General features: G+C 39.0%; 8 protein-coding genes and 1 non-coding gene across 22 annotated transcripts; 4 read left to right on the top strand and 5 right to left on the bottom strand.

The window, feature by feature from the left end:
- The first annotated feature begins 2,450 nt into the window (after positions 1-2,450).
- LOC135629735 (protein OXIDATIVE STRESS 3-like) lies at positions 2,451-3,409 on the top strand. Its single transcript, XM_065137612.1, has 2 exons — positions 2,451-2,817; positions 2,917-3,409. Exons 1-2 carry the CDS (start codon positions 2,606-2,608, stop codon positions 3,233-3,235), a joined length of 531 nt encoding a protein of 176 aa, XP_064993684.1. The 5' UTR covers positions 2,451-2,605; the 3' UTR covers positions 3,236-3,409.
- A 191-nt stretch (positions 3,410-3,600) lies between these two features.
- LOC135629734 (uncharacterized) lies at positions 3,601-34,316 on the bottom strand. Of its 3 annotated transcripts, none has more exons than XM_065137608.1 (17): positions 34,058-34,294; positions 33,022-33,140; positions 31,913-31,958; positions 31,761-31,833; positions 31,617-31,674; positions 29,961-30,056; positions 26,800-26,917; positions 23,637-23,903; positions 20,897-20,998; positions 20,373-20,730; positions 20,142-20,255; positions 17,688-18,316; positions 17,153-17,346; positions 12,267-12,489; positions 10,568-10,687; positions 8,740-9,513; positions 3,601-7,203 (listed from the first exon to the last, which is right to left on the bottom strand). In XM_065137608.1, the coding sequence occupies exons 1-17, from the start codon at positions 34,151-34,153 to the stop codon at positions 4,105-4,107; spliced, it is 6,486 nt and encodes a 2,161-aa protein (XP_064993680.1). In that variant the 5' UTR covers positions 34,154-34,294; the 3' UTR covers positions 3,601-4,104. The 3 variants fall into 3 exon arrangements, with proteins under 3 accessions (XP_064993680.1, XP_064993681.1, XP_064993682.1); XM_065137609.1 differs by having other exon boundaries at positions 3,945-7,203; positions 33,022-33,143; positions 34,058-34,316; XM_065137610.1 differs by lacking the exons at positions 23,637-23,903; positions 26,800-26,917; positions 29,961-30,056; ... (3 more) ...; positions 33,022-33,140; positions 34,058-34,294 and adding an exon at positions 21,541-21,678 and having other exon boundaries at positions 3,945-7,203.
- Positions 34,317-37,729: 3,413 nt separating this feature from the next.
- LOC103979794 (two-component response regulator ORR6-like) lies at positions 37,730-45,355 on the top strand. Of its 8 annotated transcripts, none has more exons than XM_065137599.1 (9): positions 37,730-39,619; positions 39,695-39,776; positions 41,719-41,826; positions 41,907-42,026; positions 42,252-44,497; positions 44,589-44,635; positions 44,713-44,790; positions 44,859-44,929; positions 45,013-45,355. In XM_065137599.1, the coding sequence occupies exons 5-9, from the start codon at positions 44,368-44,370 to the stop codon at positions 45,092-45,094; spliced, it is 408 nt and encodes a 135-aa protein (XP_064993671.1). In that variant the 5' UTR covers positions 37,730-39,619; positions 39,695-39,776; positions 41,719-41,826; positions 41,907-42,026; positions 42,252-44,367; the 3' UTR covers positions 45,095-45,355. The 8 variants fall into 8 exon arrangements, with proteins under 8 accessions (XP_064993671.1, XP_064993669.1, XP_064993672.1 ...); XM_065137597.1 differs by having other exon boundaries at positions 41,467-41,826; XM_065137600.1 differs by lacking the exon at positions 39,695-39,776 and having other exon boundaries at positions 37,730-38,085.
- On the top strand, positions 37,808-42,089 carry LOC135628282 (uncharacterized). The gene is made up of 4 exons (XM_065134888.1): positions 37,808-38,053; positions 41,719-41,826; positions 41,907-41,959; positions 42,080-42,089. The coding sequence occupies exons 1-4, from the start codon at positions 37,808-37,810 to the stop codon at positions 42,087-42,089; spliced, it is 417 nt and encodes a 138-aa protein (XP_064990960.1).
- A 1,528-nt stretch (positions 45,356-46,883) lies between the features above and the next one.
- Positions 46,884-49,536, top strand: LOC135585769 (pentatricopeptide repeat-containing protein At5g66520-like). The gene is made up of 2 exons (XM_065137590.1): positions 46,884-48,666; positions 49,234-49,536. Exon 1 carries the CDS (start codon positions 46,893-46,895, stop codon positions 48,504-48,506), a length of 1,614 nt encoding a protein of 537 aa, XP_064993662.1. The 5' UTR covers positions 46,884-46,892; the 3' UTR covers positions 48,507-48,666; positions 49,234-49,536.
- Positions 49,515-53,916, bottom strand: LOC135585609 (uracil-DNA glycosylase, mitochondrial-like). 5 transcript variants are annotated; one of them, XR_010493326.1, is made up of 9 exons: positions 53,450-53,916; positions 53,035-53,370; positions 52,743-52,969; positions 52,356-52,514; positions 51,819-51,849; positions 51,468-51,603; positions 51,090-51,173; positions 50,150-50,315; positions 49,515-49,834 (listed from the first exon to the last, which is right to left on the bottom strand). XR_010493326.1 is itself a non-coding variant. In XM_065137592.1 (7 exons), exons 1-7 carry the CDS (start codon positions 53,366-53,368, stop codon positions 50,249-50,251), a joined length of 1,038 nt encoding a protein of 345 aa, XP_064993664.1. In that variant the 5' UTR covers positions 53,369-53,916; the 3' UTR covers positions 50,061-50,248. The 5 variants fall into 5 exon arrangements, 1 of the variants encoding a protein (XP_064993664.1); XR_010493325.1 differs by having other exon boundaries at positions 53,035-53,916; XR_010493327.1 differs by having other exon boundaries at positions 52,743-52,963; positions 53,035-53,916.
- A 143-nt stretch (positions 53,917-54,059) lies between these two features.
- LOC135629729 (protein BPS1, chloroplastic-like) lies at positions 54,060-55,247 on the bottom strand. The gene has a single exon (XM_065137591.1). It carries the CDS (start codon positions 55,175-55,177, stop codon positions 54,227-54,229), a length of 951 nt encoding a protein of 316 aa, XP_064993663.1. The 5' UTR covers positions 55,178-55,247; the 3' UTR covers positions 54,060-54,226.
- Positions 55,248-57,690: 2,443 nt separating this feature from the next.
- On the bottom strand, positions 57,691-59,293 carry LOC135629761 (small ribosomal subunit protein mS78 (rPPR3a)-like). The gene has a single exon (XM_065137646.1). It carries the CDS (start codon positions 59,204-59,206, stop codon positions 57,965-57,967), a length of 1,242 nt encoding a protein of 413 aa, XP_064993718.1. The 5' UTR covers positions 59,207-59,293; the 3' UTR covers positions 57,691-57,964.
- A 46-nt stretch (positions 59,294-59,339) lies between these two features.
- Positions 59,340-59,413, bottom strand: TRNAV-AAC (transfer RNA valine (anticodon AAC)). The gene has a single exon. It is a non-coding gene; the product is annotated as a tRNA-Val (tRNA).
- Positions 59,414-60,948: the final 1,535 nt, after the last annotated feature.

The following is a 60,948-nucleotide window of genomic DNA, read 5'->3' as shown; positions in this document are numbered from 1 at the left end:
GAGCAATGGGCGATAGGGTCAATAGGGGCAAAAGGCAAGAGATGTGGTTGTTAATGTCCAACAAGGGTAAGGCCTCTATCACTAATTACCTTTGCGCATAGTTGTGCCTATGCTATAGGCGATGAGCGATTATTCAAGATGAGGGGATATGAGCAATATGCGTAAAATGATCATTTAAGAAAAAAAAGAACACGGTGAGAATTTCTCAAAGGTAGGACAATCGTTTGCTAGCAAGAAAATATACGGAGACAAAAACGACCAAGGGCAAAGGTGTAAGCGACACTATGGACGAAGATAGAAACGAGTCTAATAAAGACAAGAGAAATTAGTTTTCTTTTTTGTAAGATGGGGCCTTTTGTAAAAAAAATTTAAAACTAGGAGCTATATATATATATATATATATATATATATATATATATATATATATATATATATATATATATATATATAAGGATGAATAGTGGTAATTATTTAATGACGTGGCTTGATTGACCTTTTGAGCATCAACATCAAATGTAAAGGAGCAAATGACTCATTTGGACTGCTATAATTGCAATGCAACATCTTTGTCCAGCCAGCTCAGGTTTTCGTGGCATTCATGAGATTTTTGTAAGTGATGTGATAGGAATAATTGAGGAAGGCTTTAAAAATAAAATTGAAATTGTATTTGGAGATTCTCACAAATGTACAAATTGATTTTTTATTATTTAAGAATGGAAAAGGATAGACTATTACTGTATGTGTAATAGAGAGGTATTTGTTTTATTTATAAAAGAAATTTGACTAAATATCATATTGTTATTTACTGATATAAAGAATATATATCTTCTATTCATATTCTATTATTTACATGCCAGAGGAAGTATTGAAAAAAAAAATGATTGTATCTTATATTATGTTATTAAAATATAAAAAGAGAAACTCAATTTATTAATTTAAAAAATAAAAAAATATTTGAAATGATGCAGAGAGAGAGAGAGAGAGAGAGAGAGAGAGAGAGAGAGAGAGAGTGTGTGTGTGTGTGTGTGTGTAGAAACTCAAATGAATGGTGATCCAAGCTCAATGAGTTAATAGGTCATGGATGTGATTTGTTGTGAGATTTCTCCTCACCATGGCAAGTATACTATGATTTGTCCTTGGTCAGTGTCAACGTGATCAGGTTAGATCTTCAAAGGACAGAAAACAACTACAAAATCTAAGATTGATTCTGGTGAGATTTTAGTTAGGATCTCACATCATCTAAAGCTCTTGGTTTCAGAGCTCGTTTCTCTGTAGCTTAAACCATGCATGCAGAGATGAATGGGTCCATCATCAAAGGTAGTAGTAGTTGTTGTTGTTGTTGTTGTGGTGGTCCTTCCAAGGAATCTAATCCTTTTTGCTGTTTGTCACCATCCATATGGAGTCTGTCACTCAAAACTTAGCTGGTCTTCTTGTGGCAAGTTTTGCATGCAAAGATAGAAACAAAAACATGATTTGGATGGCATTAAAGAAACTATATTGGGTGTGATTTTATGAGGTCCAGAACAAATGTGAGAAAGGCAAAGCAAAGCTGCATCTGCTGCTGACAGATCCTCTGAACACAGTTGAAGGAGACATGAAACAGTTCATTCAGGCTTTAGTGAGTATTTATTTTCTTTCTCTTTGTCAAAGATGGAAAGCAGTAGTTAGGTAAAGGCTTCAAGATAGGTTTCATTATGCCACAGTATGTTTCTGCTTTTGGTGGCATCAGTGCCTTGTGGGACTCCTCAAAAGCAGCATCTGCAGATCATTATCTGACTATAAAATGATGGTCCTGCTGAGGAAATTTCCATGTCAGTATGAGATGAGACTAAAGATGAATACAGCAGAAGATAACTGTGTTCACATCCTATATTGAGTTCCAATATATCTTCATCAATCCACAGGCTTAATCAGCAACCATTTCATCTGTACATGTGCTGCTCAAGTACTTCATACAATGTTAGTATGAGATGAAACTGAAATGGATACAACTGCATGAGAAGAAGAAGAAGAAGAAGATATCCACATGAACACAGAAGCTTAATCGAGGACCATTTCACCAAGCTCAGTGATGAGCTACTTGGGAGTGGCAAGATTTATTTGCAGTTACTTATAAGTAAACATAGAGAGAGAGCGATAGAGAGAGAGAGAGAGAGAGAGAGAGAGGTGGAGGTCTTATCCATAGTCTCTACATGCCATGGGGCAAAAGAAGAGACGGGAAAGCAAGATTGTGGATAACGCCGAATCTGAGAGTCCAAAAAGAAGTTTCAGGCAAACCCACCAATGCTTATCCTCACTGTCGACTCGACTCTCCATCCTCTTTTTATAGCCGCCTGCTGTCCCACCCACCCAATCAAGCCATTTGCTTTCCGTGTCTCCAGAAACGTCTCTCTTGCCGCTGCACGCGACTCGTCTTCCTATGATAGCATCGGCTGCAGATTGTAGCATGAAGCAGTAGTAGAAGAAGAAGGTCTTTGGATCAGAAGGGCTCAGAGCGAGGAGAAGAGGTAAGGGGGTGACAGGTCTCGGCGGCTTAAGCGTATGGTAGGGTGGGGGGAAGGGCTGAGGCGTAGAGTAAGAGAGTCGGGTAGCAGTGTAGCTGGTCATGGATGCTTCTTTCATCCCACAAAGCAGCCATGGGACCATGGATGAGGACGACGGGGAGAGCTTCTCGAGCGTTCCCGGTGCTTCGACGTCCTCCTCGTCGGACGACATGGACGACACCGCCTCTTCTGCGTCGCCGACGACGGAGGAGGAGCCGCATGGTGACGGGCCTCTCTACGAGATGGCTTCCCTCGTCGCACAGCTTCCGTTCAAGTAAGTCTAATGGATCATCCCTCGCCATTAAGCAAGCTACACCGAGGGCTGGACATCATCGTCGATGCTTACGATCGTTGCATGTGTTTGTGGCAATAGGAGAGGGCTGTCGAAGTATTACCAGGGGAAGTCGCAGAGCTTCACGTCTTTGTCCAGTGTGAGGTGCCTGGAGGATCTTGCCAAGCCGGAGAGGCCACAAAGGAAGAAGATGAAGCCGTGCAAGAGTTATGGGTGGGGATTGGACAGCCAGAGATCACTGTCTCCAAAGGAGTCCTCCAGAACCATCACCAAGAAGGCTTCCAGGGGCCCGTTGTCTTCTCTCGGTGGAAGGAAGCACAGCTTTGTTAGTGGCGGCAGGCCTCCTGTGGCTCCTCAGAGATCAAACAACTTCTCAAGCCAAACCCTTTTGTTTGCCTGATGACTGTTCAAGCAAGTATTAGATGCCAATGCAATGCAATCTTCCGTGTCTCCTAAACAAAGAGACATGATATCTGATCATGATCTGAGGGAGAGCCAAATCTAGGTTCAGTAGACTGTCAAAGCTTCCTACAAAGTATGTGTGATATCAAATGAAAAAGGAAGTTTAATTCTACATGGCCCTTCCAACTTATAATTCATATGTCAGATGAGATTTCGAATCCAAAATCATAATACAACACCTTATGAATCAAAAGTTGCTGGTGAAAATACCAGCCTAGAAAAATAGAAACACTCGTAATTTAATTTCAAGAGAATATGCAATGCATTTAATTTGGGGTACTCAGAGAAGACGATCTTTGGACATGAACATTACAATTGGATGATAATATCTTTAATGGGGAAACATTTCTACAAAAGGTTTTCACTTGGGTTCTTTGCTTAACCATGCTGAGGTACTAACACAACTATAGCTTATAAGAACAGCAACCTTTACATACCCAATTAACTTGACGATGGCATGGATTCAACAACCTACAAAAGGAAACGCCATAAAGACATCTGGGTCAAGATAACATCCCTGATACATTCAAGATTGCCAGACTTACAACTAATTTGGATCTAACACCACAATAGCGCACCGAGAGAAAGTGGCTAATTTAGGATCTTGAGCCATGAATTGTGCGGAGAACTTCCATCGGTTCAGGAGATTTTTGCTCCTAATCCCATTCCACGGGTAGTCACTACAACGACAATAAGAACATACCATGAAACGATCATTCAGCATCAGCATCATCCCTCGTCGGTGAAGTATATCCGGTATACCAGCATATGCAATTGTTGCACAAGACTTCCCACATCACATGTGCTTCATGCACCGAAGCTGGCAACAAAGGGCACAAGTCGCTTGAAGTCCCTCTTCTTTCCGAGAGCGCAAGTATCGAGTACACGACCAAGAAGCAGACGGGTATTCTGACGTGCCACTTCTCTTGCTGACAAACCACCATCTGTTGTGCTCCCAGCACCCTGAGCTGCGAGTCCAGCTCCAAATGCAGATCCAGCTAAATATTGCAGAGGTCCGCTTCGGGCCTTGAATGAGCTCTGAGGTGCCAACATACCTTGCAAAAACCTCTCACCTGCACCATGCCCATTTTCATTTGACAACAGATCGTCCATGTGTCCACCAGCGACAGTGCTGCAACTCTGCAACAGTGCTTCCAGAACACCAAGGGCCTCCCAACATAATGTGCTCTCCACAAGTTGTGAGACAACTGCATAAACATGGGGACTCTGGGCGGCATCCATGGGAGCTTGCTGCAATAATGCTTTAAGCATTAGCAATACCACCCGCTGATAAGCCACCGGACCCTTCTCGAGCAACCTCAGCAAATGACCAAATGCTAAAGATGAGTATTTAGGGAACCACGCAGAGCAAATTGGTGGAGACACACGAGTAAAGAGGTCATCACCGGATGTTATCTCACCTCGCGAATATGCTACAAACACTTCTGCTAGATCATCTAAAGCTTTCGCACGGCACCAGAGGCAAATGTTGGTAGCAACAGAGCAAGCCTTCTGGTACTGATGTTCGAGAGGTGATACCGAGTCTGTGGAAACTGAATCCTTCATTAGCTGCAAGGCAAGCCAGGGCAGTAGACCGGTGATATGCATCAGAAGTCGTGTATCCGGGTTCCCAAATATAGAGTCACAGTAAGGAACTGTCATTCGAGATAACACCTCGATCGCAGAACCATGACTAACAGTGGACATTAGTCCCTTCAGAACAAGAGGCTGCACACCTTCAAATGCCGGCACCTTTTGACTCTCTGGGGGCAATGGTTCCATGCCAGACCGTGATTCTTCTCTACGAAGCTCTGCTGCATCACAGCTGTATGTGTCAAACTCATCACGTGGCATGCTGGATAATAACACATTTTCGGTTGTTCGGTCGTGGAAGGACAGCCGATCAATCACTCGGGAAAAGAGCTCAAGCACCTGGCCGTAGATGTACACAAAGTCTGTGTGCATCATCGCAACAGAACCCCAGAAAAGCTGCGGGTAAAGAATTACCTTCTCAGGCTCCATGTTCTCTACCATCACTTGCAATGTCAGGAGAATCTCCATCGCAAAGCCAAGAACTGCTGGCACAGGATTTCCCAAGCACCTGTAAAGGCAACGGAGGAGTAACATACAGTTCTCGCTTTTTACACTAGGGTGCAGTGCCCTGTATATCTGATGCGAGCGGCATGCAAGGTGTCTGGATGTGCATTCTGTTGCCCACTTGAGAGCTTCTGCACCCCATGTTTCCCGTAGATCCCCTTGAAAAAAGATGGCATCCACCATGCTCAGTACAAGTGCTGAAAGTAGCGCAGTACTAGGGAGTTCAGTTCTCACAAGAGTTGGGTCCTCATTATCCCACATTAAACTGCCACGCTTTGACTGAATGTACTTTATTAAGCTAAACACCTTCTGCTTATTCTCCCCATCACTACTCTCAACCTCATACAACTCCAGATGCCGACCAGCAAGTGAATAAAGTAAATTAACAAGCAGATGCTGTGAATGCAGGAGCACAATGTCTTCTGAGCTATCCATGGAAACACAAGTAACATGAAAGAGCAAGGGCAAGTGTTCACGAAAATCCTCATCATTTTCATAAGCAATTTCTGCAAGTAGAATCAGTGCTATATCTGCACGGGAAAGTAAATGTTGTTGATGTCCTTGCAAAGCAGATTGGAGCTCACTGGCACTGATCCCTTGAATCACACTGCTTGCAGGATGCAAAATATCCTCAGTTGAATTAGGCGTATCAATTGGGCAATCTCCACTGTCACGAGACACATGGCGGCTTCTTAAGTTGCCAGTTGAACTTCGAATATTCATCAACGGTCCCGACATGCTCATCCCTGGTATGTTCATAAGTGATGGAAGGAGTTGCCCAGACCGGCCAGTGGTAGGAGCAACCATGTTACCATCAGGGTGCATTGGGCTCAGAGGGCCTGAGATACTGTGGCCTGTAATTCCTGAAGTCCGCCAGCTCAGGTTCCCACTAGCATTTCTAAGTGGGCCATCAAGGGAGCCACGAACAAGCAAAGGAGACATGTGAGGTTGGCTGTCGGCAACAGTTGCGACTTGAGCAGTTGTGGGCCCTTGAGAAAACTCTAAGATAAAATTTGCCAAAGGATCAACCTTGCTTGGCCTAACAGGTTCCTCAATCTCCTCCAGCATTCTCTGTGATAACTCACAGACCAAGTGATCAATTGTCTGTTGTGGGCAAATGCGTGCAAGATATAAACTCACACGTTTCGCTACAGAAAAGTATGTAGCAAATGCTCCGGTTATCTCTATTGATGTATTAGAATCACAGTCTTCAATCCCTTTGGTGATCAAAAAATCAAGAACTGGAATAATATTTCGGTTATTGCTAGCAACAGTACTCCAGAGCTTCTCTATCTCATCAGGAAATTGATCTCCATGTTTCCATGTCACATAGTAAAGGCTTTTCAGCAATCTTTCACTCCAGCCAGAATTCCAAAGCTTCAAAAAGTTAAGATTTTCAATCCAAGGGGCCATGCATGTTAGAACCTGATGCTGTGCAATTATGTCCACTGCATCAAGCTGCCGCTGCATGATTTCCTCACAAAGGAGCTCACTCAGTTCAGGATGGTCTTTAGCAAGTTTTGAGGAGAGCTTGTATTGGAATTGCTGATAAGAGTCTGGAAGGTTACCAACCACAGATGCCTGGTAATGCCCTGTACCCTCAGTATCATCCTCGGCCCACTCACGGGCAGAGAGGGTCTCCAACATTTGGAGGGCATTGTCCCGAATTTGTCTGGATTGATCAACTACCTTATAGAGGATTAAACTTAGTAGTCTCTGGATCTCACACTTTGGAATTTCTTCACGCATGTAGACTTCAGCTAGTACACTGAAGTAACCATCTGCTATTGAAGAATCTGGAGAGTAGCACTGTACATAGTAAAAGGGTTCTTAGGATCATGAACAAACATATCTGTCAAACGAAGATAATATCATAATAGTATCCTACTACTCATTATACAGGTTTCAAACTTCAGCAGCAGTAATCAGTTATCTTGATTTTCTAAATAAACATATGAACTCCTTTAAACTCTTTCTAGGAAGCATTAATCAATAAAGAATGCTATGGCACATGAAAATGGACAGGATGTATAATGTTTACAGATAATAATGACTTAAGAGCTTACTCTTGGTTTAAAATTAAAGCAGAATGAGGATCTACCAAAACATTTAGAGACGGGCTGGTGTAGTACAACCCAATTAGCTCAATCTATCCGAGAAATCTGGAAAACACATGTGGGAATGGAACACACACGCAACAGGGCTAAGAAAGGTAGTTAGCCAGATTGCTTGGACTGATGATCAGGTAACGCCAGATTGCTCAGACTCATGATAAGGTAACTTTGACTAGGTTACAAGAACTTTGACAAGGTAATTTTGACCCTGGATCAATAACAGGTTACCACCAAATTTTGTGACTTGGATCCACGATGTTAAAGACTGTTAAGGAAAACAAATGGAGAACTCAGATGACACTAATTTCCTCTTTACTAAAATGTCATCATATGTGAAGTAATTCAGACATAAAATCATGAAAATGATTTACTTTAAAATAGCATGCAGCTATATGCAAAATTACTATACACTAGAAGTACACATGTAATCAGTGAACAAAAGATTCCTTCTACCATTCTGACCTAATGCACATTGTCAACCATAACTACATATCTCATGTTGCAAACCAGGTGAGACAGCATACAACTGTTAAGAAATCAACCGACCAAAAGAAATAATTTATATGAAGGTTATCACTGTTGTGTGTTATTACAATGGATGTGTCATCCAAGACTGACTTAAATACTAAAACTAGCTGATCTGATCAATAGATTTGTATTACAAAACTGAAAAAAATCTACAACATGATGCACCTCTGAGAAGCCATATAGCAGATGTAAGTTATTCGATGATCGATGCATAATCACCTCCTTATCAGCCATTTAAGGCTCAAATAAAAACACAACACTTCTATTCCAGTTATTTTCATTGTTTTTGGAGGGGTTCTTTCAATCTCAACATTCAACTTGATAATGAGTTGCTAGTATTCAGTTTAATAGCTGTAAATGGTTAATGATTGTCATTTTTGAAAATTTGCAACCTCGGTACCAAACAAAATTACAAACTTACACATTATCATGAATTTCTTAATTTAATAGAAGAAAATATGTAATTGGGACCATTGTTGGAAAAACCAGCAGGAACCGGTATGCACCGGCTTGTATTTACCAGTTTGACTTGGTTATGTAATTGAGCCTATTGTCTAGCAAAGACAAGGATACATAAGTCTCATGTCCATTATTTTCATGACAGCATTGATAAAACTCCACAGGAGTTACTTGTGTAATGCCGTTCAACTGGACACAAATGAATATGCTAAGGCTGGTATGAAGATGTTGAGATGAAACTGACCTGGTCAATGCAAGCAGGAAAGAGTTCCAGATTTGTCTGCAAAAGATTTTTCAAGGCAGTTTTCGCTAGAAGAACCCGAAAATGTCCACCTTTATGTTTATCCCGTCCTGCATTTGAACGTCCTCCATCTCCTATATATTTTGAATACGATGGAGTTCGTGGATCCACAGGAGAATACCCAAATGGTGCCCTATGAGCTGGTTCCACAAACAAGTTGTTAATCCAAGATATGACCCGACCAGTCATCTTTCTGGCATTATCATCAAAAGAAGGTCCATATAAAAGAGAGGAAATGGCATTCATGGAGGCCCACTGTACTGCCTCCACTTGTTCAACAACATCCTTATCAAAGGTAATTTTGTCTATAGATTCCCTTGATCGGTTATGCTGTCCTACCTTGTAACGCTCAACTTCTCTACGATAATCACTACTGCTTTCCTGTGGCCATGTGCTGCCTGTATCATCACACCAAGAAATAAGGAGATCAAAAAGTTTCTTTCGAGTTCTGATATCAAACTTCTCAGACTTTGACTCCACAAACTCTGGAGCTAAATATCTTAAAACAGAAGCTAATGCATAACGAAGAGGCTGCAATTCGTGGAAGCTATCAGAGGATGATGTGCTAGTATGGCGGTATGTTTCCTCAATGAATCTCAGAAAATGAAGTCTCAGAACAGGTTTTCGGCTAAGCATCCCTGGCCAAACTTTCTCAGCAATTGTACGATAAATATTTGCAATGTGTATGCGAAAATCTTCACGGCGAGACTTCTGATTCTGCATGCACAGACTCAATATAAATAGTCAATACATAACTTTTATATATATATATATATATATATATATATACACACACACACACACACACACATATATATATACATGCAAGAGCTATAATTTTTCAGAGAGTTTAATGGCTGCAAAAGATCAATGCCGCTGAACCCAAATAGTTGGGACATTATGACTTTATACAAGATGGGATAGGATACAAAAGAAAACCTAAACAAGGCATGTCATTTTAACACCCAAATGGAATGCTAAGAGCATTTATCATATCTTACTACATTATGATTGTCATTTCATTTTATTTCTGCAGACACATAACGGTGTATTAGGGGACACCAGATGATATAGAGAGATGGATCAACAAACACAGCAAGACTTCCTCAGGTATTTAGAATAGGCCAGGCAGAACAACAAGAAGATTTTCAGTCAAATGAGTTCTTCAGTATGATCCCAAATGGTAGTAGGTTTAATCCATTAAGCATTATTGGTGAAAAGAATCATCAAAATGAAGCCTGATTCAGATAAAACTAAGCATGACTTAGTGAATTTGCAAATGGATTTTCCATCTTGCTACTTCTAAACAAGACCAAAGTCATGCCTATATCCAGAATGCAAATTACACTAGGTAGCTGGTGTAAGTTGAACTGACCATATCATAGATCCACCAAACAGATTTTTCCAAGTTCCAACCTTCCTATTCCAAAATAAAACTACATTAAGCTATAATATGGAAGCTAGCTCTTGAGTTTGTTTGATGAAAAAGGGATATCATATTTACCATGTCAATATTGTATTCAGACAAGTAAAATATGAAAAGCATGCGAAGTTATGGAAAGATTAAGTTAGCACAAAATCTAACATATCTACATGAAAAACCTGAAATAGCCAGTACAAAAGAAACAGCTCAACTTATCAAGAACAATCCACTTGTCTAAGCAAGCATATATGAATGGAAGACTTCCCACAAGAAATCTACCGAGATGCTTAGCAACTAAGAGGCTCGTATACCAATTAAAATAATTCTTTCAGTCAAGTAATGCTACACCTTCCATTTTGGCTTCCCTTCTGCTTCTGATGAAACTTCTTCAACAAAAGTTGCAAGCTTGCCAAACATAGTTTCACATACTTCCAAGTTTGAGTGACCAAGAGCAGCTACAGCTCCATGCTAAACCAAGAAAACAGCAAATGCACTATTACTGATGATCCCAACATTAAGAGTAAAATTAGAAAATGCAAGAAGAGAGAGCATTTATGCCTCTTTATATTAAAGTGCTACATTTTTTTTCCACTTAAAGATACCAAACATTAAAAAGGTTATCAGATGCTTAAAGAGAACACAACATAGTTCTTTACTGGCCTATTTCTTAAAAGATTAAAAAATATCTATATAACAATTTAAAGAAAAGAGACCTTTCCCAGGTATTTTCACAAATTTAATCAAATTCACTAAGAATAGGTCTTTGTTTCTCAAAAATTTTCTCAAAAAAGGAAGATACAAGTCAACCTATAGATTTTCTCGATAGCAAAACACATAATATGCAGTTCACAAATTATATATTTGCAAACATTTCTGGGACATGATTTTCTCATAAAAAAGTGATTACTTGAATTTTTGCCACACAGCATCTTCAACAAGTTCCTATACTAATTCAGTAATTTGTACAATTTACACACTATATTGCTTTGACTTAGGTAAGAAACATTAAAGCAGCATGGATCCCAGTGTCAAGGGTCTAATTTAGGATATGGATGTATGGCTCATAAGGGTCCAAATCTGAAGTATGGGTGCCGAAACATGGGTAAATTTAAATATTTTAAGATATATAACTTAATATATAAAAAGAATATGATAAAAATCATAAAATATTTATTTCTTTTAATTAAAAAAATACATATTTTACATAAATTATACTAATTTAAAAAACACTGCAAATTTACAAATAAGTTTTGACTGTTCTCTAAGTAGTGATCACATTCTTTCTTCTTCCATAAATCTGTGCTAGTTAATGCTTGTATAGTTTATTGGATGAAAGTAGAAACTCAAGACTTCCATGTTAATGATACAGCACACGTTTCGTATGTACAGTGTGGACCTTGCTTTGCGCTATCTGATATTACTTCTCATGCCAAGACCATTATGAGAAATATCATTGAAAGCCACCTTTTAATGAGAATTATCTTTCAAATTTGATGTTAGATCATAGCTTTACTATATCAAAGTATTAGCCATTATAATCTTCTTTATCTCACAACCAACCAGCCTAACAAATCATCCAACTTAATTCTGATCATCAAAATGACTACAATCACATCCTCTCAGAATTCTTCTATAAGGTTGTTCCAAGGAAACCTCACATACTGATCTTGAGGCCTCACACAAAGTGCTTGGCCATGTTCCAGGGGCCCACTCAGCCAAATGAGTCTGCAAGAGCATGGGCAAGGCTAGTGAAACTCTCACATGCAAGGTTCTCCTCTTCTTAGATGCATAAATCTTTGTTATATTATACATGTAAAAGAAATTACGGGACGTAATAGTTTATAACATCTTATAATCAAATGTCCTAATCCCCTTTTAATCAGTTGCAAAGTAGAACTTTTGTAACACTACAAATTAAGCATCATAAATACTGATGATACAGCATGAATTTCATAAAATTAGTCTCAACCATAAGCGCACCGCTGCCTATCCTTGGACAAGGTTGTCAAAAAGTCATCAAAAGGTAATATCTGAAAGAGGAACTCACAGCATGTGTTTCAGATCCATGTCTAAGTGATGGTAATATCAAATGAAAAAGTTCCTTAGCTGCTGTGAAGCCACCATCTTCTCTGTTATCAGGTGGACAAGAGCATGCAAATATCGCATACATTAGCCACTGGTCTAATTTGTTTTCTGCATCTTGGGACTGAGAAGCCTTCCCGCCTAATTCAACAGGTGTAATAAGTGCAAGTCTACGCATAACCTCCAGCCTGCAAATAGAAGCCAAAAGTAAATTTTAATTACCCAGGGGATAAATAATTAACACATCATAATTAGTAAAAACAGTTATTGATTAATCATCCACTGTATGATGCAAAAACAGGGCCTTGCAATGACAAGCATTCCCTAATTGTTGATTGAGTGATGCTAATGAAGGAAGCTCATGTAAGTCTAACAATCTAGAATACAGTGAAAGTAGAGATCTGTTTTTCTCTCATATCCACCCATCAAACTCTTCAACTATAAGTTTTAAATTTAAATAATATGAAAAAATAAATACTATAAATTTAAGTTTTTGAGGTTATTTAAGATGTTAGACCATAAGTGTTAAATACAATTGAGTAAAATCATGTTTTGCAAGGAAAAAAAAAATCAAAATCAAGAATGACGAAGGGAAACAAAGTAGGCATCAATGTGACTGGACAGATATGATCAACAGAGTCAAAGACCCAAAATTAAATTTAGAATGAATGGAAATGACAGAATCATAAGAAATTAAAAAAATATTAAATTTAAGGGGGAAAAAGGTATACATGATTAAAATATTCTTTTAAAGAGTTTCATATTCTACAAATTACCTAACTTTTCCAAAAAAAATAAAACTAGAAGAAAATTTATGTAAAAGTAACAATGAAAAATAAAAGAAAAAATTAATTTAAAGTATTTATTCTGAATATGAATATCAATCATATCATATCATACAAACATATTATAGCAGTAAAAATATTATATATACACACATGACACAACACACAAAAATGATTCAGAACTGATCAATCTGCAGCTCAAAAGAGAGCAATGGCCCCACTAGACCCTAGCATCTCTTCAATCACCCTTAAAATTTACGTTCATCCTGAATCTCATGATATCCTTTTCTGACATAGAATTGCTTTTCCCTTAAGAACCTAAATGCTACTGTCTTCTTCCTTTTATCTAGCTTTCCCTCTATCTCAAACAGCAGCAGACAACAAACAAATCAATAGCAGTGACGAATGATAAGGGCAAGGGTCATGACATGCATGATGCGATAGCATGTCCTCCATTTCACAGTTACAAACTTACAATAACAAAAAATTTCACTTTTACCCTACTTTGTCCCCTTCCATCTTATCCTATAGTTAACACTTTATGATAGCCATTGGTCCCATTCTACTACTATTCCTTCTTGTGAGGCTGACAAATCTGCTAGAAATTGTCGAAATCAATCTACTCCAACCAACTCCAATTGAATTTCACTTGTTCCAACTGATTTTTTTCCCTGCTGTGACCAAGAAATTGTATGGAACTGAATCTGCCTTCGCAGTACAAATTAATCACATCAACGAGGGACTTTCAAACATGTATGCTGAAATATGTAAAAGTGATGAAGCTGAAACTTCTAATAGTGTTTCCTAAATGCTGTAATTTTTGTGACAGCAATATGAAAGGAATTATGCAAATGAATGCATAATTACCTGCCAAAATTTCAAGGATAGCAGACACTATATTGGATGAACAAATCTCCTGCAAATGCACTTTCATATATCAGAAAGGAGGACAATTTGTGCTGTTTCAAGCAAGGAATGCAATTTCGCCCGATATGGTATGGTACAGGTGGTACGAACTGGTCCACCCAACGACCATACGCGAACCGCCCCGTATTGGGCGGAAGATATCATGCAGAGGTGTACCACCCAGTACACCCCAAATATCAGAAGATATGATCGAAACATAACCATTATCAACATATTTCAATCCGTGGTGGTCGGATCTCAATTGTACCGCATCAAGGGTTGGGATTTAATTTGGTCCAACAGTCAAATGGGTGATACGATCGAAACATGACCGTTACCAACATGTTTCGATTGGTAACGATCAGGATCTCAACCATACCGTATCAAGGGTTGGGATTTAATTTGGTCCAATGGTCAATTTGATCATTGGAATTGACCATTGGACCCCATTTTGGGCCTGGTTCAACCCTTTAAATCCTTCCTCACTCCCCTCTTTTTAACACCCCCTCTTTCTCATTCTGTCATCTCTTTCTTAATTAAACATCCTAATCAGTGATTAGAGCTTCAATTGGCGGGAATAAAGTGGTCAAACGTGTCATATGATTGAAGGTGTCTTCAATTAGAGTTTCAATATGTAATCTAACATTGCTCGTATCTTTGTAAATGATTCAACATTAACAGTAGAAACGGAGAACATGCGGCAAAGATGCTACTCAACGTCAAAACAAGATAAATTTGCTATCTAATCCTTATTGAAATTTAATTAAAATTATATTAAATTATAATTAAAAGATTTAAAATAGGATTATTTTCTTTTCCAAGTATTTTTGTGGCCCTTTTTGGGCTTTTTTCTGGGTTTGTCGATACATACTGGTGTCCCAACAGATAGTATGCCAGCACCGGCCGATCTGGGCCAGGACTAGAACCACTGGTCGACACGAGATGGCAAACCTTGGTTTTAAGTCCAACGTCCCATATCCTTGATTATTTTGCAGTTACCTATAATATGGACGTTGAGATCACTAAACTTCAACAATGACTAGACTGATGCTACTTCCAAGTTCCATCCCTCACTACATTAGCAGGCCACCTATGCTTTACTGCAAAAATCAAAATGTGCCTGGGAAGATTTCTCTTCGTTGTGACCAGATCTTGTCCACCTTCTTACTACTACTTAGCTGGACATGGTGGTAAATTTAAGGCATGTCACTTTGATTTTTCTTGGCCAAGCATATGGAAGGATGCATGTAACCACATAATCAACTGTAACATGTCAAAGAATCAACTACAAAACCATGAAACTGTCTGGTGGGCTTCAGTCCCTGCTTATACGTAATTGGGGAAAATATTAAGATGGATTTCATTGAGAGGTTAACCAAAGTTGAAGAAAAGACAGTTATCTTAGTAGTCATTGACCGATTAAGCATGCCTCCCTGTTGCACCCCTACATACAAGTCAAGCAGCCAAACTCTTTGTGAACCACGTAACAAATCTCCAAAGCATACAATAATCAATTGTATTTGACCAAGACAATTATACTTTTCTTTGTTGCCTCCCTTTGCAGGGTATCCAACTATGCATGAGCATAGTGAACCACCAACAGACTGATGTCCTATCAATAGCTTAACAAAAGAGCAGAAATCTGCTTGAGGCATCGTGTGAAACAGGCTTTACATAGCGGACACCTCATTTAGCCACTGACATTTTGGGGTTCAATAATAGCTAATCACATTCAAGTATTCCTAATCTTGATCCAAATAAAACATGTTCTCATGATGCATACCCAAAAGTAGGTTAAATATGGACATATCATTGCAAGAACTAAGAAGTCTAAAAACCATAAGTTATAACCATAAGTAGGTTAAATATTATTTGACAGCCTACAAATGTCATAATGACACTCAAAACGGAAACAGACCCCAACCAAACCCTAGATAGGGTGGTCCACGTCCTTGGCAGTTGGCCCATCTACACAAGGCAGCAGATGGTCCACCTATTGACTTCATTAATTACAACCAGCAGTCCTACAACAAAATGGAGAGGAGGCTTGGTCAAGTTGCAAAATCCAAAGAGTCCTTAACGGATATATCTTTTCCCAACCAAACTAAGGATATACAGCCTCAAATCGGCTAAAAAAGAGGAAGTAAGCAACTTCACTCTGTTGCCAAACTCTCCAAATAGCATGGATGACTGTGTAGCCTCGTCCACAATCAATGCAGAAATAAATAAATACAGCTACAGTGGCATAAAATGGATGAGATGATGGGAATATTTAGCTATTTTCAGAACATTTCTTATGCAACTATAGAGAATTTCTAGGATAATTTAGCATTAGACTTTATAAATGTTTCCTAATGGTATCTGTAGCCCTATAAAGATGTGCTCTCAAGCCTTAGACATATGGGTTTTGTTCTCTTTTATCAAGTCTTTGTTACAATAAACTTAGCACATTAATCTTAGTGCTAGATTTTCTCAGGTCTTTGTCTTTCTCAAAATAGAGATCTCTGGTAAGAGGGGCCATATCCTATCAAAACAGAAGAGGAGAAGAATAAGACAGACTTCAATAAAAAAGAGGGACAAAATCAATCATAGTGCTAGTTTTTTGCAGGCCTTTGTCTTCTTCCTCAAGATAGAGATCTCTGATAGGGGGTTACAAGTTCTATCAAAAAGGAGAAGGAAAAAATAAGACAGACATTAATAAAACAGAGGACAATAATGTGTATTCTTTAAGAAGTCCAAATAGAAAGCAAAAGAACAAGAACAGAAGCAACAAGCACTAACAATCCACACTTCCATGGAACATGCCATCTTAATATACAATCTCAGGCAAAACCTAGATTAAAGCTTCACAAGTTGCTGAAAATCAATTTTATAATTTGACAAACTTCACAATGGAGCACTCAGCGTGCTACCAGTATGACCCGACAAGAAGTCTGAACTTTTATGTAGGAATGAAGGTGATGCCTTGTCTTAGCATGGCATTGAAATCAAAGCAACTCAATATGTAACACTAGTTCGATCAAGCAATAAGTCCAACTATGTAAAACACTATTTCTAAATCAAAGACCACTCTAAGGCAAAACAAGACAGCAATAGTTAAATCTTGAAGACTGAAAATTAGTAAATAGTAATCCACCTAACCAAAGTAAAATAGCATTACCTTGCTTCCTGAACAGAAGCTGGGCAAAGTTCAGCAGCAAATTTAACAAGCTCATTAAGACAGTGGGTCCATCTGTTTTTGTCAGAGTTTTCAAGAATTGATTGAAGTGTTATGTCAGGAGGAACCGGATCAAATTCCCTCCTCAAATCAAAAGGACGACCAGAATCCCAATAGCAACTCTGAACGATATCATCCTGCGAAACACATAAAAAACTATCAGGACACCACCAAGCAATTGGAAGCCAACATACTTAATGATCTATCATTTTGTTCCTGTTAAGAAATCCTACTCCTCAATGACTTAAGTGAACATGACACCAGTTCCAATATAATTAATAAATTTGAGCCTATATGATAATACATTTCTTTGCCAAATATAACTCATCTAGCATTAAGATTCATTACTTTCTTGTACATCTTTAAAATATATAATGCATGAGCTTTTCATGTCAGAAAGAGGATATTTATATCAAATAATAAACAGCAACCACATAGAAAAGATGAAAAAAAAACAAGCAGTTACAGAAAACATCACCCCATTTTCTTCCAATACGTCAATGACAAAAATTGGTTCTGCCTCATGTAACCTATGATCAGCCCGTTCGTTTGCTGAGAAGTCTCTGATGTCATTTCTTAAAGCACGAACAGACCGAAGTAATTCTAGTGCAGTATGTCTTATCTGAACATCCACTGAACTGAGAAAAATAAGACCAAGCGCATCCACTTCTGTTGTTTGGAACTCAGACAAATCTGCTGACTGAAGAAACGGAGAACTGTTCACTTTATCACCTCCAAGACTTGATCTCTTGATGGTTTGAGCATCATTCATTGACAATTCATCAGACAAGCAAGCCCTCCACAAGCGCATAAGTTCCACTAGGCGGCCCAGTGAAGTTTGGATTATAAGAGGGAACTCATCAGGAAGTTTCAGTATAAAGTTAGCCATCCCTCTCACCACAGCATAACGACGATGAGGAAGATGCCGCACGATGCGGTTCATTACTTGCACGGCTTCTTCACGGACACCAGGATCAAAACTTATGCCATGCTGTGGAATGATTTCAGTTATTTTATCACTGCGGCCAACTTCTTCGATCAAATATGGTATGCACTTCAGCACTGACCTGAAGAGAGATGCTTGAGATTTTTCCTTCATTACAGCATCTGAAAAGCTTATTGAAGTTGATGTCAAAGACATTTCACAATTAACCCACAAATAATATGGAGAACAGAAGAATATAGGATTAGTAGTCAAGCATTCTAACAACAGGAAATAAAACACAATTTAAAGGAACACAGGTTCAAAAGATTCCAGTCAACTTTAAAAAAGCTCAAAAATTGGAATTTTCCCGAGGTCTTGATTTGATCTTGGTTTCCAGCTTTAAATGATAAAGCAAACAAATACATTTAAATTTTAAACTACAAATATAATTATAATTTAGCATCCCCCCACTGATATGATAAAGTTACTGCTGGTTAACAACCACGCAGAAGACAATCAGATGTAAGCACGCATTCTATCTTTGAATAAGCCATAAATCATTTTCTTCATTCAAAATATTAAAAGATTGTTTTACATGAATTCTATCATGTTTCTATGTTTGGGCATTCATTTTGGATAGAATAGAATCGCTGCCATGTGTTAAATGACTATTAATCATGGAATCACCTCTTTGTGTCAACAAGAATATTTGTATTAGTCAAAGTTGGACACCTTAAACACAAAAATGTGCCTGCATTATCCGATATCAGTGATCCGGTGTATTCATCATACATTAGCGCATCTATCGGAATGGTAATGTAACATTCAAGAAGGTCCTACTGTTTCAGATGTCCGAGAGCTAAACTTTGACAACAATATTAATCATGAAAGCAAAAGAAATGATACAACTTTCCAGAATTTCATGATCGGCAAAACCACTCTAGTCGTCTAATTTGTTAATTACAACAAAATTTAAGCACAATTGCCAAACAAATATCTTGAATTCAGATGGAATAGTGAATATTTTTTCAACAAGCATAGCAGAATCCACTAATCAAAATACATTTTCCATATGTTGATATTTCCTCTCACATTATTTTTATAAATTTCCCTCCTTATTTGAACATAATATCTCAATTTTCTTTCTCAAGTTTGTTAAAAATAATTTTACTCACAAGTTAAAACTGAAAATAATTTTCATGACAGGTAATCACTGGAATACAATACAAAAGGACTGCATACACTTCAAACTTGACCATATCTTCAGATTTTAAGTGCAAACTTGACCTTTCAAATATGGTCAAGTTCCAAGCTATCATAAACAAACTTCAAGCTTAATTATATCTTTCTCAGTTACTGTGGTACTTGATATATGATTGCCATATTAGAAAGAGGAAAGTGGTACCATAAGATGAAATTTTAAAGCATTTTCCACATATCATAGTCATCACAAACAAATCTTATCTCATTAACAATTTCAATGTCCTGATACTCCATTCATTCATGGGGTTGAAACTCGACTGTCCAATAATGTTAAGTTTCCTTTAACATGGTATGAGATGCCCACCCAAACTAATCTATGGGTTCACTCTACTTTCTTAATAAATCAAGAATTGTACCCACATCTCTAAAATCTGGTACATAAAATATTATGTAATATGCGACTATGCATAATCTTGACTGATTGTTGTTAAGGGCCTAATCCACAAGGGAGACGAATGAAACAAAAGATGCTATGTACTTCCAAGTTCCATGTGTTCTTCTCAAAGGGATAAAAATCATTCACGATATGTATAACAGTGGAAATATGCTCCAGGAGGAAGCACTGATTATAATAAGATATATAGCAAGCTACATCAGATCTTCTTTTGCACCATACTAGCCATGCTCTAAACAAACTCTCTCATGCTGATGACTTAAATCACTTTAAATTTGCACCACTAGGACAATTTGATCACATAGATACATTTACAGAAAGTAACCTTGAATTAAGAAAAGAAAACATACCTATGGACGACTTTGGTGAAGTAAGAAGAGCTTGGCTATAGGCTTTATTACATAACCTTAGGATAGACTCAATTGCAGATTTCACTTTCGGAACATAATGGCCAACTCCATGGACTGAAATAATAACGAACAAGTTAAAAATAAGGTAATAGCAACATACAAAATTGCACAGAATCAAAATATAAAGGAAACAGTATTGAAGAAAGACAATCTGGGTATCAGAAGTATCACCATGAAAAACTTCCAAGCCAAACCGTTGATTTGAAGGAGACATGACAATGGCAAGCAAAGCCCTAAGACCAATAACCTTTGCTTCACTCGAACTATCAGGTTTCAACAGTTCCAAAATCATATGATTCATGGTGAAATCTAAGTTGCTCTCAGCCAAAGTCACACAGAACTCGACAAGCTTATCATGCTGAACATCTTGAGTTAGCAGACCTTTCTTTAGGACAGTCAACAACTGTGACGTTACACTGTACAAATAATCCCATACATGATTTTTAGGTTGGTAATCTGCATAAACATTTAAATAAAATTTCACAACTCGGTGCAGGCAATCTAGAGCCATGGAACGATGGTTCTTGTCCTGAATTAATATGGAAACAAATTAGTTCTTGACAGGAATGGGACATCAAAAGGCGAATAACTGCCTTCAAATAACCAACCCAAGATGCCACAGCAAAAATAATTTACCAGTAATCAAAATGAAAGTAGACTAGCATATAAAAGAAAACTATACAGAAAAGACTCACTTTAAGATGCTTATACAAAAGCTCCATATGAGGACCAAAGTTAATATTGAACGTTTGGGGATCGCCTAGACAGAGTAGAAGGGTCACCAATGGGAAGCCAACCTGGGAAAAAAGAAATTAATCGAGATTTATAAGGATTTAGATCAAAGACAAAAACAGTTAACAAATTGAAGTCTGCTACTGCAGCGAGAATGGCACTTCAGTGTCTTTCACAACCACAATTGATATATTACCTGCTGCTTTAAGTTTATAATTTTTCTTTTTAGAGGATCTGTCACAATTGGTCTTTTTTGTATGTAGCAAGCGCTTTATGCATGTCAATATGCTGTGTGAAACATTAACATTAGTCCATGCAAATTTCCTAAGAGAAAAGGCCCAAGAAAGCGAATTGACTTCTCTAATCTTCCCCAATGGTCATTAAAAAAATTGTTTTAACATACGAAATATCCCAGACATCCAATAGCAATTTTGCAATACGGTAGAGACCACAGAGTAACTGAGCTGAGATGAGGATCAACTATTATCAACGCTACTTGGAAATAGCATCCAATCCACAATAACGTCAGGTACATATCTGCAGATCTAATAGTTTTTTTAACTCTGTAGTTATGGATCTTCAACATTAATAGATATGATGGACTTACAAGTACAAGTTTTCATTTTGTAGGCTTCGTATGGACTTATATTCATACATCTCACTACAATATGATCTCCACAGGCCCCCTTTTCTCCTTCTTGCCTCCTTGCTGAATTAGATGCAGACATATATACAAACCAATATATGTGCTTGTTTCATGCACCACTGTATTTATCAAACATTTAAACAGAAAAAAAAACTTAGCAAATTAGTACAAACACATAGGCAATTCAACAATCCAAAAGTTTCATGTGTTTAATATCAATAACAACAAACAAACATGATAATATTGGTCTTCGCTCACAATAAAAAATGCAATTTTGGTTCCTAATCTAAATCCAGATTGAAGTAATTATTTAAAACCTTCCTTATAATTGTCTTTTAGGATTATTATATCACATTATTTTGATTCCACCCAAGTATAAAACTTTATGCTGCATACGTTCCACGAGAATGTAACATCTCGGTCATCATTAAAACAACAACCTCCATCCACAAAACTTTAGACCTCCCATCAAGGTTTAAAATCGCAAACCGATATCGACTTCAACATATTGTCAAACAGAGGCATAATTTGTAAACCATACAGTATACAGACCTGTACCTCCATACATCACTGAAAAAAATAATTAAAAAATGAATACTAACAAGTACTAAGCCATATGATCCGATTTTGGTCCTTAGTCGGACCAATAAATACTACTGGTTGGTACACAATGGTTTGACCAATATTTAAAGCATTGCTTCCAATGGTGCGCTCATCTCATGTCTCAACAACATTCATAAGGCAGCTGGCAGCTTAGACTTTTCCATGATAATTGTATGTTTTTGTTCTCACTGTATTAAATCTAGCACAAGGACACGGAAAATCCACAAGTTAAAAAAATGTTACCTGGTTCAGCATATTTAATCAAACCCAATGTGTACAACTTGATTACTCTTAAATGTCTGTTCAGGTTGAGATCGAGCACGATTTTTCTAGATAGTGAGGCTTAATGCAATCCCACCAAGCCAGTCACTTTGCAAACACAATGTGAAACAAGAAACAACCCACTGACACAATGCATTTACATTGGACATACACTTCTAGTTGTTAAAGTTGGCACCAGCTACCAGGTCAGGAAACCTTGATCTGCTTGCACATTAGGTGGGGTTTCAATTGGGCTGAGTCTCAGCGCCAAGAATGTACCAGATATAAACCTTACATGTGCAAGCCTATTCATAGCCAGACCTTACATATAACAGAGCAATCTAACCATCTATGTATTAACGTTACATTTTGTAAATATTATGTGGCACACATCAAGCACCTAATGTGCAAGCAGTTCTTTTTGGAGCTGTTTACAAGATATTAAAAAAATAAAGAAGGGTTCCTATATTTTAATTGTGTGGACCTCTTTTTCATTCAGTTTCACATAATAGAAATATTACTAATGTTGTATCATATTTGGAATAAATTGATATGTGTACACTTCAATATGTGCCAATGACCATACAAATACAAGCATCAAGCACCAGCAGAAACCAACACAGACAATACAAAGATGTGCCCCGTGTTACAATGTTCAGAACTTATATATAGTGTGCTTTATGTGTGGCGTTAATTGAAATGAAATTTGAGAAAATCGATAACAATGTACCATGCGGTTGACCCATTTAGAAGATCTTAAAATATTCAATTCCTCCAAAGCCTCCCCAGGATCCAACAGCAAAACCCAAATGGAGGTCAAAGGCTTCAAAAGAAGCCAGAAAGGGGCCTATAAAATTTGAAAGGTTTCTAACAACAGCATATCTAATTAACATCAGTCAGTATCAACTCAACGCAAAACAATCATACCAATATTACCAGCAGACTGGAGATTTAGGACACTACTGAGAAGCAAGTTGTATACACATCCAATGTCTAACAAGAGACTATAATTCTCAATCTAATTTTCATATTGCTATAGAACAGTAATGAGCTTGGAAATTAGATTACTATTCCAGAAACCTTAAATTTGAAACATTAACCTTCAGTAGAACAGTCAACTAGCAGATATAAAATTCTGGCATAGTGAAGAGAAGAAATTCAGATCTAGTATGTATCTTCAAGGAGCTACTTACTGCTATGTGCTTGTTCTGTTTCTCCATCCAATGCATCAGTTTCCCTCTAATTCGAGCTACTGCTTCATACCATAATGCCAGTGCAGAATCCACTCCCAACGGAGGCCAATGGCTTTTTCCGCCCTCTGCAAGCGGTGCTAATATGCTTGAAAGCATATTACATAAGGCATGATATAATTCACTCTTTCTCTTGTGAGGAGTACAATTGAGAGGATTAGCTTTTGCCACAAAGGATGCTGATGCATTCAAACCACCCTCTGTCTTTACCTGGCAAAAGTCAAGGACCAAGTCATACCATCAATAGACAAAAGAAAAAGAAGAATTTCTTTAAGCATTAAGACAGAAATTTTTTGAAGATAATTTAAGTAAAAGGAAAATAATTTCTAAAAATTTTTCAGTTCCTCTCACAATAGTCTTATTCTGGAGTTATTTAGTATCAGATAGAAGTTTCCTACAACTAGGCACCAATATAATACTTTTATTTAATTTTAGCTTTCCTTCAGTCTTTTGTTATATACCTTCTATCAATTGATTTCCTTTTTCTTTTTTGAACTAGATTAAAATCCCTTTTCCCCGACAACCAAATTTACTTCTAATAAAGTCTACACATCACATAAACTTGAGCTTTGCTTAGCATGAGCATTATCACACATTGTATAATTCATATTAATAATTATTTTTTCAATATTGACATATCCCAAGTGCACATTAACTAAGCCGGTAATTTTGACAACTTAAAGCAGCCTCTTCAATAGCAATCCTCTAAACAATGTCGCTTGCACAAAAAAGCATGGTTCACCTTATCGATCCATACTGGTGTACCAACTACCAACTAGCTATCGGTACAGTACGTACCAAGCCGTACCAAGTATACTGACACATGGTACAACGAAGCATACTGATGTACTGCTCATATACCGGTTTCCTGTCGGACCGGTACATATCGCTCATACGGAGCAACATGCCTCGGTACGACAAACCTTGCAAAAAAGTGCCATTTATAACAACATAACCAACTAAAGCCCAAAATAACTAGAGCTCCTAGTGGCCTGATCTAGATTGGACCCATTGAGCCAGACTATAACCAAGATAGATCTGAGATTCTGACCAAGTTACTTCAACTTTCAAGCCCTGCACAGGCTGGCTCATGTCATCTCAAACGAATTTTTGACATCATCTATATTCAGCTCGGGTCAGTCCAAAGCTCATAACGAAAGCCATAATCCTCCATGTTCAACTGTTGATTTTTCTCGAATGGACATTGTGATGCCTATTGTGCTAGATGCACCAAGCTACCTGCACCATGGCTGTCTGCCATCCTCCAGGTCTGTCAACACCACTTCCAGAGCCAAACATTGTTCACCCTCTCGCATTCCCTCTTCTTTCTTCTGCTTCATCTTATCTCTTTATCGACTGCTTGATGCCTCTCTATAACTCATCCAATGCCTGACACAGCCTACATACCTCTGGAATGTCCTCTTACTCGACACCAAAGCCACATCTAATTTCTTATCTATGGCCACATCTAATTTCTTATCTAAGGCCACATCCCTAGCCTCTTCCTTATCTGAGGCCTCATCTCCTTGAACACTAACGCCACCTACAACAGTTGGTTCCACCACAACTGAGTCTGCACCCTTCCATCATTCTCTCTCTTTTCCCCCTCTTTCGTCCTTTGCCTACCCTGATGCTGTTCATAGAACTTGAGAAATCAGCAGACTGGCAAACCTTATATTGGGTATGCTAATAATTAATATAATAATAAATAGTATTGTATACTGAAAAATCTTTAGCTGTCTGTTGTCTTAACATGATCTGATAGCACAGGATTGTGTTTGCTGATACCTTTGTGGCCAAACTTAAGTAAGCTTGCATTTCTGGCATTTGAACAAACATTGAAATTGCTACATTCTTTTAATCTGTACTGTCATATTACTATCCTGAAATGAATAAAAATAAGATGTTACCACAAACAAATGCGATTAGCATGAGAAGTAACAATATGATAACAGATCTCATGTCAGCACAGTTTCCTTTTGAGGAACATAGGAAGGGAAAAAGCCCAGTGTCACCACATTGTTTATAAAAGACTGAAATTCATTTTCACTACTAATCTTGAAGTGCAGATCACAAGAAAAAGCAATTGCTTATTGGAAAAGGATCATCTTATTTCAGATGGCCTGGTCCCTTTTCTTTATTAAGATGACTATTTTGTGTTTTTTTCCTTTTAAAAGCCCTGTCACCTACGGCTCACTCATGAGTATTCCTCTCCTCTGTCCAACGTTTGATCACCACGGCTGCACACAATCGGCCTCATCTACTGTGCATCTCCTCCATCTTCTTTCCTCTTTTTCTTTTTCCTTCCTTTCTTCTTCCTTCTTCCTCCCCCCTCTTCCAGCATAATGGTACCGCAGTATGTTCTGACATACCATGTCTCAATACACACTGGAACAAACCAGACCTGTACCAATTTAGCCATGGACCAAAACAGATCTAGCACCCAAAATTAAAAACCTTGCCTAGCACTACCTCTGTTACTTGTCAAGGTGCTTTCTCTAATTAGGTCACATGATAGCAAGTCAATTTGCAAAATGTTTATCGTTCAAGACTTGTTTTGCACAAAGATAATGGAGAAGAATATAATCCATAAGTTTGTTTATAGTTCCATAGCATTTGCAAGCAGCATTGAGCCATCAACTTTGAGTGAGCGGCCTTAATATAACATTCTTAAGATTTGCTGTAAATATCATTGCAATGACTCTCATAAGTCACATATTATGGTGATTGTAGATAGTGGACATATAACTTATGTCCTCGTAGAAAAGTTACAGAAGTTTCTTTAAGTATTAGTTAATTACCTTGTCCATAGAATCTCATTTTGTGATTTTCAATATTTGCCATGTCGACATATAGGCAATGTGTCATTTTTGTACTCCATGTCCATGATTATGCTTATCGCATAAAAATAGTTAAGTTAGAACATCATTCTCAGAAGAAAACCAGTAATTTGATGATTTAGTAGTGTCTGGGATTAATAGGATAATAGCTTGACTTAAACAGAGCAAGCAATATTAATGATCCATCTGAAGACATAGCTTGAAAAAAAAAAAAAGGCTTCATCAAACAAAACTATGATTTCATGTACATGATACGTAACACATACTCCCAATTTAAGGTAGCGCATCCCATTGATAATACTAAGTGTCTCACTTCTGGCAACACTAGTATCGATACGCCGAGTATTAAGCTCCGTAAAAAATCGTTCCGTCACTGAACTGAACCTGCATGAATAGATATACTATACATCAACAACTTCTAAGAAACAAATTAATCTCCCAATGAGATGTAATGTCTTCCTACAACGATGATTTTTTAAGCTAAAAGACAATGACTATTTAGGTTCAAACTTTACCCAAATGATCAAATTGATCACCGAGTGTAAATTCATGTGGTTCACTTATACTTGCAAATAATAGTGCTCTTGGAGCTTTTTATACAAATAATAGTACTCTGAAGTCTGAACTTAACTAAACATATAACTTTTTACAAATCTCAATAGCTGCAAAATATCCATATGTTGTTGTTGTTGTACTCATGGAGCTTTATACTTGCAAAAATGGAGAAAAGTAAATTGTGATCATCAACAAGTAGCATTTTTTAAATCTTATTATTTGAGAATGACATAGCTCTAGCTAAAGTAATATAAAACAGCACATGTGAGTTTATTAACTGATATTGTCATATACAAATTTTGCAATGATGTCATAGAAGGATGGAATCCATGTCAAAAGTTGTACATATTATGCTTCAAGTACAAGTAAGTTGATATGGTATTTGAAGTGATAAACCATACATAGTGAGCAGCAAAACATAATGGTATGCTATATACAAAAAATGGAGATGCTAAACTAGGGAAAAGTAAGAGCATGATTTCATAAACAATTATATACAAAAGGAATGAAAAAGAAAAGGATTGTCAAATAAAATGAGATTAACAAGTTCTACAGGGGAAAACCTCATAGTGATCATAGTTTAAATTTAAAATACTTTGGGCCGATTGGTATAACATTAGTCACTGAGAACATGGTTTAAAAGTTAAAACACCTTGATTGGATCAATACACACCAGTTGGTATTTACCAATCCAACCAAGCATTGATATTGGAACACAAACATCGGTACAACTCGACATATTACTCATGCTTTTCATTATTTTATTCAATGATATCATACAAAATTTTCAAAATTCAAAAGCATGAAGCGCTTTAAGGCATTGATATCCCTTATTGCCTAAAGTGCTAGGTGCTCACCTGAGTAAAGTAACATGCTTACCTCTAAAAATTTATAAAAAATTTAAATATAAATATAGTCATTACAACAAGAAAAAGGGGTGGTGGGTAACGGCAGTACCAATGATGAAAGGTACCAAAGAGAGAGAAAAAGAGAGAGAAGGGAAAAGAGAGAACCGAGAAGAGGGAGGGGACTGCAGCAGCAACAATGGCAGAAAAAGTAACTTTCACCATCTTGGATAGGTTTCCTACAGGAAAGAAATGCTTAACAATAGAGAAAATGACCAAGAATGAACATGTTTAAAATGCAAAGATAGTCATTACAACAAGAACAAGGGGTGGTGGGTGTCAGCAGCATCAATGATGAAAGGTAGTGAAGAGAGTGAAGAAGAGGGAGAAGGGAAAAGAGAGAAGCGAGAAGAGGGATGGGACTGCAGCAGCAACAATGGTAGAAAAAGTAACTTCGACCATCTTGGATAGGTTTCCTACAGGAAAGAAATGTTTAACAAGAGAGAAAATGACCAAGAAAGAACATACTTAAAATGTAATTCAGTGATTGATTTAGATATACAGATATAATATTAATTATCAAGTATATAGCTATAAATGAAACAAGAATGTTGCCAGACAAGAAACAGTGTACCCTGAAAATATTTGATTTATAATGAGAATATCAAAAAGGATGAAGAAGTATAAATAGGAAAGGGTTAACAACTTAATGCACAAGCCATAAGTTGGGCAAAGCACCAAAGGCTGATGAAATGATGTTAAGTCATGCAAGCTAAACTTAACATGTCCAAAGAAGACCATAATGTGCATACCAAAAGGCATTTTCTCACTGGAATTAAATAATAACAATTTGCAGTTCAAACTTCAAAGTAACAAAAACATTTATTGGTTTAGAAAATGAATAGCTACATCAAATAAAAAATGCATTCAACTATTTAAGAACCTTTCTAAAGAGAATTAAAAGCTTTAAAACAACGCTATCCATAATCAATTAGTCATGTCACTTCAGTGCTTTAGATGATGTTAATGAAGGAGGTAGTTGACCTTTCACAGAACTGCCAGTATTACTATACCTCTACCCACGAGTCACCAAAACCTCGATACTATGCCTCACAGGAAAAAGCAATGTTCTACATGATGGATTCAAATAATGATTGTTTGAAATTACACTCATAAAATACTAGATTAATTCTTAAATCGTAAGATGAAGAGAAGAAAATAGTGGGAAAGAAGATCAAGAAAAAGAGAACTGATTCCAGTAAAGCAGCAAAAGGAGACTGAACTGGTTTTGAAATCACCATAGGCTTATAGTTTTCTCCAATCCTTCCAACTACATAAATGAAGCATTTAAGTGCACACTTTTGTCTCATAGACCAAAATGAAAAGGATGACTACTCAAATTTTCATATTTCGAACTTGCTTATGGAACTTCAAGTATTAATATGAAAACCATGGGCTAACCCATACACTAACATTGTTGCTTAACAAAATATGATTCATATCAAAATATATAAATATCCATTCATAGATTAGATGTTGTCATGAAACACGATGATTCTTCAATAACTATGGCGGAAGAGACTTTCTGTTATGAAATATATATAATTTAACAAGCTAAGAATAAAAAATGTTCTTACGAAGTGGCAAAACGTAATATGACATCATTGAAAGAAATGCATACCCAAAAATAAAAAGAACGATGATTCAAAAGAGGAAATATGTACAGATTAAAGACCAACTTAATTCATAACCAGTAAACTGTCATCCTTATCTTAAAAGCATTTAAGGATGGCATATTCAAAGTAACAAAACATAATATGACATCATTGAAAGAATTGCACAGGTAAAAATAAAACGAACGATGATTCAAACTAGATAATATATACAGATTAAAGACCATCTTAATTCATAACCAGTAAACTACCATCCTTATCTTAAAAGTATTTAAGGATTTTGGGCTTCAATATAAGTATTGATTCCGAAGCCAAAAAATACTTTAATGAAGCATAAAGCAAGTGAATACATACCTAATCCGAGATAAAGCACCTAAAAGTTGCGCAACAAGATCTAAGAGAAGCCCTCGTAGATCAACCAATGAAGGGTAGTCAACCTGGCTAACAACCCTATATATATATATATACACACACCACCAAACAAAGGTTCAGCAACAGCAGATATATCTTCATGAATAAACCACAGTAAAAATACCTTAATGGATTCATCATATGACAATTAACAAGTGAAGATAATTTAGCAAATTGAACTTAATTTGTGCAACCATCAGCTCTTCAGCTCATCCCTCAAAAAGACTCAAATCTTCTTTTACTTTACCATAGTAAACAAAAGAGAAAAATAAAGAAACATGGTGAAATACATAGGACATCTTATTACCAGAGGCCTTCAATTCTTCCACACAAGGTTTAAAGTTCTGGGTTGTGCTAGACCATACAAGCTGACACAAACAATTCTGGCCAAGGTCCAGTACCACAACTGGGGTCTTATTCCAAAAGCACAAGAGTGTAGCATCAACTTAATATACATTGTTCTGGTATGGTACAGTGTACGAAAGAACAATCTGCATCTAGAACTTCAAGCCAGATCAAAAATAACCAAAGAAAATATCTCAAATTGCATGTACCAACAGCATAGTGCATGCAACCTAAAATCATGTATATTACTTCAAATTCTGGTGGCATTTAAAAGTTTTTCAGTAAGAGATACTTGAACACGTCAGAAAGGCATCAAATAAGATTGGAATAAATAAGTGGCAACAAATACGAAATTCGGATACTAATTTTACTAATGTACTTGTTTGATATGGTACCAGGCAACATGCCAAGCCCTACCATCCGGTTTCAGCTAAAAAAAATACATATCAACCAGTACCAAACCATAGTGGTAGTGTGGTACAATACAGTCCTAGTTCAAACCAGTAAATACCACTCAACATATGCCATACCAACCAATATTTGAAACCATGGTTCTGATAGGTAATGTGTCATCGTGCAAATCGAAGAAAGGATCCTCGATATATTTTTTATTCCATGTACACTTAACGATGTCAATTTATATTTACATATACCATGGTCGTCATAATATATCATCACCAGTCAACCTTTCTTCATCAATATGAATTTGCATAACCAATGACTATTTAGAAAATATTTACATGATTACTGTCTTTTCAAAAATTCTCTCTTTCTCGATTCTCTTTGCCCTATGTTGCCCACATCTTACCATCTCCGATGCTCCTCCTTTGTCTCCTCTTCCTCTTCCACTTCTCTCCTCCTCCTATACTCCTTTTGCACCTCCCCTCCTTCCTCAGTGTCGACCAATACACGGGCAAACCATCAAGATATACCCAATTAGTACCAGTCCAACCAGCAACTCGTATGGGTCTTGTACGGAGATTTAAAACCATGGTTGAGACTAGTGTCTCAAGTAGAACAGTAGAGTGCAAGTCGATATACTTTAAAGCTACTTTCAATCAGCGTATAAATATATAAAAACTAAAAAACTTCTCAATCAAAATAATATTTCTGAATATTCACTTCTCAATGTGTATTCATAAACAATACTTCCGATGTTTCCATCATTAAAAAAAAAAACTTCTCGAACCCATGTATAAGTCGTTGGCACTAATGAAAGAAAAAGAAATAAATAAAAGCCAATAGAAGCCTCACCTGTCTGCATTAATTAGCCAGTCAAACACAAAATTTTCAAGACCAGACCATAGTTTTTCTGAAATAACTTAATTCAAGTTAGAAGATATGTAATGTAACAGATATCTCCAGGACTATATGAGATAAATTGGTAAAAACAATAACCTGTGATTCCTTCCTGGGGACAACACTCCACGAAGCGAATGCAAGCAGAGCAGAATATGCACTCCACTGCAAGCTGCGGGAGAAAATAAAAATGTATCGAGTGTGATAAAATGAACGCCAAAATCCACATGGTGCAATACGGGGAAACATACCTTCCTTTGGTACGTAGAAGCATCATTTGCACCCTTAGGAGATTCACTGGAGATGAAATCAGAAATTAATGTGTAAACCACAAGCATGCAATTGGGTTAATTTGTATAAGATACTAGCCAAAAATAATTAATTTTAAAATTAACATGTCTTGCTTGTCTAGAATAATTTATGAACTTAGAAACATCACTCGGACTCTTTTATGAAGCATGCACGTGGAATCATTTCGGAGGACCATCATTAATGTGAACCACAAATGGCGATGGAAAAGTTACGCTACTTCAAGGAAGAATATGTACGGTCCCACTTTGCATGTAGATAAACTACCATTGATCTGGAAAAAAATTACTAGGTGCATTCAAGCAGGATAAATCGGCAGATCAAGTCCTTCTTGCTGCTTTATATGGCCAGCATATGCTTGTTATAGACCAAATATTATCAGGATCTTCAATGGCATGCCTTTCAATTTGTTTCAGAACATAAGTATGACTATGAGCCCTTCCTACCATATAACTGGGCAGAATATCCATCTGATGCAAAGATCAGATATCATGTCACTACTAAAAACTTGCATGATCAGTATATAGTTGTCGAATACCACACATCATCGAATTCTTCAGGTGACACGTTGATACTGACTCTGGCAAGCATGAGGTGACAAGGTTTTATAGATTACAGGAATTGAATATGTTGGTTTTCCTTCACAAGGATCTTCCACGCATGCCAATGCCCATAGAGCATCAAATTCTTGAGGTCACATGCTAGTTTATGGAGCACCCAACTGCAGTCTATGGAATCAATTGATGCTACCTATCATACCTCATTAACTTCAAACTAGCATTTCTGTATCTATGCTTGAATGTTTGAAGTCTTTTCGCTTAATTAGAGCAACTACAGCTTGAAGTATGACATGGAACACTACCCTGCCATGCCGATTGGCCAACCTTTGTGTCAACCTACATAAGCCAAAACCTAAGCTAACCATGTGTTGGCACCTTCAACACAGATCGGCATGACTACAAAATCAATTAACATAATAGGTGGTTCATGCATAAACAATCAACCAAAATTAGCAAACTAGTTAAAGTAAAAATAAATTCTTTCCATGTACCTTTCTCTCCAACGAAGAAGGGCCTCCAAGAGTGGCACAGGTGTATGTCGTGCAACCATAGCTAATGAATCCAATACTTGCTCATAAGCTGGATCAGACGGCCTGAGATATTGTCCATCCTGCTTTAAAAAAAGGTAGCTAGATATGTGAAATGTAAAATAACCATATAGCATTCCACACGCATGATTCCAAAAAAAGAGTTCAAGGTCAATCATTGTAGCTCAGATCAAATAAGTGGGGATGTAAGTTAATAATTGAAACCATTCAACTGCTCGCTCCCTCCCAACACTAGCCCAACACAAAAGCATAAAAAGAAACAAAAGTTAATAGTAATATCAAGAAATCTTTTTTTATGCATCAAACCATCCCAAGATGGAAATCCATAATTTCACAAAACAATCTTTATCTTTTCCTATTAATCAATATAAATTTCTCCGTTATTTAACGAAATATGCAAACGTTATATACATTATGAAGTGTTAGCATGTTTCAACTCACATAGGACATATTGGAATTTGCAATTCAAATTTCATTGTAACTGCATCCTGACAACATCTACCACATCATTTTGGAGACAAAAATGAATCACATGGAGCAAATAAATGTATCAAGTTTTGTCACTTCATCATTTAACGATTATTTCCATTACCACCTGAGACTTCCATCTACAACGTCCTCAAATGGTAGCACACCATCGTTCTGTATAATCTGAACTGTTAACTAAGATGTGAAGAGAAACAAGAAAACCTAGAAGTAGTTAAAAGAATGCTTGCTTTATGCATTTTTGAGAGTTCACATTCAAACGGAAGTATTGCCACAACGAGGACAGCGAAAACCAACTGCCTATGTGCAAGAAAGAAGGAGAAGAACTACGGTAATAAGATCGGCTTGAATTAGGACCAACGGCCCTTTACCCTCGACTAGAAGTCAACTCACTGCCCGATGCGGAGGGTACTAATTGACCTAAGAGAAAGTATTATTTCCGTAGTAATCACAAAGAAAACCGAAACTTCGAGAACAGGGTGGAGAAGCAGACCTGGGCCTGCGCGGTCTCGATGCGGCGGCGGGCGAGAGGGAGGAAGCGCTGCAGGAGCGCCTCGACGATGAGCTTCGCCGCGCTTCCGGCGTTCATCGCGGGGGATCGAAGGGGAGGAAGGGAAGCAGAAGAAGAAGAAGGGGGAGGAGGAAGGAGGCGCTGCTGCCGCCCGGTCGCGGGAGCGAAGGTTGGGTCCGGCGAGATCCTTAACGGGCCATCGCATTTGGGCGAGCGAGTCGGTCCTCGTCGGGTCAAAGGAAAGCTGAGTCGGCTTTCAAGCGACGGGATGGGTTTATTTGGAAATATGACACGCAAATATTTGCATATTTATCCTTACATTGTTTGAAATTATCAGATCATTACTGGATTTTAATATAGCATAAAAATAATAACATTTATAATATTGAAATTACTTAAAAATAATAATTACAGTTATTATAAAATAATAATAATAATAATTTTTGTAATATTCATTGTGTTATTCAATAACAGTTCCCAATTTTCACCTAATACTCAATATTTTTAGTTAAAATTTTAAAGACAACTGAGAAACATAAAATCAAAATTAAAAATAATCAAAACATTTTAAAATTTTAATTTCTCATAAAATCAGAAGCAACTGGAAATTTTGTTTATTTTATTTATTTGGATCTGTGAATTTTATAGCAACACCTCCTGCCAAGCAATTCTCAGTCATTAAACTTGTAGTAATGGCTGAAAATTATAGCTGATTTATCTATAGACACTTTTTTATTCTTAAATTCTTGGTCAAAAGGGCAGAATAAATTTGGGTTTTTTTTTATGCAATTCTTGGTGTCTTCTTTCTCACAAAGCAGATGAATAATAAATGCACATTATTATTAGTGATTTTTTTATCATAGTAAATTGAAACATTTAATGTTGTATATTAAAATATTACTCTCTTAATCATCTAGAATCTTGATTTTTATCCAACAAATTTTAGTTATATATATATATATATATATATATATATATATATATATATATATATATATAATTTTAACTGATGCAATAAATCATCCAAATGATATAACAAAGGGTTAGTTGTATAATGTAATTAGTTATATTTAGTATCTCGGTCCCTGTGCGTTGGGATACCAATACTTATGAAATTAAATATTTAATCATATTTTTCCTATCAACTTGCTTAGTGATAAATCAGAATGAGACAGAGTCAATCAGTGGTAAACCTTATGATATTTCTATCAAGAGAGTCGATGACATTAAAAAAAATATTAAATATTTTATTTTCACAAGTTTAGGTTTTAATATAATTTTAAAAAATATATAGATCAAAATAAATAGTTAATTATAAAAGATAATGTATAATTAACTTGAAAATAAATATTCATATCCCTCCTTCCACACAAACTATGATGAGTGACTACACATGCAAGGAGGATCATAAATTGTGTTTCTACTTTCTCATTCACCATTGTCCCACTCTATCAAACAAAAGAACAAAACGAAGGACATGAATCCACTGCCCTCATCATATGCCATCATATAATACAGGCTGAAGAACACCCAAAAGTAGTGCAGAAATGAGTATGCTGCTCCATGAAACCAATGCAAGCTTTTGCAGTGATAATTCAGTAGCCAGATCTGACACTACCTAAAACCAGTGCAAAAGCAATGAATTCAGTCGGCCATGCTTCTATTATGATTGCTCACAACCCTGCAAAGATGATGAAGAAACAGGAGAAATGGCTGTGAGCTCCCTTTTGCAAGTGGCACACTCTGGCAACAACAAGCCTTCAAAAACAAAAGCAATTGGGCTGAATTAAGAATGAATGAACAATTAGAAAGCAGCATTTGAGTGTTCTTAAATACCACATAAATTTTTAAGACTTTAGCATTTAGTGTGGTAAGAATGAGTACCAATGAAGAGAAGTTGAGATAGAATTATTGGGTTTGCCAAAAAGATTGCAATAGTTTTCAATAACAAATAAATTTTTCAAAAATTATAATTAATTCAACTATAATTGAAAATATAAAAAAAATTTGGATTAGTTTTTGTTAATTCAAACTTAAGTATTTTACGATAGATTGCATCGAAGCAAACTTGCTAAACTTAAGTATTTTACGCTTGTGGTTCAAACTTATTAAACTAATCAATTAGTTCTATAATGCAAATTGGAACATGATAATATTTTATAATAATAATTTAATTTTTTTGGAATCCATGTGGAATAACATTTATGATATTGGCACTAATAAAAATTATAATTTTGACATTCTTTTTTCTTTGGTTCTTATTATTATACACATTTCTCCTCGTGTCCACTCCTGTCAAGATTTTAGGATTCTTATGATGTAATTTATAAAGTTTATTTTTTTAAATTTTTGGCACTTTAAAAATCATGTTTTCTAAGTATTCGAGGCGATGTCATATTGGTCAAGGTGCTATACAATGTATAAAGCAAAGAGAACTATATAAATGTGTCCTCATAATTGTAATATTTAAATAAAATAAATTATAAAAACCACGTAATGAAAAAAAAAAATCGTATAGACATAAGGCTAATTTTCTTGAAAAAGTTATTCTTTTTTGGTTTTTCTGGAAATATATCACTGTTTTTATTTTTTGCTCTTATGTATTATAATATCATAAATGTCTATCGTTGTCGTTCGTCATTTATGCCACCATCATGAAATTCTCATTGTCATCCTCTCCGCCTTTGCCTATGGGATTCTCTTTATTATCTTTATCACCTCACTACCGTCACCCCATTCTCTCTCTGTTTTCTCTCATTCCATCTCTTCAATATCCAACCAAGTTATAAAAACTCATGACTACTTGCTCCCCATCAAGATGGTATCATACTTCCACTACCGTGATAGGAGTAGCCCTATCATTATTAACAAGTTTCGTTATATACTTTTTAATCATTCTGATGATGATCATAGATATAAAGGTGAGGGAGGTCATAAGAAATTAAGGAAGATGAGGAGAATGACAAAAGGCTTACAAACATCGAGGAAAGGGAATACGAGAATGATGATGACTATAAGTACAAAGAAAAAGACATTGGCTGACAAAAAAAAAAAGGTGGAGACATGACTACCGGTTCGATTAAAAATCGATAGTATCTAGATTCGATAAAGGAGGAGAATATACGAAATGAGCAGGATGAGGGTAACGAGGCAAAGGTGAAGATGACAATGCAACGGATTATAATAATAAATATTTACTATATTATAAGAAATAGGAGCATAATATGAAAAAAAAAAGGTGGTACTTTATGGAAAAAAAACTTTTAAAAAAGACTTAAAAAATATCGAAAAATATTTTAATTTATATCCTGACAAGCTTATAAAACTTTAAAGGCAAACACAAATAAGTACATAGATTTAATTGTAAGCATTAACTTTAATCCCAATAAAGTCAATTTTTATAGTAATGGTTAATGATCATTAACCGAGTTTGATTGATTAAAGCTAACGTACTTATTGGAGAATAGAGGGATTAGAGAAACTAACACACAGACAAGGAAAAATTTAAGCGCGTAATATGTCCAAAAAACAATTTTATCTGAAAAAATATTAGCCGTTGGATACATGACGTGGTGCGAGGTTGATCGTTTGATCATTCCATCGGGTAACTGAACCCCGTGTTGCTCGTTACCGATGGATTCCGTGGAAACGCCATCGATTCGTTTCCTCGCTCCGCGAGCTCGACCTCTTCCCTCTTCCCTCTTCCCACCCGTCTCGCTTCGATCCGTCTCCATGGCTGCCGCAATTGCTACGGCGGACCCTCGGGGTCGGCATTCCCCGGGCCGTCGAGTCGACGACAAGAACCTAGTGTTCGACCAGATGGGGATCCGCGACGAACTTCTTCGGGGCATCTACGCCTACGGGTTCGAGAAGCCATCCGCGATCCAGCAGCGGGCCGTGGTCCCCATCATCCAAGGCCGCTACGTCATCGCCCAGGCACAGTCCGGTACCGGAAAGTCCTCGATGATCGCCCTCTACGTTTGCCAGATAATTGACACCACCTCCAGAGAGTATGATCGTTTCTCGCATCGTTTTCATATCACATAACGTTGATTTCTTTTAGGTCGGTTTACATGATGGTGATATGAACGATCTGTTTTGACTGTTACGTTTGTTATTGGAGAGGAGTGTTGATTGTGATGGGTGTCGGAAACTCTAGCTATTCGGATGAACACAAAACATATACTATACGATAACTGAGACTATAATCAGAGTATAAATTGTGCGGAGTTCTACAAGTTAGAATCCCTCTTGCCTCTTTTTTGCCCTTTAATTCAAGTAGCAATAAGCTAAAGGATATTTTCCATCAGGGTGTAATACAAAGAGACTACCAAGTTTGGCATCCTATGCACTGGTTAAACAATAAAGTGCCCGGAGTTAAAGAAATCAATTGTTGTTCTGATTGATATTCAACCCAGAAGAATGCAATTTAAATTTTTGAAGTTAAAGAATCACCAAAAACGATGTGGCTTATAGGCATTCATTTCATTTTTGAAGACATATCAGGTTAAATTGGAATAGGAGCAAGTAAGTTAAAGTTACCATGATTTTAATGTTTGATTCTGTCAAATATGAACCAGTAAGATATGCATGCTTTAGGCCAGACAGTCCTATCCTTTTAAGGAAATTTGTGAATCCAAACACTTCTTGCTTATTTTCTGTTGCTTTTGAACATGGCATGTTTTTTCCTTTTATTTGTTGGGATTTTTCATTCTATGACAAATAAAATGGACCCAAAACTTTTTATATCTTGACTAGCATTGTCTCTTCATCATATGGTTTGCTTGTTTGTCTTTGGATGCATGAGTCGGTTCTTTGTGATGGTTAAGTCTGCTAAAACCTTCACGATTTATTCTTGTCCTTCCTAGTAGCTAAAGACAAGTAATTTTCGCTGTTCTTTTTGGCGTATCTCTTTTTTTTAATCTTTTCGTTTGTTCCTTTCCTTATTCTGAAACTCTTGTAGCCCCAGAGAGTTTTCCTGTCTGTTTTAGGATTTAAAGTAATTACCTCTTCAACGTTAAAAAATGATAACACTTAAACATATGCTATAGTTTATTTAAATACCAAGTTTTTCCTATCTTATTCTAGTATTTCATTTGCTTCTCTGTTTGTTCATCTGTACTCCGAGTGTCTTAAGTCTTACAAGATCTTGGGTATTCATAATTTACCTGTTTGTTACCTCCACCTTGTACACCTCATGTTGGCTAGTGAAACATTTCATATGATATGTGGACGTGGCGAAACCCAGCTTTCAATTGTTTTTAATTAGTTATTCTTAGAAGTACTCTTTAACTTTCGTATAGTGCAGGCACTTATTCTCTCCCCCATTAGAGAGCTTGCTGCTCAGACTGAAAAAGTAATACTAGCTGTGGGATATTGCATAAATGTGCAAGCACATGCATGTATCGGTGAAAAGAGCATAGGTGAGGATATTAGAAAACTAGAGCTTGGTGTTCATGTGGTTTCAGGGACACCAGGTAGATTCTGTGATATGATCAAGGGCAGAGGAGCTTATGCACAAAAGCCATCAAACTTCTAGTCCTGGTGGGTTTATGCAGAGATATACCGTTTTAGGCTATGTTTTAAGAAACATTAAGTTAATTGGTGATATTGGCAAAGGATGAAGATCGATGAAATGCTGAGCAGAGGTTTTAATGATTAGATATATGAAGTGTACGTATACCTTCCTCCTGAACTTCAGGTATGACCCAACACCGAACGTTGTCTCACTCTTGCAGTAATTTTGTTGGTTTTGTTCAGCTGTTTGCTGGTTGCAACCTAGGTGCAAGGCTAGGTCTATATGTTTGCTATCTCTGAAGCACAGAATATAATGTCTAGCACATCAGGACAAAGGACAAGAAGTCGGGTGATGCACGTTTGTAACTGTGTATCTTTTTTATTGTCCTTTCTTTTCCTCCATCTATTTTGTTGGATGTCCTTTGCTTCCTGTTGATGTGAAATACACTTAGTTCCTACATGGACTAAGTTGCACAAACTGAAAATCACCATTTAAGATTTCATAAGTTTATTTTCTTCCACTTCTTTCCATGTCCTACCCTTTCTGAGTTATGTTTGTTTTCACCCATTATGTAAGGTGGCAATTTTTTCGTCCCTCCTGTTTCGACGATTTTGATACATTACCAACAACTTCGCAGTTGATGCTGAGAGGCCAATTCTCATAGCTCTCTTCAATGTGATAAGCCTATTATTCAAGTCTTGCACAAGATTGATGTATTAGACATTTATACTTCTTGACATCTCAGAGATACATGTTCATTATCTATCCTGAAGTTTGTAAAATTAACGTTTATTTTCTCATTTCCATGTATGCTTAATCACTTAAACAGTTAAATCTAGAATTTTTGAACAAATTAGTCTACATCGGGTAGATGAATGATTGAATTTCTTTTCAAATTCATTTGTCTTTGTTTTTGCATTTTAGATAGGAAAAAAAATATTTTTATTTGTGAACAACTAGGTATCGTTTCTATTGAGGATAAGATGAGAGAAAATCGTTTAAGATTATATGAGCATGTGCTTAGGAGACCTCCAAATGCGATAGCCAGAAAAGATGAAATGATTTATGTTAGTGGTACGAAGAGGGGTAGAGGAAGGCTTTAAAAGACCTTAATAGAAACTATAAATAAAGATTTAAGTACTCTAAACTTAAATAAGCATATGACTTTTTACATATCCCAATGGCTGCAAAGGATCCATGTAGCTGACCTCAAATAGTTGGGACCTATGATTTTATTGTTGTTGTTATGCTTTATTTTTGCCTGGATTTTTTTTGGTCAATCAAATAGTGTTTGTTCATGATTTTACCCGTGTCAATTTTTTCTGATACCTTGTTCTTTGGTATAGAGTATTGTGTCTACTACCCATTTTTGTTCTCTTTATCTCTCTTATTATTCTGTTCTCTATATTTGACCTTTTTTAACATGTCTGCATTTTGTTGCTTGTTGCACTCATGTGCTGTATCTTCTTTCAAGGTTGTCGTGTCAATCATTTAGGCACTTGATTTACCCCCTCCTTCCCTTTCCTCAATCTCTTCTTCCAGTATCTTATTTGCTTCAGTTACCATGTAAGTAGAATTTTCCAGTTTGCTTGTCTCCTTTTTTTGTCATTTCTCTTATGAAACTAGAGCCTATTTGTCACTTTCCTAAGCTGCTGCATGTTGGTAATTGGATCATGGTCATCGTTTGCCAACTAGAAAACTTGTCATTTAATGAAATATTTTGATTTCTTCTCCAACATTATTGCACAGCAATTCTTCTATATAATTCCTTAGCGCCTTGTTTCTCCCTCCCTTCTGTTTTTGCTGCATATGTAGTTGTACTTTACTGTATACATTACCTATTCAGATGAGCTACCAACCTAATTTACTGCAGGATCTCCAGAAGGAGCAAGGATCATTTAGGAATTTGGGTTGCGATCTCCATTCATCTAACAACTCCACTACCTTGCTTTTCCCTCTTCAGCCCTACAGTTATAGTCCTATATAATATTTGGACTCGGTTGTATCTGGTTCCAAAGAAGCCCTTAGGTTCTGCACTGATTATGTTGATAAATAAATGTAATGTCTAACCTTGTGCTAGATTGCAATGTTTGCTGCTGCTGATACTTCTGAATTACTTCTCTAGGTTGTTTTGGTATCTGCAACTTTTCCCAAAGAAATTCTGGAGATGACCAACAAGTTCATGGCCGACCCCATAAGAGTCCTTGTAAAGCGTGATGAACTGATGTTGGAGGTAATGTATTTGAAGATTCTCTTATCACTTAACTTCTGTGCGTTTTTAGAATGTTAACCTTGTTCATTTGCTGTATATAGGGCATCAATCAATTCTTTGTTGCTGTCGAGCACGACAAATGGAAATTTGGCACGTTATGTGACCTGCATGACAATCTTACCATTACCCAAGCCGTTATATTTTGCAGCAAGAAAAGAAAGGTGACTTCATAGCGGTTAATTTTTTTTATGATATTTTAAACTTCATTACACAGGTTCACTTGAGGCAGCTAATTTCGTTAGATAATGATGCTCAGTCATAAATATCGAACACATTCACTTTATGTTTCACTTTGTTCATGATGCTGCAAATTAGATTCCATAGCTTAGCTTGGTGTTTTTCTCAAGTACATAATTTTAAACATGCATTTCTGTGATCATTTGCAGCTTGTGGCTATAGACTTTGCACCAAAATGATGACCTCAGGATACTAAGAGAAATCAAACAATATTACAGTGTGCAGATTGATGAAATGCCAATGAATATAGCTTACCTTATTTGAAACTAATATGACGAGGATTGGTAGTTTATCTCACAGATATGAAGGTACGTCCAGGTAACTATCGTGATTATCGATATAACATCATTAATCTTGTAAATTATTTGTGCTCGGAAGACCGTCATGTTTGAATAGAAGAAAATTATCGTCTCTCCTGACTCGAAATAAGAAAATTAGAAGACCGGCATGTTTGAATAGTGTTTGCCTATATTATTAACTGACTGTTAGCATATATTTCATGGTGGATCACATAGATGTCAACCCAATGCTTGCGGTATGCATGACATAAATCCTTGACTGCAGTAGCAATCGTCATTTACTAAAATGCAATAAGTATACAATATTATGTATCTCATAGCAGTATAATAATGTAGGACTCATTTCATCCATATCTGCTGCATAATGTCTTCTTCTATATATCTGTGCCGGGAGCTTAAAACTATTATTGATGGGTGAATCCATCAGTTTTATTGCAACCACGTAGTGTCTTCCAAGTTGACCCATCTAAATGCTTTATCTGTAAGTAGCAGATAGGAAATAGGTTGACTTATTTTATACATCAGTAGCTTGGCATCTTTGTTTCTTGTGTCTTCTCTTCGCTGGCATTTGGACTTTGGAATCACAAAATCTTGCTGCACGTCGAGGTCGAGGTTGACCCCAGTAAACGAAAACAAACAAAACAACGGCGTCTTCCTGCTTGTGAATGTCAACTCCCACCCTCATATCATCGAGTTTGTCAACGAATTCTTAGCTGTCTGTCTGTCTCTTGCCATGCTGTGTGATGGTGTCTAAGTAATTCGGATGACATTGCATTTGATTTGCAAGTCGACTGCCCTCAGCTATCCTCCACATGCAATGGTGGAGTGTGAGTCGGTGTTTCTACTTGACATTAGTGAATTCTTTTAGTAGGATTTGGCATTATAAAGTGGTTGACCTGCGGTGATTTAATAGAATTTTTACTATTAAATGGGGGTCAACATAGTTCAGTAATCCAATAACGCATCACAAATAATTTTGATGTGAATATAAGTTCTAAGGTTAGCATTAAAAAAGAGTCAAAGGCTCACCAAATCTATCTGTGACACAGTAAAGTCTAACCAAATAATTAACTAAAGCACATGAAGTAATATGACCAAACTATTCGAAAAAGAACAGTAACCCACCTCAGCTTGATGCCAATTGATGGTGACATTTTGGTCAAACTTGTAGATATGTACTTGCCGACCTAAGACGATCAAACACCCCACGGTATAATTTTGGACCTCCTCCCCACCGGTTCAATTACACCGGTTCAACCAACCCATGATTCGAGTCGAAGAAATTAAAGACATACCCAAACTTCACTCGGCTAAAACCCCGACGAACCGAACCGAGCCGAGCCGAAGCCGGTTCAGTTAGTGGGGCTGGCGAAGGGGAAGTACATGATGAGATCTGCTGGTCTCAGACGAATCTTTCCCCGTTTGCTCACTGTCCGATCTCCTGATGGGGCAAAAGATCTCGCTGTCGCTGCGCTTCGATACGCTTCCCGCAGACCAATATCTCCTCCCCCCAATCCCGATCCTTCCACAACCATCATCACCGAGGTTGGATTCAGCATCGGCATGATGAGCTCCTCCGACTCCAGCGAGATCTCCCTCGGTACTGATCCAAAGATCTCGTCCCCCTCCTTCCCTCCCTCCCGTCGACGTGCATGATATGGTATCCGATTAGATATCCCTGCCGATCCTTTTCCTCTGGTTAGATGATGCCAGCGAGGGATGAGTCAGTGGGTCAATGCGTGGACTTCTTCTTCCACCCATCGCAACCCCAACCCCTGTTCCGAATCCGTAAAGATTGTCTCTTTCGATCGGGTACAGCGCTCCTTGGGATTCTTATAACGGGGATTTGGTTGGGATTTCCTGCTCTTTATTCTCTGTCTTCGCTGCTGCTGCCTCTCCTCCGTATATAAGGCGGTTTGAGGAAGAGGGAGTCGCCTGCGGGTGGTTAGACTCCTCTGCGTCTGTAATGTCGTCGTCGAGAGGAGGGAATGGTTGCGGCGGAGAAGGAGAGCGCCAAATCCATGTCTTGGCCGTGGACGACAGCTCCGTCGACCGGGCGATGATCGCCAGGATCCTCCGCAGCTCCAAGTACAGAGGTAGGTATCAAGCCTTTCGTCCCAAGCTTCATGTCACGTCTCTCTCTCTCTCTCTCTCTCTACTTATGTCTTGAGCGTCGTTGTGTTGCAGTGACGACGGTGGACAGCGGGAAGAAGGCACTGGAGCTGCTGGGACTGGTGAGTTGAGAGAGATGATCGCGTGGTTGCTTGTTCTTCGAGCTCTCTGTTCTTTTGATGATGGCATCTTATGGCAGGAACCGGACGTGAACATGATCATCACGGATTACTGGATGCCGGAGATGACAGGGTACGAGCTTCTCAAAAGAGTAAAGGTGCGATCAACAAGACAACCCATTCCCTGAATCATAAGAACAGGGTAACACCTCTCCTTCGGTTGCAGGAATCCTCGGAGCTGAGGGAGATCCCTGTGGTGATCATGTCGTCCGAGAACGTCCCCAACAGGATCAACAGGTAACAGAGACATTTCAAGAGCTGAATCCACGAAGGTGTTGGATGGGGTGACGAGTGCAGCTTCGTCTGTTTTGGGTGTTTAGGTGTTTGGCAGAAGGAGCTGAGGATTTCCTGCTGAAGCCCGTTCGACCATCCGATGTGTCTCGGTTGTGCAGTCGAATCTGATAGCATGCTAACGATGGTCGTCGTCGGAGGAAGAAAAGGAGTCTTTGAAGCTCTTAATTGGCTCGATTATTTTTTGTTCGATGGAGAATACATATACCTGTTTTGGAATTCATTTCTCTGGTAACATGTTCTTAGAGAGCATAATATGAGAACAGAAATGTAGAGAGAGAGAGAGAGAGAGATGCCGATCTTGTCCTCACATTTTGGCTGTGGCTTTCAGAATGTTTGTGGTGGAAATAGAAACTAGCAGCATTTTCCACACTTGCATGATTTGTTTTCAGACATTGCGTATTGTTTTCAGTGGAATCACTGTTGATGAATAGAAATAGCAGGAGTTCCTCACTGTGTCTCTGTTCATCTGCAAATGCAGAGAGAGAGAGACTTTTAAGGCAACATTTTCCATCTCAAAACCAATGAGATAGTGATGGGAATTAAATATAGCAGGAATTCCCCACTTCTGTAGCTGTGCTCTTCTGCATACATTAGTGTCAGAGGGAGAGAGAGAGAGTCTTGAAGGCAACATGTTCCTTCTCAAAACCATGGAGATATAGTGATGGCAAGCAATACAGAAGGAATCCCTCACTATCTTCCTTCTTTGGCTGTGTTCATCTGCAAACATGGGTGTCACAGAGAGAGAGAGAGAGAGAGAGAGAGAGAGAGAGAGAGAGAGAGAGAGAGAGCCATGTCAAAGAACAAAATCATGAATATGGTGTGAGAAACATGTGGTGGGTGTGATTGGAATCCATTGTTAACTGCTCTTCTAATTATTTTCTACCAATATAATATCTTTAATTATTCAGTTTTGATGAGATTTCATGCCATCGCCTTATGATCTCATGATCCCAAAAGATTTCAGAGAAACAAGAACAATAATTTAAATCTAGATTCAATTTTATATACACGGAAAATGTGAGCCAAGATGATCTTATAATTAGTAATCTTCTCAGTAATATATTAAGACTTATCACAAATACATCTATTCAGAAAAGTCAGATTGACAATTACTAATCAAGTCTATCAGTTATTAGATTGATTTAAAATTATAAACAAAAAATAAAAACACTTGGAATATCTTGATTCTTATCATCATGAATTTATGGAAGACATCAATGTTATTTTACTAGGAAAATGATTCATCAAGTAAAAATAAACATGATGTGTCAATCTCTCCAACTTATCTTGAAGGTGAAGATTAACTCTCTATGTGCAATGATTTATAAGTAGAAGTTTCAAATCCTCAACCACTAAATGGTTAGTTTACACTGTCAAACTAATGTTTTAGCTATAAATAAAGAATAAAAATCATATATTTTTTGGTCCAAATATTTATATAAAGGTTAAACTTAAATTATCATATATATATATATATATATTATAAAATTTTACTTATTATATTTGATAATTTTCTTTTAAAAAAATCTTTTTGGGGTTTTCTCGATCCCTCATTTTTTAAATTTTCTTTTGGTGCCTATGTTTTTCCTCTAATATCTTAATTGTCTTTATTAGTACCGGTTGTCGTCTATGAGATTTCATTATGGTCGTTTCCATTTCCTCCGAGTCTCGTTGTTTTTGTTCGTCGTAAAGCTCTACTTAGTTATATGTGATGATACGATGGAGATGGCTATGATAGCGTAGAAGCTAATGATCAAAAATATTTAGGATATTAAAAAAAATGAAATATAAAATAATAAAAATAAAAATAGGGGCATCTTAAAAAATAAAAGACTTTGAATATTGGCCTATGTATAGGAAATATGTGTATAAACAAATCTCTCTCTCCAACGGCTACCAAAGGGAGATGCTACCTTCGTTGACCAAATACGTCAAGTCCGACCTCCGAACCCTCTCCCTCCTCCGCCACCCCCGCCTCTCCATGCGCGAAGCCAAGCGAATCCACGCCCACCTCCTCGTCACCGGCACCATCTCCGACCCCTACGTCGCCGGCAAGCTCGTCGCCTTCTGCGCCGTCTCCGACCGCGGCGACCTCGACTACGCGGGCCTCGTCTTCCGCTGCCTCCCCTGCCGCTCCGCGTTCCTCTGGAACACCATGATCCGAGCCCACGTCGAGAGGGGGCGTCCCGCCGACGCCCTTTGCCTTTATTACCAGATGTTTGCCGCCGGCTTCCTGCCCAACAACTACACCTTCTCGTTCCTGCTCCGCGCCTGCCTCGACCGCGATTCCTTGTCGGACGGCCGCAAGTTCCACGCCATGATCGTAGGGCTGGGTTGGGAGTCGTACGATTTCGTTCAGAACGGGCTGATTCATATGTACTCTTATTGCGGCTGCGTCGACTCCGCCCGCAAGCTGTTCGACTGTAGCTCCAACAGAGACGTCATTTCGTGGACTGCGATGATTAACGGGTACGCTAAGTTGGGAAAATTGGATGCTGCTCGCGAGCTGTTCGATCGGATGCCTGAAAGAAATGCAGTTTCTTGGAGTGCTATGATCACTATGTATGCCCAATTCGGGAGATTCAAAGAAGCGCTGGAAGTCTTCAGCGAGATGCAGCTTGCCAGGGTTCGGCCTAATCATGCGGGCATCGTTGGTGCTCTGTCCGCCTGCGGTTCTCTCGGGGCTTTGGACCAGGGGAAGTGGATTCATGTGTTTGCAGAAAGGAATGGAATGGAGTTGGACAAAATCCTAGGAACTGCATTGATCGATATGTATGCCAAATGCGGATGTGTCAATAATGCCTTGGAAATCTTTCATTCGATGCCCGAGAGAGATGTGTATGCATACACAGCAATGATCTCAGGTTTATCGAACAGTAGGCACATCGAGGAGGCGATGGATCTATTCAGCAGAATGGAAGAGGAAGGAGTGAGGCCGAACGAGGTCACTTTTATCTGTGTCCTAAGTGCATGTGGACGAATGGGTCTGGTAGACAGAGGGAGGGAGATCTTTGAGAGTATGGAGGGGGTCTACAAGATCAAGCCAGGAGTAGAGCACCATGGGTGCTTGGTGGATCTCTTGGGCAGAGCAGGACTCGTCGAGGAAGCAAAGAAGGTGGTGAGAGAGATGCCCATGGAGCCAGACTCATATGTGTTGGGTGCCTTGTTAAATGCGTGTAGCATGCATGGAGAGGCAGAACTAGGGAGGGAAACTGTCGAGAGCTTAAAGAAGCTGGGCCTTGATCACGGTGGAGTGCATGTGTTGATGTCAAACATGTGTGCCTCAGCTGATAGGTGGGAGGATGTTGCTAGGGTGAGGAGGGATATGGAGATGAGGAAGGTGATGAAAGTGCCAGGTTGTAGCATGATTGAGGTCGATGGTGTAGCTTGTGAATTTATTGCCGGAGACAGATCTCACGCACAGATGAAGGAAATTTTGGTGGCGATAAAGCGGATCGACATGCAACTTCGGTCTTTTGGTGATGATACTTTTGCGATAGAATTTGAACAGAATCCTTAGATCATAGGAGTTTACTGCTTGCAACTGTGTGGAGTTACACTGCCTCCTATCGCCGGTGTTGATTGAAGTTAATATCTGTTGCCTCCCGGTAATTTCCAGGCAAAACTAATTGTCAGTTGACTGAGGTGGCATGTGGGAGTTGAAAGGTGGTGCTAAAGAGGTAATTAGTTCCTTACTTGTTTACATCTTAATATCATCCATGACATCTAAGTGTTATTTTGTAGAAGATGTCAAAAAAAAAAAAAAAAAGCTGAAAGCTCTAAAAGAGGATGCATCTCTAAAAGATTTTCAAAATGCTGAAAACAATAAAATTAAATATTAATAGCAATCATTTATATGCATTCCTACATTAGTGTGTTTGTAGTCCTTGTGCTTCCTTGTTTCTTTAGTTTTTGTTTTAAGAAAATTAAACAAGATACAAGACATTCCCGCATAGACTTGAAGAACATGAGATCTATCAATTGCGCAACAACACACTAACCACTATGGTATATGTTTCTTTAGGTTTTTCCATTTGTGTTATGCTTCCAATTACCTACTTAGAGAATGTTACATACTTGGAACTCTTATATTTATCTTCAAAAGAGAGAAGATTTTTTTTATTGATAGTCTTGATTTGAGTTTGACTATCGATGTTGTTCTTATGTAGGCAACCCCAAATTGTTGGAGGTTGTATTCTCTTTTAAGCCTGACAAATTTACTGAACAAGAAAAGTGATGCTTTACAGGAGATAGCTGTACAGCAGATGCGCAAACAGGATCACAAACAAAGAACTTTTATTGCCGGGGATGACCTGATTTATGATCTAACGAGTCTTGATACGTAAAATGGTTTTGTTTCAAGTGGTTGCAAGTTCATGAGGACCAATTTGTGGCAGTACCACATCTGTGGAGGCATGTGAATCCCATGGATTCCCAGCCCAATTTTGGGAATGGTGTCATCGATCAATCAAAATCCGAAGAGTCGCTGCAGCAGCGTAATTGCCTTGTCAGCTAAAAGAAACATGCGTGGGGAAGAAGAAGAAGAAAAAGGTAAGACAAATTCTGTTCTTCTAAAGAACATCCCTCTTTTGAAACACTTGTGGAAAACCTCCAACACTACACCCAATTGTTTCTTTTTTGTTCTTTTGCATCACAGAGTTCACAACATGTGTTTTTCTGATGGCAACTAGCCGCATAGGAGTTCATTCCCTGAGGATTCCGGTCCAGATGATGGAAACTTCATGGGGGGGATTTCTGAGAGGAGGAAGAGATCCAGCGGAGAGGCAAGAAGGCATTACATCCATGAACACTGCTTAATTGTTCTTCCTCATTTGCCCCATTGTTTACCTGTCAAATTTTGATACGTTCCAAATGACATTGTTACTTGTTAAATTAAGAAACATGTAGAATTGCGTGCAATTAATAGTTACAGACAAGCAAATGTAAGACCATTAGATTGGTTGCATGCAACCACTAGCAGACAAACCAACACCACTTTAGTTGAATCAGCCTTATAATTATCATTACCGTCCCTGTGTTGTAAATAAAAGCAGGTTCTTTTGGACAGAGGTAATTCAAGACAAGAAAATTGCAGGTAAGTGTATCCTTACAGTGGGGTAAATTGAATTACATCATATACAACAATATATAGTTAAATCATACCAAAATTTGGTCAGGCCTGATGGTCCGTCCACGGATTAGAGAGTCCATATCAGGTGATGGTAGCGAGGTTGCACCCGAGAATACGGCATTTCTCTGAGCTCAGAGTTGCCAATCTATGGGAGAAAGGTTAAGTTTCTCCAGTATCTGGTTCGTCTGAGAGAAATGCCTGAAACGGAAGAGCCAAGCATCAGAGGAGCCTTAAGTTGATTGAAACTTTGACTGCAAGTATGAGGATGGCTATCTCTAAACCAGTAATATGAGAAAAGCTATCTGAGCAGATGCATTACAAATTATACGGCGCAATTAAGCATAATTGCAGATGACAGACTGATTGACAAAAGAATATATATACTATGTAGCAAGAGGAGAATAGCAACTACTGCATGTGAACCATTGCTATTGAGCATCGGAAGAGAAAGCCAGAGAGTACATATGACCAGAAACAATGCAGCCTCACAAGGTAAAAGAAAGGACCACTGAACTATGATTAGTAAAGGACAAGAGAAAAACCTGTGCAATCAGAAGTGTAGTGTTAGATCAAACCATCATAAGGTCCTAATTTGAGGTTAGATCCAATACATGGCGAGGTAGCCTGGTTCATCAGGACCTCGTCGATACATGATCTTGGAAGCACAAGTAGAGAGCTTATTTCCATGACTTAAGATCTTGATTATGGTAAAGGAGCAACTTTATATGCATTAGCCAAACAAAAGTAGATCACCAAATATACATACAAATAGAGTTAACAAGCAGCAAAGTTGTAACTGATAAGGATTTAAAATAATTAAGAAAGTGTACTTCCATCTTCTGAAAATTAGCAAATTCAAACTTGAGTACTGATTGGTTTATGAAAAGAATATCCTTGAAATATCTGGGAATCTGGTGTAGCATATGAAGGAATTGATTAAATTTGTTAACATTTGTAGCTACAAGGACAAACCTGCATCCGAAGAACCCTCTGTTGGCTGAAAGACCAGATGGATGAGCTGCTCTTAGGATATGATGCTTTGACTCGTCGATCAATCTGCAATTAGAAATGCAAATTGAATTCCAAACAAATTAAGCAGGTATTCATGAGTATTAATCAACAATCAAAATGAAGTTAGTCAAAGGAATTCTTTATTTAATCAATAGGTAACAGGTAACAATTCATTTTTTGTATGATACAAACCACAATCTATTTTCATTCACCTAGAAAACAAGATCTATTAGGACACCCGCTGTTCGATGATTTTTAAGTTAAACGTTTTAATCAACTTTCCTGCTTTTGTGGAAGATGATGGTCTGATTATAGAAATTGGGTAGTGAACAGACAAACCTTGATTTTGCTTGGGCAGAATTCCCCCAGAGGAGGAAAACAACTCCTGTTTTCTTCTGTGAAATTGTTTGAATAATAGCATCAGTAAACGGCTCCCATCCTTTTTTAGCATGTGAATTAGCCTGATGTTTCCTAACTGATGAAGTCAAAAATACAAAATAATTATCCAGTACCATGAAGAACACCATATTAGCAGACAAAGCTGATTTCTAGACCAATGACGGTAGGATAATCTAACTAAACAAAAAACTAACATTGTTATCATCACAAATGAACATGGATTTCCTTGCCATAATGAAGTTTTCACCAATGAACTTGACATCCAAAAATCTAATAAAGAAATATGCATACCGGTGAGGACAGCATTCAGCAGAAGAACCCCCTGCATGAATATTATGTCAGTTGAAAGTCCACAAGAGTTGAGTAAACAATCAACTCTTAAAATTGTTGTACAATTACATGAGGGCAACCAACCTCAGAGTTTAGTTGCAATAATCATCTAAGGGTATGACAGGTGACACTAACTAGCTAGTCGATAAGATGAACTGTGTGCAATTTTTCGTACACATATTGCTACTTACTTGAGCAAATTTGATCCATACATAAGAATAGTTAGCTTGTGCATGCATAACATACTCTCATTTGATCCATTGTCATCGACAGAATTCTAAATCAGCTCAAATTAACCAATGTGCCTTTAAGCTTGTAACATCTCTAGAACCCTGGTTGCCCAAGTTGCAAAGGAGCAACTGTAATGAATCATGAATTCACTTCACCAGTTGTCTTCACAGGTTTCATCAGCAGTGCAAGACATTCCTCGATATTAAACTATGTCCAAGAAGAACAAAGATATAAAGAATAAATTCACTATAGATCAAACTTATTTACCTGCACAGCCCATCTCTCTAAATTTCCATGCGATGGCAAAGAACACCCAACATCCTCCCTGAGTTCCTTAAATATGTTGACTAAACTGGAAGGAACCTTGATACCCTCCGGCACCGAGAAAGCAAGACCCATGGCTTGACCAGGTCCATGATAAGGATCCTGTGGAACAAAGATACACAAACTGTGATCTTTAAAGGATGTCCTAATTCACCATATTTTGTGCCTTACGAGTATCTTAAATTGAGTGATCCAATCCATAGTTTGGAACTTGAATCTCCTTGGATCGTCCACACAATGTTACATTTCAATTATCTAAACCTGTATGAAGTAATGTGGAATTGCAGAGTTCATAAAAGCTTTCACAAGCTGCTCTGTCCTGCTACATACCTGCCCGATGATCACTGCCTTCACTTGATGGAAAGGCGTCCGGTGGAGAGCATCGAATATAAGGTGCGGCGGAGGGTAGATCGGGACGCTCCCACGCATCTCCCTCTCCACGAACCTGCACAGGTTCTTCGCGTACGGTTTCTGGAGCTCCCCCTCGAGAGCCTCCAACCACGTCTCCTCCACCAAAAGCTCCTCCAGCTTCGCATGCTCCATCCCTTCGGCTGAATCTACCATCATCGGACGCTGTCAAAGTAGAGAGCAAAGAGAGATCACCTAAAGGTCCGTGGCATACCTCTCGATTTCTCGATTATGTCGGTGCAGATCCGGAGGTCCCGCTTCGATCGCGCCAGGGCTTTGTTGGTCTCGGTCGTCTTCTTCTGCTCGGGAGTCCGGGCAGAGGAGGACTTGGAGATCTGGATTTTGGTCGAGGGGGAGAGGGGACGGAGGCGCTTGGCGGGGTGGAGGAGCTCCGCTAGGGTTTTGGCGGAGGCGGCCATTTCTTCTCCCCTCGAGTGCCCGCGGACAGTCGCGACTCCTGTCGTGTCGATTTGGCGGGACCGCCAAAGTCCGTCCCTTCGCATTTGGGTCGAGCTCTGGTCAGACCAAGTTGAGATGGCTTGTTCCATCCCTTCGCATTTGGGTCGAGCTCAGGTCAGACCAAGTCGAGATGGCTTGTTTGAATTGCTAATGCAATTAAATATACGTACACCATTAATGGTTTTTGAGATAATATAATTTTCAAACCAGCTTGCCGTATTCTGGCGGTCTCCGTCGTCATGCGTCGCACGATTCTGTTGAAGCGTGCGGGCAACCACGTTACCACGGTTTAGTCTGCACACAGACAAACCAGACATTATGACGAACGGGTTGGGGGCATCGACCGTCCATCCCGCGATGGCGACCGCCGCTCCCTTTGCGTGACATCCACGCAAGAAGGATCTTGAGTGAGGACTCGGAACACCCGCCCCTCCTTTAATTTAACCTCAATTATTGGTGGTCCTGTTTCCCGCACCTTATCTTCCTCACGCGTCCACTGCACGTGCCGGCATTTGGTATACATCGCTGTCATGTGAGCTGTGGATGTGCGTGTGGAAAATGGCGTTGACCCAACCACCGGTCGACCATACCCACTAAAATACTCTGGTTTAGTTTGACACGTTCGTCGTGGTTGGCGCCGTGTGGTTGCCGGCATCCCACCGCAAGACCGTCGACTAGACCAAACTTAAGACCGGCGAATTGGTTCGATCGACGATCAACTTGATCGAAGTTATGGTTATTTCGATCAATGAATTGATTAAGTGCGATTCAAGAACACAATTAACCGAGGGATAAATGTATATTTGAATCGACCAAATCACGCTACAGATGTGTCATCCATTTGAATTCCTTTTTGCCACCAGAGATACAGCAGTTTATACACCCGATTTGTATTCTGTGCACCCTTTTCCTACGAAAACTTCCATGTTTGCCCTCCGTTCCCACAACTATTTACATCCCGCCGGACCGGCACGGAAGCCATGTAACGCCGTGTTCCGCAACGCCAACGCGGAACGGAACAGCTCGTTGACGGCGCCTGATAAGGCGTCCAACGACTCCGTCAACTCGCCTGTCGCTTTCTCCGTCGCTTCGACCGCTTTCCGTAAGCTTTCGGCGTCGTCTCCGTCACCGTTTGATTGGATCCCTTCCATGACGTCCGTCATCTTTTTGACCGCCGATTCCACCGCCTTCAACTCGGCGGGGGCGCGGTCGCCGGCTAGCTTGTGGGAGACCGCCGCGGCCACCTTGCGGTATTCGTTCGCCCACGGGAGGTCGGCGGGGACGAGAGCGGCAACGTCCCCACCGCCGAGGGCGGACGCGAGGACGCCGGACAGCAGGAAGGAGACGGCCTCCACGGCGTAGATCGCCCTACGGACGGCGGAGAGCTTGCCACGGGAGGGCTGGGCGGGCGCGAGGGACCGGACCAAGTCGCCGGTCGGGCGGGGAGAGGAGCTCCGCCACTCGGCCAAGGAGCCCCTCGCCCGGCTTAGCTTCTCCGGGTTCCGGCCCTCGTCGGAAGAGGAGAGGAGGTGGAGGGCGAAGCGGAGGTGGAGGCGACGGCGGAGGAGGCGGTCGACCTCGGCGGAGGCGGCGTTGCAGGCGTCGAGAAGGGCGACGCCGGAGTCGAGGTATGCGGCGACGGCGTCGCGGTCGGAGGAGGAGGTGGCGTCAGGGAGCAAGGCGGCGGCATCGGAGAGGGTGAGGGCGAGGAGACGCACGGCGCGGGCGAGCCAGGAGAGGGCGAGGGACGGGGAGGAGTCGGGGAGGGGGAGGAGCGAGAGGAGGCGGGCGGAAAGGGCGTCCTCGAAGGGTCGTGCCAAGGAGGCAGGCGGAGATTTGGGGGGAGAAGAGGGGAAGAAAGGGAAACGGTGAAGCGAGTTCTTCTGCACAAGAAACATGGCTGGTCGTCGTAGATCTTTTGGGCTTCCGTCGGTGCGGACTCTTTGTGATGGACGATAATGGTTTGGGATGTTGGCAAATATAGTGGGAGAGGAGAGAGGAAAGTGATGCCGAGTCCAGACAAGGGCGGGCGGAAGAAGAGGGGAAACAGACTGACGAGGGTGATGTGACAGGGGAACCACCCCGCGCGAGACGGGTCCCTCACGAAAGGGAGATGAAGGGGATGGATGATGCCTTGTCAAAAGCATCAAAGGGTAAGAGTCGTAGCTCAACTCGTGCCAAAGGGAGGGCCGAGAGGCTGATGTCATGGTACGTCCGAGCGGTTGGTACACGCAAACTTGGCTGGAGACACGGGACCCACGCGGGGCCCACGTACTATGCGAATCAACGCGCAGGCAGGCAGGCAGGCAGGCCGGTTGAGGTCAACAATGGTAAGCAAAGGGTAGGGATGGAGGCTGATGAAAGATTGCTAATGGCACTACCTAAACATGACCGAGTGTTGGGTGTGGGAAAGTCTAAGTTGAGATGGCACGGATTAAAAGTCCAAGTTGGGCAAGTTGGGAGGAACCCATCAAAGCAATGGCGTTGGAAAGCCGCAAAGCCCGACGGGACGACACAGTGTACGCATGCTACTGTTAAGAAGAAGAGGAAGCGTGTTTGTTTGGACCAAAGCCATTCCAACTCAAAAAGGTCTTATCCACGAGTGGGTGGCGTGCGATGCAACAAAGTGCAAAGGCATATTTTATATATATATATATATATATATATATATATATATATATATACACACACACAATAAAAATATGGCATTATCCTAGAAAATATCTTTTTTTCAGATTTGTTTGCGAGGTTTGTATTGACATTTTCTTTTTGTTATTTATAACCCTATTTTAAGAAGAAGTTTTACCATTTATTTATTTATTTATTTTACTATTGACAAGCTGCTTGTTGTTGATAATCTTATTTAAAATAATGATATATTTTTATTTTATTATTTATAATATCATATTTATTGATTTTATCATTTTTTTTCTCTTTTCCATAATCTATTGTTTCATCCTCACTATATATGTCATTCCTTACCGACCCTACTTACTATAGGCATCACTTGCCATTGTCTCTAATGCGTCTCTATTTATTGTCACTATCATCGATGCTAATTGTAAGTGTTGGTGAAGGTGACGTTGCTCCTCTCGTTTTTATTTACTATCAATTTTGTTCAACCATACTCGTTGCCCGCTCGACGCGTCGTCTTTGAGAAGGAAGAAGAAAAGGATGAGGAAGAAGAGAAAGAAAAAAATAATATTTATGTTCATTTATAAATAGATAGTTTTAAAATATTAATATTTTTTAAGATTATATTATAAATAGTAAACTGAGAGGGGTATAAATAGTAATATTCTTTTAATTTTTTTAATACTCTTAAAATATTCTTTTATGAAATATACATAAATACCCTCAATTTATCACTTAATGAAATATATTTTTTATTATTATTCTCATTTGGAGGGGATGCAACCAGAGTTTTGTCGTTGCAACTTATCGAGATGATTGATTGGTGGATGAAATGAGTTACATGATATATTAGTAATTGAGAGGTTTTCTTTAGTAAAAATATATTTTATAATTTTTTTCTATATAGTGGGATAAAATAAGGGATTACCAATAGCACAATAAGGTTCACCAATATCAATCTTATATTTTTTTAGGAGATATCCCCTTTTCAAATATACTAAGGGACACCTTCCATCATATTATAATTTTTGAAATATCCTTATTATGACCTAGCAGAGTTTTCTCATCCAAACACTATGGGTCAATCAATAGGGTAAAATAATTTAATCTCCACCTATAAGATTTATATTATCATTTATATTTTTAAAATAGAATTATAAATTTTTTGATATATTTATCAAAAATACTATAAATTTGTTCAAAAATAGTATAATATTATAGAGTTACCCTCCAACCTCGTGCTCATCATCAATCATTGCCTCCTAACTGATACTCCTTATTGTTGATTGTTGCCCCCTAGGTCATCTTTCGATCTCGCTCATAGCTCTTTTCACTTTGTTCTTTGAGGAGATTCAAAGGGTGAAGAAGGAGATGGGAGGATATTTATTTTAATTTAGGAAATGATAGTTTTAAAATATTAAAAAAATTAAATATAATTATAAAAAAATAATAAATAGGAGATTGTAAATAATAATTCCTTTATATCAATATCAACATTCGTATCGATTAATCAAGATACACAAGAATAATACTCTCCTTTTTTAATTAAAGTGGTTATTCGAAGCAAAATTTGCTCAACTTATATCCTTTAAACAATACGAATTGATTCCAATCGAATTGCTCAACTTATATCCTTTAAACAATCAAATTTGCTCAACTTATATCCTTTAAACAAGAACAATATGTTGTTGCAAGAACATATACTCGTATTGTATAACGTAGAACGAGAAGGTTGCCACCCTCCTCAGCATATGTTCAAATTTATATTACGAGTATATCTCCTCATCGTATGTTCAAATTTATATTATGAGTATATCTTGAACAGTTTTCCTAACAAAAGACGAAAAGAATCGATCATATGCCTGTGTTTTAATTCGTTTTATAACATTTTACGTTGTTTTGATGGGAGGTTAAAAAATCCTATTCCTGTTCTAACATCTTCTACTTGTGCAGCCAACTTTTGTGCTTTGCACAAATTCATATATTGATCTTTATCTCTTAGTGTTAAAAATTCATCCTCTCGCTCCGAAGGACTACCGATGACGAGTACATTATTTTGGAGCCTCACCGAGAGACACCGCCGCTTCGATCTCCTTCCAAGCGTCTCTCGCGTCGCCCCTGATCGCCTTCCTCATCCTCGCCATCACGTCCTTTGCCTCCTCCACACACGAACTCTTCGTCAATCCATCCAGCAGTCCTCTCACCGTCTCCAACGGCGGCGGCCATTTCCTCTCCAAACACTCCCTGCAGATCTCCACTGCCTCGTCGAACTCCGCCTTCTCCACCAGACCCTGCAGCAACACAATGTAGGTCTTGAAGTTGGGCGACATTGCACCGCCGTCCGGCCTCTTGACAGCCTTCATTCTCTCGAAAACCTTCATAGCCGAGTCCATGTTTCCTTCCTTGCGGAACCCGTCGATCAAGATGTTGAAGCTGATCCGATCCGGCTGGATTCCGTTTGCTTTCATCTCCTCCAACAACTCCGCCGCCTCTAAGCTCTTGCCTTTCGCACAGAGCGCCGCGATCCTACAATTGTAGGTGCCGGTGTCTGGCCTAAGATTCTTCCTGCTGATCTCCTCGAGAACCTTATCGAATCCGGCGTGGTCGCCTTTCTTTAGATAACCATCCAAGACCGTGTCGTGGCAGATGATGTCGGGCTCGATGCCCCTTTCGGGCATTTCGTCGAGCAAGGAGCGTGCTCTGTCGACTTCGCCGCTAACGCAGAGAGCTTTCAGCAGGACATTGTACGAGGCGACGCCCGGAGTGACGCCGAACTCTCCGGGGGCGCGATCGAAGGCCTCCCGAAGTCGGTCGACGCGGCCGTTCTTGAGGAAGGCGGACAGGAGGGCGCAAAGTGAGCGCTCGGAGCGCCGGCATCCGAGGCCAGGCATGGCCTCGAAGGTGCGGACGGCGTGGTCGAGCATGCCGGCGTCGGCATAGAGGGAGAGCAGGCGGAGGAGGAAGCCCTCCGACTTGGGGGCTTTGGGATCCGACTTAGCGCCCTCGAGGAGGCGCTCGATGAGGTCGGGGCGGCGGTGGCGGGCGAGCTTACGGATCGAGATGTGGTAGATGGGGCGGTCGCCGTAGAAGGAAGGGTGGCGGGCGGCGGCCTCGAAGAGGGCTGCGAGACGGTCCGGGTCGGACTCCAAGCGGACGGCCGACTTAGCGGCAGAGGTGGTGTCAGACGGGGAGGAGCTGGGCTTGGGGTCATCGGCCGAGGTGGTAGTGGAGAGTGGGGAGAGGCGGCAGCGGAAGAGTGGGGATCTGAGCGTTCGACGTAGTGTCGCCGCCATTTTGGCCAAGAACTGGTCACCGTCGAGGAAAGCGCATAAACACGAAGGCTCTCTCCCAGTGATGGGTTTCTCGGCCTCTTCGCGTGTGCCCGCACGCATATAAAGGAAAATAAAAAATAATAGTAAATAAGGATGGCGCCGCCCGGACTCGAACCGGAGACCTTCAGTGTGTTAGACTGACGTGATAACCAACTACACCACGGCACCTTGGTGGCGTATTAACTTAATATGATTACATGATGATGATAACGAGATGCGTCCACGTACTAACCGCCGTCGAGGGACAACCGTTGGATCAAAGCACGAGCGGGAAGGCGCTGTTGGCACGTGCACGGATCGAGCCCCGCCGGTTCGTGGCTTTACGCCTCTATTTAAACCGGGATCGGGCCGTCGTCTCTCTCACCATATTCATCTCTCTCTTCCTCCATTTTTAGACCTCATTTTTGCCTTGTTTAGATCTCTTGACGTGTTGTCAGGTCACGAGATTCTGGAAATGTCCTCCACAGGCTTTCTTGAACTGTGAATGCGTGAAGCTGTGTCCTCGGTCGAGAAACCCAGTTCGTCTCTTGATAGTTCAAGAAAGTCCCTGGAGAACATGACAGATCTTTCAGAATTTATGGTGTTTCCGTGTGAGATAAAGCGAGGTTCTTTTGGATTGGTTTATGCGATGGCAGATTGCATGCAGGGGTAAGAACTGATTCGTGCAGTGCATGTTTGAGGAGGAGACGAGCGACAGGTTTGATCCTTGTTGATAGTTCAAGAAATTCCTGCGATAACATGACAAATCCTTCAAGCATGCATGTTTCTTCTCTCTCTCTCTCTCTCTCTCTCTCATTTTGTTTTCTCTTGTCCAGCGTATGTTGGCGATCAATTGCATGCAGTCAAATTAGTGTGCTTTTCTTGAGTATTACTAGACATGGCTTTTCTGAAAGTTATTTCTTGATTATAATCTGAAGAAGTATGCATGGCATGGAACATAAACAGTAGCTCTTTCTTCTTGTTCTTCGTATGTTAGAATTTATCTTGATACATTTTGGACAATTGCTCAAACAGTATAATTAGTCGGATTGACAAAAGGGAAGAGTAGGCAAAGGAAGAGGCATGGCTCTTTTCTCCTTTGAATAAAGCTGATTCTTTTTTCCTTTCTATCGAACTGCTGCCTCAAACAAGCTTCTTTCTTCATGGCTTCATTTGTTACTGTGTAATCTATCATTTCATCTATTTGATTTTGTAAAGCTAGTGGTTCCTTTGGTTCCATTGAATGCCTTTTTCTCCTGCATCGCCAGTGAACAAAGACAAACTGCACTGCACGTTGAATGGGGGCTTCTTCTTTTTGTATCCTTTTAGGTCTTTGACAGTAGAGAAATGAGACACCATGGAGAAGAGTGGGAGAAAAGAGGAAGGCATGCATGTGAGGCCTATCTATCTACCAAAACATTGACATAATGATTGGAGCTCCTGTGATCATGAGCAGAAGAATTGGCTCTGATCCGTGGAGCCCTCAAATTCTGAATTGTGGCATATGTTTGGCAGATGGATCCCTGCAATGCATCTTCTTCTTCTTCTTCTTCTTCTCGCTTTCTTTCATATGGTTTGGGTAAAAAGAAAAAGAGTGTGTGTGTGTGTGAGAGAGAGAGAGAGAGAGAGGGGCAATGGACGCCATGTTCAGTAGTGCATGCAATTGATATCGCTAGGTTTCCCTTTTAGAGGAGGTCACATGATGATGTTGCAACGCAATCATT

Source organism: Musa acuminata, chromosome BXJ3-1 (assembly GCF_036884655.1).
Source record: "Musa acuminata AAA Group cultivar baxijiao chromosome BXJ3-1, Cavendish_Baxijiao_AAA, whole genome shotgun sequence".
Taxonomy (NCBI): domain Eukaryota; kingdom Viridiplantae; phylum Streptophyta; class Magnoliopsida; order Zingiberales; family Musaceae; genus Musa; species Musa acuminata.
Note: the sequence above shows the minus strand (reverse complement) of the source record. Positions and strands in the feature narration are given on the sequence as shown.

Coding starts and splice junctions, on each gene's coding strand:
- LOC135629735 (XM_065137612.1), top strand. CDS start 2,606: ATGGATGCTTCTTTCATCCCACAAAGCAGCCATGGGACCATGGATGAG. Junction 2,818..2,916: donor GTCGCACAGCTTCCGTTCAA/GTAAGTCTAATG, acceptor TTGTGGCAATAG/GAGAGGGCTGTCGAAGTATT.
- LOC135629734 (XM_065137609.1), bottom strand. CDS start 34,153: ATGAACGCCGGAAGCGCGGCGAAGCTCATCGTCGAGGCGCTCCTGCAG. Junction 31,834..31,912: donor CTTCTACGTACCAAAGGAAG/GTATGTTTCCCC, acceptor TTTCTCCCGCAG/CTTGCAGTGGAGTGCATATT. Junction 18,317..20,141: donor TTCACCAAAGTCGTCCATAG/GTATGTTTTCTT, acceptor TAAGCTTTTCAG/ATGCTGTAATGAAGGAAAAA.
- LOC135628282 (XM_065134888.1), top strand. CDS start 37,808: ATGGCTGCCGCAATTGCTACGGCGGACCCTCGGGGTCGGCATTCCCCG. Junction 38,054..41,718: donor CCTCGATGATCGCCCTCTAC/GTTTGCCAGATA, acceptor TTACTTCTCTAG/GTTGTTTTGGTATCTGCAAC. Junction 41,827..41,906: donor GTGATGAACTGATGTTGGAG/GTAATGTATTTG, acceptor TGCTGTATATAG/GGCATCAATCAATTCTTTGT.
- LOC103979794 (XM_065137600.1), top strand. CDS start 44,368: ATGTCGTCGTCGAGAGGAGGGAATGGTTGCGGCGGAGAAGGAGAGCGC. Junction 44,498..44,588: donor CCGCAGCTCCAAGTACAGAG/GTAGGTATCAAG, acceptor GTTGTGTTGCAG/TGACGACGGTGGACAGCGGG. Junction 44,636..44,712: donor CACTGGAGCTGCTGGGACTG/GTGAGTTGAGAG, acceptor ATCTTATGGCAG/GAACCGGACGTGAACATGAT.
- LOC135585769 (XM_065137590.1), top strand. CDS start 46,893: ATGCTACCTTCGTTGACCAAATACGTCAAGTCCGACCTCCGAACCCTC.
- LOC135585609 (XM_065137592.1), bottom strand. CDS start 53,368: ATGGAACAAGCCATCTCAACTTGGTCTGACCAGAGCTCGACCCAAATG. Junction 52,515..52,742: donor AGGCAGTGATCATCGGGCAG/GTATGTAGCAGG, acceptor TTTGTTCCACAG/GATCCTTATCATGGACCTGG. Junction 50,316..51,089: donor AGAGGGTTCTTCGGATGCAG/GTTTGTCCTTGT, acceptor CTTCCGTTTCAG/GCATTTCTCTCAGACGAACC.
- LOC135629729 (XM_065137591.1), bottom strand. CDS start 55,177: ATGTTTCTTGTGCAGAAGAACTCGCTTCACCGTTTCCCTTTCTTCCCC.
- LOC135629761 (XM_065137646.1), bottom strand. CDS start 59,206: ATGGCGGCGACACTACGTCGAACGCTCAGATCCCCACTCTTCCGCTGC.